The sequence below is a fragment of the Aulostomus chinensis genome, chromosome 2 (genome assembly GCF_037954235.1).
Source record: "Aulostomus chinensis isolate RoL2024-O1b breed Wild chromosome 2, RoL_Achi_v1.0, whole genome shotgun sequence".
Classification (NCBI taxonomy): domain Eukaryota; kingdom Metazoa; phylum Chordata; class Actinopteri; order Syngnathiformes; family Aulostomidae; genus Aulostomus; species Aulostomus chinensis.
The window spans coordinates 24442337-24514425 of NC_141321.1; the positions used below are offsets into that span (position 1 = coordinate 24442337).

Here is a 72089-nt window from a genome sequence, read left to right on the forward strand (position 1 = left end):
AGCTGCACTTTTAACATTTGACACATTTGATAGAAGATGTAGCACTACATTGTAAAGAGACGCATTTGATAGAAGATGTAGTACTACATTGTAAAGAGACGCATTTGATAGAAGATGTAGTACTACATTGTAAAGAGACGCATTTGATAGAAGATGTAGTACTACATTGTAAAGAGACACATTTCATAGAAGATGTAGTACTACATTGTAAAGAGACGCATTTCATAGAAGATGTAGTACTACATTGTGAAAAGACACATTTGATAGAAGACGTCTTACAACATTGTGAAAAGACGCATTTATTAGAGGATGTAGTACTACATTGTGAAAAGACGCATTTATTAGAGGATGTAGTACTACATTGTAAAGAGACGCATTTAATAGAAGATGTAGTACTACATTGTGAAGATTCATTTGATAGAAGTGTAGCACTGCATTGTGAACAGACACATTTAATAGAAGATTTAGTACTACATTGTGTACAGATGTATTTGATTGAAGATGGAGTACTACATCCCAAAAAAGATGCATTTGATTGAAGATGTTTCAAAAGCAAATGCATTTCATAGAAGATGTAGTACTACATTGTTAAAAGATACATTTGATAGAAGATGTAGTACTACATTGTTGACAAACACATTTGATAGAAGATGTAGTACTAATATGTGAAGAGACGCATTTGATAGAAGATGTAGAACTACATTTTTAACAGATACATTTGATAGAAGATGTAGTACTAAATTGTGAACAAACACATTTGACAGAAGATGTAGTACTCATTGTGAAATAAAATATTGGATAGAAGATGTGGTACTGCATTGTGAAAAGACACATTTGATAGAAGACGTAGTACAACATTGTGAAAAGACGCATTTATTAGAAGATGTAGTACTACATTGTAAAGAGACGCATTTAATAGAAGATGTAGTACTACATTGTAAAGAGACGCATTTCATAGAAGATGTAGTACTACATTGTAAAGAGACGCATTTGATAGAAGATGTAGCACTACATTGTAAAGAGACGCATTTCATAGAAGATGTAGTACTACATTGTAAAGAGACGCATTTCATAGAAGATGTAGTACTACATTGTGAAAAGACACATTTGATAGAAGACGTAGTACAACATTGTGAAAAGACGCATTTATTAGAAGATGTAGTACTACATTGTAAAGAGACGCATTTAATAGAAGATGTAGTACTACATTGTGAAGATTCATTTGATAGAAGTGTAGCACTGCATTGTGAACAGACACATTTAATAGAAGATTTAGTACTACATTGTGTACAGATGTATTTGATTGAAGATGGAGTACTACATCCCAAAAAAGATGCATTTGATTGAAGATGTTTCAAAAGCAAATACATTTCATAGAAGATGTAGTACTACATTGTTAAAAGATACATTTGATAGAAGATGTAGTACTACATTGTTGACAAACACATTTGATAGAAGATGTAGTACTAATATGTGAAGAGACGCATTTGATAGAAGATGTAGAACTACATTTTTAACAGATACATTTGATAGAAGATGTAGTACTAAATTGTGAACAAACACATTTGACAGAAGATGTAGTACTCATTGTGAAATGAAATATTGGATAGAAGATGTGGTACTGCATTGTGAAAAGACACATTTGATAGAAGACGTAGTACAACATTGTGAAAAGACGCATTTATTAGAAGATGTAGTACTACATTGTAAAGAGACGCATTTAATAGAAGATGTAGTACTACATTGTAAAGAGACGCATTTCATAGAAGATGTAGTACTACATTGTAAAGAGACGCATTTGATAGAAGATGTAGCACTACATTGTAAAGAGACGCATTTCATAGAAGATGTAGTACTACATTGTAAAGAGACGCATTTCATAGAAGATGTAGTACTACATTGTGAAAAGACACATTTGATAGAAGACGTAGTACAACATTGTGAAAAGACGCATTTATTAGAAGATGTAGTACTACATTGTAAAGAGACGCATTTAATAGAAGATGTAGTACTACATTGTAAAGAGACGCATTTAATAGAAGATGTAGTACTACATTGTGAAGATTCATTTGATAGAAGTGTAGCACTGCATTGTGAACAGACACATTTAATAGAAGATTTAGTACTCCATTGTGTACAGATGTATTTGATTGAAGATGGAGTACTACATCCCAAAAAAGATGCATTTGATTGAAGATGTTTCAAAAGCAAATACATTTCATAGAAGATGTAGTACTACATTGTTAAAAGATACATTTGATAGAAGATGTAGTACTACATTGTTGACAAACACATTTGATAGAAGATGTAGTACTAATATGTGAAGAGACGCATTTGATAGAAGATGTAGAACTACATTTTTAACAGATACATTTGATAGAAGATGTAGTACTAAATTGTGAACAAACACATTTGACAGAAGATGTAGTACTCATTGTGAAATGAAATATTGGATAGAAGATGTAGTACTACATTGTGAAGAGACGCATTTGATAGAAGATTTTGTACTACATTTTGAACAGATGTATTTGATAGAAGATGTAGTACTAATTCCCAAAACAGATGCATTTGATAGAAAATGTAGTAATACATTGTGAACAGACCCATTTGATAGAAGATGTAGTACTACATCCCAAAACAGATGCATTTGATAGAAGATGTAGTACTGCATTGTGAAAAGACACATTGGATAGAAGATGTAGTTCTACATTCCAAACAGAAGCATTTGATAGAAGATGTAGTACTACATTCCAAAAACGTTGCATTTGATCGAAGATGTAGCACTACATTTTGAAATGACACATTTTATAGAAGATTTAGTACTACATTCCAAAGTAGATCTATTTGATAGGTGATGTACTACTACATTCCAAATCCGATTCATTTGATAGAAAATGTAGAACTACAATATGAACGGACACATTTTATAGAGGATGTAGTACTTCATTCCAAAACATATTCATTTGACAGAAGATGTAGTACTGCATTGTGAACAGACACATTTGATAGAAGATGTCGTACTACATTGTAAAGAGACACATTTGATAGAAGATGTAGTACTACATTGTGTGAAGATGTATTTGATAGAAGATGTAGTACTACATCCCAAAAGAGATGCATTTGATAGAAGATGTAGTACAACTTTCAAAAGTAAATGAATTTAATAGAAGATGTAGTACTAATCTATGATCAGATGCATTTGATAGAAGCTGTTGTACTGCATTGTGAACAGACACATTTGATAGAAGATGTAGTACTACATTGTGAACAGACCCATATAATAGAAGATGTAGTACTACAATGTGTAAAGATGTATTTGATAGAAGATGTAGTACTACATCCCAAAAGAGATGCATTTGGTAGAAGATGTAGTACAACTTTCAAAAGTAAATGAATATAATAGAAGATGTAGTACTAATCTATGATCAGATGCATTTGATAGAAGATGTAGTACTACATTTTGAAAAGACACATTTCATTGAAGATATAGTACTTCATTGTGAACAGACACATTTGATAGAAGATATAGTACTTCATTGTGAACGACACATTTGATATAAGATGTAGTACTACATTGTGAACAGACACATTTGATAGAAGATGTAGTACTTCATTGTGAACGACACATTTGATATAAGATGTAGTACTACATTGTGAACAGACACATTTGATAGAAGATGTAACCTCAAACTGCATTTTAAACAGATGTATTATAAAGATGATGACCAGCAGCAACGCTAACTCAAGTCAACTCCTCCTTCTATTTTTTTCTCTTCTGTTGCATTGCTTTGATATTAATTTTTATTTTTTTAACAGCTATAATGAATATAGCAATAGAGAAGTTATGAATCCATACATCTCCTATATATCGAATGGGTATATTTGTAAGTGTGTAAATCTATATTCATGTATGTATATATATATATATATATATATATATATATATATATATATGTATATGTATATGTATTTGTGTATATGACAAATAATTTTTAAAAAGTTTTTTAAAAAATCCATAAATGTTCAATGAATATTCTAGTTGGTTTTTTTTAATCGCTTGCGACTTGGTGACTCTAAATGAATATCAGCCCTGGAAAAGTAACTCCTTTTTCATGCAAATTCACTGTTCATAAAATTCATATAACAATGCAAAATTAATATTAGAGGGACAGCATGGCCCAAGTGTTGCTGGTTCAATCCTCACTTCCTCTGGTGTCCATGTTGAAGTGTCCTCAAGCAAGATACTGAACCCCTAATTGCTCCTGATGGCCCTGCGATGAACTGGAGTCCCGTCCAGAGTGAACCCCGCCTCTCACCCAGTGTCAGCTGGGATAGGCTCCACCCCCCTTTACAGGTGAGCGCTATAGAAAATTTGGATGGATGAATGGAAAATTCCTCTTCGTTAGTAAAGGATATCTAACTATGCTTCAGCATGAAGTCATCATTTTGACCCCAAACATCAAATTCAGAATTGCAATCCTGTTTTCAAACAGCTTGATTGATTCCACTGTTGTGTGATGCAACCATCATAGCAACACATGATGAACTCTCCAGCAGCAACAAGTTGATCAGACGCAGAAGGACACGTGGCTCAGCTCTGCTGAACCAGACAGTCATCAGCAATGATCAGCAGCAGCATTTCAGTATGCTAGAATCATTGACCAAACCTTTCATGACTGTCACAAGAGGCTTGAAGCTCAATAAAAATGGGGTTCCCAGTTGAGTTCAGACAGGAAGTTTTAGATGTGGTCCTCAGGAGCTTTTCTCACAGCCCCAACTGATGGAGGCCAATTGGTTTTATCACAACAGAGGAAGGGCGGTACTGTCAACTGTACTTCCTCTGCTTAGTACTTGGGAACGTACATGGAAAAAAAAGCTGAAAAATGCTGCAAATGATCTTTGCACCATCATGGAGTCGCTTCATTGTGACGCTAAGCTTTGATTCAATGTTGAAATACATTGTTTTGTTTTGTTTTTTGGTTGATTTAAAAACAGAACCCAGTCACTTGTAGGCATCACTGCACTTGAAGAATTTTTCTTCCCTCTGCTGGCAAAATCTAAAAATCAATTATTAAAATTACTTTGACAGACATTAGACAAAATTTGGAGGCCAACCCCTGCCCAAAACACCAACTATGTTTCTACTGAAAATGATCCTTTTGACAAATTTGGTGCAAACTAAAATGCCAGGTAAGACACGACATGGAGACCAAAACCTGCCCCTGAAATCATCCATTATAGTAAAGATGGTCACTTCCTGTCCCAAAAAGATCCTGATGCGTTTCCATCAAAGATTTTGCCGTGGAGACAGTCAGGAAGAAGGGTGACAGAGCCTACTTGGTGGGGAGTTGGACGTTTGTGAATGGCAAAGAAATCCAATGATGAAAACAGTGAAGTTTGACTGGAACAGAGAGTGTAGTGAACTGCTTTGACAGTTTTTACAGTTTGGTACAAAGTACTTTCTATAATTTTATGAAGTACACAATGTACTAATATGGCAGCATGTAAGTTCACTGGTTCGTATTTTCTGTATTTTTGTGTGTGTGTTCTTGATGTCAATGTCAGAAACTTGTTCAAGAGGAAATATTTATTTTTGTAAAGTCAAAACAAAGGTGCTGATTTTTATTGGATACAGGAAACCATTGCCTCCGTTGTAGATGCCTCATTTTGGAGGTATCAGTGGGGAAAAAATGTGTGGTTCTCATCTGGAAGTAACAGGTCAGCAGGGGTTGCTATGTTCCAAGGAACATTTTAAGATCGTCAAGCATCTCTCAGACAAAAATGGCAGATGGATAATTCTTCTGGTGGGGATTGATCCTCTCAGTTTGTCATCACTAATTATGGCTTCAACAATAAACAAAGCAAGAAAGAGCATTTTTCTACAAGAGAAAGCAAAATGAATCAACTTTTATCAACATTTCCTCCTGCCAAAGTCCTGTGGGGAGGGGACTTCAATCCAGTTTTGGATGATTCTCAGGACAGATTTTTTGAGTGTTGTCCAAGTCTCAGACACACACACACACACATACAAGTGAAGGACAGGAACTGGTAAGAGAAGGTTTACTACGGTTCTTTAGCAACAAGGCTGAACCATGTGTAGTAGCACGGAGGAGCAATTCTGGTAAAATAAATCCAACGTGACACAAAACCTGCCCAGTCTGAGAGGTTCATCTCTGACCTGACACAGTTGGTCGGAGGGCTTCCTTTCCTTCAAGAGGGATAAAAGACCTTTTTTCCATGGACGCCGATGCTCTCCTGGGGGAACTGCTCCAATTGGACTGTGTCCATGATGTCATCTCCCTCCTTCTGAATCTGGAGCAAACACAAGTCTCCATGCTTTCTCTTGCAGGTTCTCTGGACGAAAAGCAGATATGTAGTTCACAACTGAAAGATAAAACTAGAATAAATAGAAGGAGAAATTTAATGAATAATTAAGAGGGATACAAAAAAAGGCAAGACTACACAGTTAAATGAAGTTTCAGTTTTCATCCTGACATCATTCACTCAGTGCTGGCCGCGGTGTCCCTGGAGTACCGTTAGCAGCCCTGTCCATTCCCTGTACATGCGGGCCTCTGGGAGCCTTCCCAGCTCCCCCAACTGTGGCAAGGGGCCCTCCACTGTTAACTATGACACCTCCAGCCTCAGGACTACCGTTGACATGCAGCATCTCGGCTCTCGTCTCCTGCCAGGCCACGTCATTCATACCCAGGATCCTGCATGGGATGCTCATTCCACGGGAAAGCATGTTGTCCTGTCATGAGAGGGTCTGTTCTAGTTGCACGCTGTCAGTGAGTTCCCACCACTTCCATAGATTTAAAAAGGCCCAGAAATGTCATCTTGAAAAAAATGAATGACTTTGGCAGGAACTTTGACAGGAAGTCCTAAACATGTGGGGTGAAAGGAGAGTTCCCAGCTAAAAAACCAGCGTGGTGTCTGCATGTCATGAAGATTCTGGGATCCTAGTCCAGGCAATGACAAGCAGCCTGAGAAAAGAAGGTGGAAAACCTGGCAGGTGGATAAGCAGAGGGGATCTGGAGCAAACACAAGTCTCTGGTGCTTCCTCTTGCAGGCTCTCCGCACAAAAAGCAGATATGAATTTTACAACTGAAAGAGAAAAGTAGAATAAAAAGTAGGAGAAATTGAATGAATAATTAAGAGTGATTAAAAAAGGTGAGAATACGTAGTTAAATGAAGGAAGAACATTTATTTAAATAAATATTTTATATAAAAACCAACATTGATATTGAAAACATGTATTAACAGTTACATTACAAACTTAACATTATATTACAAATTAGCAATGAAAATGTTTTATTTTTTAAAACAAACAACAAAAGGCACTTTTGAATGAAAGGATAAAAAGTCCACAAATAAAACAAAAAAACTAAAGGAACTTTCAAAACAAAAGATAAAAAGAAAACCAAACAAAATCTCAGTGAGATTAAATAAAACAAAACCCACCAACAAAAGAAAGTGTGTCAACTAAACTTAGAAAGCTAAGCCTTAACAGTCAGCGTGTGGTGGTCTTTAACCTCCTGGTTCAAAATGGAGGTGCTGCCTCTTTTTGTCCTTATAAGGAAATCACTGGAGTCTCCCAGGTTTCACTGCCTCCCCTGTAGGAGCAACCTGGGCTGCAGGTCCACTGGTGGCACAGCTGGACCCAGTCAGGGAGCCTTGTGTCCCTCCAGCACCTAAACTGGCACTGGTTATTTGTTCCAGAAGATGCTTGGAGCAGTAGTTGGAAACCCTGGATCCTGCGTGACAACCGTACACAGCAAAGAAGGACCAGTCGGTCCCACCAGGACCAGGTGGTCCCAGCACAGCTGTGTGTGCATCTTCATCTCTACCCACCATCCCTGCACAGAGCTCAGGTCACATGTCAGGGTGAGGGTCCTACCTGGGGTCCTGGTCTGGCCTGGAAATAAATGGACACAATCAGGGTGGGGAAGACAATCAGACTGGTGGGAAACCCACCTGGGGGAAGGGGAAGCCACCAGACACAAGAGGAGAGTTACATTGAAATATAAAAGAGGAAGCCAGGAGACAACTGCCTGTTGTTGTTGTTGTTGAATCAACCTGTCACGCCCTGTCAATTGCATTGGATTTGTTTAGAAGTCACAAAATGAAGTCAAATTGACTGATTGATAGTTGAGGTGCTAATTTAGCCGTGCTAAACCACATTCACGTATGCTAACAACAGTGGAGCAGTCCAAATGAACATGGAATAGTGAAGTTTTCACTGCCTACCCTGCAAACAGGCCCCAGTGGGGCCCATGCAGGCTTTTTGCGGCCACTGTGGGCGAGGGTCAGCCCAGACCAAACCCTAACAGGTCCAGTGCAGGTTTGCCCACATGGAACTCAAAGGTCTTGGCTCTCTGTGGGCTTCCTGAAACCAGCCCACCATACTGCTTTGCCCACAGAAAGCCCATGCTGGCCCAGTGCGGGCTTGCCCACATGGGGCCCAAAGGATTTTTGCACCTGTGGGCCCATGCTTATTTTTTGTTGGCAGCCCATGTCTTTTCCCTCACTTTTTTTGTGAAATGAATTTTGAATTTCAGAAAAGGCGCAGAGAAAAGACATCGGCTGGGCTTCTGATTTTCTGGTAATATTCATAGATTTATTGTCATTAATTTTATTAGTTCAATAGGGTGAGTGGGTCACTGGAAATTTCCAAGACATTTCTCAGTTATATTCTCTCAAAACCATTAATTTTAACTTTTTAATTTGAACTGTTTTTCGCAGGATGTTAGCTAAGTTGGTACTGCAAGCTAGCTTTCCTTTCTCAAAACTGCTCGGTGATATGGCTCTCTATCAGTCTCTGTCTGTGGGATATTACTCATTCAGTGGCAATCACGGTTTTTATCTGTTCTGTTGTCCCAACATTAGTTGTTCATGGCCGCGCCCTTGGGGAGGGTCCTGTATTCGGTCAATGAACGGTTTGTTCCATCATTGCTTGTTCATGGCCGCGCCCTCGGGGAGGGTCCCGTATTCGGTCAATGAACGGTTTGTTCCATCATTGCTTGTTCATGGCCATGCCCTCGGGGAGGGTCCCGTATTCGGTCAATGAACGGTTTGTTCCATCATTGCTTGTTCATGGCCGCGCCCTTGGGGAGGGTCCCGTATTCGGTCAATGAACGGTTTGTTCCATCATTGCTTGTTCATGGCCGCGCTCTCGGGGTGGGTCCCGTGTGGTTCGGTCAATGAACGGTTCCGTGAGGGATTTTTTGGTGCCTGCGCTAAAGCGGCAGCCCACAGGGATAAAGGCGCGCGCCTGTCTGTCTTTGTGTGTGTGTGTGTCTGCCTCTGTATCCGCGCACGCACACATCACAGTAGGAATGTGTGTGGATGCAGCTACTATGAATGTTTCGTTGTGAGAGTTATGAAGCTGCGGCAGGCACGGAGTGGCTATCGGGACGGCCCGGAAAATTTCCTGGTCGGCCGTCTGATTCGCTCAAGAGGCAGCCGTATGAGCGGCCCATTGAGTTACAAATTATTATTAAACAGACATAATACCGTGCAATCGCCTGATTTATTTGACCACTACACAATATAAGCATAAGATATTCTATTTATCGTACCGTCTTTGATATAAGATTCACCTTCATAACCGATCAAATATGGACTCCAACACTATAATCCGCTTGCTTTACGAAGGGTCGTTTGTGGCTCAAGATGGCAGCGCAACATCATGGTAAACACAAGCGTACGCTCGTGCGCACTGCAAACTGGCACATGTACGCTTGGACACACAGTGCGGCGCCCCCAGCTATTCCATTCAAAAAACATTGTATTACCTGCGCAAAGACAGCATCTTTGACAACAAACGCGGAGTCAAGTTCGAGTCAAGTATGCTAAGTGTTAAGAACAGCGTAGCTCCAGACGTGATGGAGCGAGAGAGAGAGAGAGACGGGCTCCAGGGGAGAACGAGCGAGTGGCCGGTAAAGGCACCGTCTCGTCATTCTTATCAAAGTGCCTTGAATAAGAATCAAATAAATACAAAGAAAAAGTACTTTATCAACTTTTGCATGTGCAATTTAATTAACAATATAGCATATGAATCCTTTTTCATTTTTTGATTTCCAATCGAAAATAGAAAGAACGAATGATACACGTGATTTTGTGTTATTGTGTATTTCCGTTTTCCCGTTCTGGTTTTAAACAGAAAAACCAAAAAACAAAGTTGTTTTTTGTTTTTTTAATTTGGTGTTGAAACAGAAAAAAGAAAGAACGAAGGGTACACAGATTAGGCCCCATTACATTACATGCGATATTGCTGCCCGTCATACTCAAGTTGCGGTGCTGCACGTATGATTGTTGCTTACATCATCTTGTTTCAGAATGAATGGCTTTTCTAATCTGGACACCTTGTGTTGAAATCTGGGACATTAGCTTTTATTTAAAATAATGTTTTACAAATTGCACATTTCAGACAGAAATAATTCTAAGAAACATGTAATTAATTCATAAATGTAACACTGGATTTAAAAAGATATTAAAAGAATTAATTGAACAAGCAGCATTATAGGCTGAGAAAAATGTAATCAATTAAGCTCATAGATGGGCAAAAAAATATGTTCAATGCACTGAATTCACTGGTCAGTAAATAAATATGCCACTGTAATGTAACATTTGATGTCAGACAAAAGGCTGTTTCTTTGACTGAGCTATTTAGGTAGCTAGTCAGCTCATCAGCACACCAACAGCGAGCTAAGGGGCAAATCACAACAGTGTTTTAAGTCCTGATCTTAAAACAAAAGGCAATTGCTACATTTGAAGCCCAAATGTTGAATAAAAATACCAGGAGACATTTCCCTTTCCTAAAAATAGATTTTCTCAATCAAATGACAAAGTATAAGACTGTCCCATGTTAGCCAAATCATGCTGTCCCACTTTTGAAACAACTGCTTCGTAGGTGTCCCTCATAAGTCACCGTCCCACATTGCACTAATCCACCCAAGTTGTTTTTATTGACTTATTTTCCATTTCTCTTGTCAGACAATAAAACAAGTGTGAGATACTGATTGGAAGGTGGCCCATTCAGATGTTAACCTGTTCACCATAATTGCCTTGAAGCTCTCGCTCTCAACATGTTCTCAGTCACTGAGCTCTGAGTCACGGCAAAAATGCACACCTAAATGATCATATTTTTGGTGTAATTGTAGGTATACACCAGGGGTGTCCAAACTTTTTTCACTGTGGGCCACATACAAGAAAATATACAAACGGACGGGCCACACACTAGAGGTGATAGTGTATTAAAGTTAGCAAAATCAATCAATTGTAGGTTAATTATGGTTGATAATTGAATATGCTTGAAGAAGAGAAAAAACACAGCTTTCCACAAGGTTTTTTTTTCATTTATTTTCTTTCAAAAAGGGTTGGCAGCTTTTTCTCAAAACAACAGGCTCAGATTGCTCCTTAGTCAGTATGGTGATCCTCTTCCCAGCACTGTAGAAAAGGGGGGTAAGGGGGAAAGGGGCTGAGTATATTTCAGGCTTGTCATGCAAATAGGTTATTGGGCTTATTAGCACACCAACTAACATTTGTTAGAAAATGTTATTGACTTTAATTAATGAGTACGAATTTATTTGATGATAAGGCTTATTAACATATGTTATTAATTAATTGACTGCGCCCCTCCCCCCTCTGACGCAGCTACTTCACACATTCCTCATGCAAATCAGGCTGCTGACTGGCAGGCAGAAGTAAAGACAAGTAAACAACAGCATTTAAAACATAGCACAGCCTACTATTTATTGTTGGAACATGAACACGCATCTGGAACAACTGGATCGGTCACTCATAGCTCCATGTCTGGGTCCATTCCTGTAAACACTGCCCGATGTCTGCCCGGTCAAACGCAGGTGTCCGAATGTCCGAAGCGGACAGCTGAAGCACCATTTCAGCCTCTTCCTCTGCTGAAAGATCACTTCCTGGCCATCTTGACTCTCACTCTGTCGCGTTCACGGGCATCAACGACTACAGCTCTGCTTCACGCAGCCAGGCTCACTTTAGGCACTGCCGGTACGCAAGCCTCCTGCTGTTGCCCACGAAACCTGATCCCCTCATTCTCGGTACATTTTTTTTAGTCTGTTCCTTGGCTAAAAGAATATCTACTTTATATCCGCTTTGTAAACTGGGGTCTGTTTGGGGTTTCAGCCCTGCGGCTCAACAACCCAGGCACTGATTGGCTCAGCCTGCCACTGATGTGTTCAGCAGACCGTCACCGTGACTGAGAAGGAGAGTCGTAGACAAACTAATACTGGCTGTTACCTCTACAGAGAGAGGAAGGGGGAAACTGACTATGTGACTGTGACCGTGGAGTAGGACTAGTATCAGAGTAAACCATGTAAAATATTGAGAAACAATGGATGCAGGAGGGAGCCTGTTTGTAATCAGCATCTGTGGAGTCATACGGATTAATTATAATGCTCAAAATTTAAAAATGAAAAATAATGTCATTGGGAGCATGAAGATAGTATGTGGGTATTGCTCGCCGGTTGCCTAGAAACATTTTAACTCAACTCCTGCTACAAATAGCTTTATTCCTCATGATTTGGTGTTTCTTAATTGTTAGACCACCAGGTGTCGAATGAGGTATAACATGATCAGATACATTGTTGCCGCTAGTCCGTCGTATTCCAACGTTTTCCGCAGGTTTTCCTTCAAACCCAACACTTCAACGGGTGATTTCCCAGTTTAACTAACCTCTGTGGCTATTAATTTGTTTCTTTGTTCGCTTCACGGTGATCTTTTGTTGTTTCCTCCCTCAATAAACATTGTTATACTTTTGAACTCTGCATCTTAGTCTCAACCAGACCATGCTCAAAATGTCGTCACCCCGGAGTACCTCCTGGCCAAGGCCCTAGTAAAAAAACAAAACAAAGCCAAAACAGTTGTCCTCACTTTTCCCCTTGTATTTAATGGTAGAAACCCCCCCATGTGTTTTATTTTTAGTGTGGGTAACTGTTTTGTGTGTCAATTTTGTGTTTTTAGTGTTTGAGTGTGTCCAGCAAACTTAAGTACCTTTGGTCTTTGGCCCTAATAACCATGAAACAGGACTGGAGGCCATTTTTTTTAATTATCAAAAGATAAATACATACAATATATACATAGAGAGAGAGAGAGGTCAGTGCTTGGTAAACCTTGTGGTAGACCGTGACACGGTACCCCTCATCAGCTGGTTACCATCAGCTGCCCCTGGTGAAGGCTGCTGGTTTCAGTTGTCACCCTCACTCCTCTTGAGCCTGGATAGACAGAGTGGTGTTGACAGTCAATTGATGAATTAGTGGAGTGCACAATCTAGAGCTCAAAGTCAGAACCCCCAAATCACTGCTGGGTATCAGAGATTAAAATCAGATCAAGTGAGAACTCTGAGGTCCAGTCAGAGATCCAAACTAAGCCCAAACTCCAAATTCTGACTTGTTCCTCAGAACTCAAAGTAGACACCAAAGGGACTCTGAATCTAACCTGTGACATGCTGTCCTCTGCATCATGAACCGTATCACGGTATCCTGCTGATGAGGGGCTGCTGGGGAACATGAGCTGCCCCTGGTACTGCTGCTGCCCTCCCTTCTGTACTCGTCTATGGAAAGAACGGAAGAAATGGGCTGAGAAGATTGCATTTCTCATTGTGGACATGCTGGTTCTAGTTTTGCATTACATGATACCAATTCTGACCAACATGGTTCCCATCAACCATCCATACCTGTCAAGTTTTGGATTTGAAAATAAGGGAAATTTTCTGGTGATCGCTGCAAGCCATCCCACCACCCCAATTAAGCTCCAGTATCCCTTACATCTTAAGACAGGAGTACAAGATATCTAAAAACAACTTGTCAACCGCTTACTAACTAAAATTAGGTGATCAGAATCTGATAGGCCTACCTTTGTTGACATTGAAATGCTGTGAAAATTCCTACATTATAATATCCGGGAACATCTCAGCTACACACTTGTTGAAGTCATCGCAGAAAGTAAAAGCAACGTTGTTTTTGGCACACAGCATTGCCATTTTAACCTCCGCATTTGTGACCTGGTCTGCCTCCGTGGTATTTCTAGTCAGAAATACTGACATCGCCTGGGCATGATTCCGTGCCTCGAGCCCGCGCTTGTGCTTGGCGGATTTCTCATGCTGGCTGACATCATTCCTTCCTCCGTGGGAGACACTAAAGTCACTATTACAAATCCTACAGAAAGCGTGGCTATCCCCCTTTCTGCTCCTCGTTAGAAAGGTAAATTCAGAGTTCCATTTATCGAAATATTTAAAGGAGGACTAAGTTTTTTTGGCAGGAATGCCTTCGGTGTCACGTCCGTGATCCATCTCTCTTTTGTTTGTTTCCCGCCGTCGGCACTAACCTCGCGACAACTGCCGCCCAGACTACTGCAGGTGGCAATTCTCGCGAGGCTAGTGACAGAGTTCAGCAGAGGATTTTTTTTTTTTCATTGTAATACGGGAGATTTACGGGAGAATACTAAAACGGGAGGAGGGCGGGAAAGAGGGGTAAAATACGGGAGTTTCCTGGCCGAAACGGGAGACTTGACAGCGAAGCAACCATCTCTCTTTTAAAGAGAAAGGACTCTGATAATGAGACATTGGTGACAACTGACAAGATATAGAACAGCTGAGTCACTCATGAGATTATGTTTGATAATCTAACCTGTAACATGCTGTCCTCTGCATCCTGGCAGATCGGCAGTGCCATCATGTGGTGCTGCTGAATCTTCTTCAGCAGCATTTCCTCCTTCCTGGATTCACTGAGCTGATTCTGAAGATCATTCTGCAGATCACGTTTCTGTAATTGTACAACTTTGTACCTCTTCTGTGGATCATCTGTCGAATTCTGCAGATTTTGGTTCTGATTCTGCAGTTTTTGGTTCTGATTTTGAAGATCATGGTTCTGATTCTGCAGATCACGCTTCTGTAATTGTACAACTTTGTACCTCTTCTGTAGATCATGGTTCTGATTCTGCAGATTTTGGTACTGATTCTGCAGATCATGGTTCTGTAATTGTACAACTTTGTACCTCTTCTGTAGATCATGGTTCTGATTCTGCAGATCACGCTTCTGTAATTGTACAACTTTGTACCTCTTCTGTAGATCATGGTTCTTATTCTGCAGATCATGGTTCTGATTCTGCACATTATGGTTCTGATTCTGCAGATCATGGTTCTGTAATTGTACGACTTTGTACCTCTTTTGTAGATCATGGTTCTGATTCTGCAGATCATGGTTCTTTAATTGTACAACTTTGTACCTCTTCTGTAGATCATGGTTCTGATCCTGCAGATCATGGTTCTGTAATTGTACAACTTTGTACCTCTTCTGTAGATCATGGTTCTTATTCTGCAGTTTTTGGTTATGATTCTGCACATTATGGTTCTGATTCTGCAGATCATGGTTCTGTAATTGTACAACTTTGTACCTCTTTTGTAGATCATGGTTTTGATTCTGCAGATCATGGTTCTGTAATTGCACAACTTTGTACCTCTTCTGTAGATCATGGTTCTGATTCTGCAGATCACGCTTCTGTAATTGTACAACTTTGTACCTCTTCTGTAGATCATGGTTCTTATTCTGCAGATTTTGGTTATGATTCTGCACATTATGGTTCTGATTCTGCAGATCATGGTTCTGTAATTGTACAACTTTGTACCTCTTCTGTAGATCATGGTTCTTATTCTGCAGATTTTGGATATGATTCTGCACATTATGGTTCTGATTCTGCAGATCATGGTTCTGTAATTGTACAACTTTGTACCTCTTCTGTAGATCATGGTTCTTATTCTGCAGTTTTTGGTTCTGATTCTGCACATTATGGTTCTGATTCTGCAGATCATGGTTCTGTAATTGTACAACTTTGTACCTCTTCTGTAGATCATGGTTCTGATTCTGCAGATCATGGTTCTGTAATTGTACAACTTTGTACCTCTTCTGTAGATCATGGTTCTTATTCTGCAGTTTTTGGTTATGATTCTGCACATTATGGTTCTGATTCTGCAGATCATGGTTCTGTAATTGTACAACTTTGTACCTCTTTTGTAGATCATGGTTCTGATTCTGCAGATCATGGTTCTGTAATTGTACAACTTTGTACCTCTTCTGTAGATCATGGTTCTGATTCTGCAGATCACGTTTCTGTAATTGTACAACTTTGTACCTCTTCTGTAGATCATGGTTCTTATTCTGCAGATCATGGTTCTGATTCTGCACATTATGGTTCTGATTCTGCAGATCATGGTTCTGTAATTGTACGACTTTGTACCTCTTTTGTAGATCATGGTTCTGATTCTGCAGATCATGGTTCTGTAATTGTACAACTTTGTACCTCTTGTGTAGATCATGGTTCTTATTCTGCAGATCATGGTTCTGATTCTGCACATTATGGTTCTGATTCTGCAGATCATGGTTCTGTAATTGTACGACTTTGTACCTCTTTTGTAGATCATGGTTCTGATCCTGCAGATCATGGTTCTGTAATTGTACAACTTTGTACCTCTTCTGTAGATCATGGTTCTTATTCTGCAGATCATGGTTCTGATTCTGCACATTATGGTTCTGATTCTGCAGATCATGGTTCTGTAATTGTACAACTTTGTACCTCTTTTGTAGATCATGGTTCTGATTCTGCAGATCATGGTTCTGTAATTGTACAACTTTGTACCTCTTCTGTAGATCATGGTTCTGATCCTGCAGATCATGGTTCTTTAATTGTACAACTTTGTACCTCTTCTGTAGATCATGGTTCTGATTCTGCAGATCATGGTTCTGTAATTGTACAACTTTGTACCTCTTCTGTAGATCATGGTTCTGATTCTGCAGATCACGCTTCTGTAATTGTACAACTTTGTACCTTTTCTGTAGATCATGGTTCTTATTCTGCAGTTTTTGGTTCTGATTCTGCACATTATGGTTCTGATTCTGCAGATCATGGTTCTGTAATTGTACGACTTTGTACCTCTTTTGTAGATCATGGTTCTGATTCTGCAGATCATGGTTCTGTAATTGTACAACTTTGTACCTCTTCTGTAGATCATGGTTCTGATCCTGCAGATCATGGTTCTGTAATTGTAAAACTTTGTACCTCTTCTGTAGATCATGGTTCTTATTCTGCAGTTTTTGTTTATGATTCTGCACATTATGGTTCTGATTCTGCAGATCATGGTTCTGTAATTGTACAACTTTGTACCTCTTTTGTAGATCATGGTTTTGATTCTGCAGATCATGGTTCTGTAATTGTACAACTTTGTACCTCTTCTGTAGATCATGGTTCTGATTCTGCAGATCACGCTTCTGTAATTGTACAACTTTGTACCTCTTCTGTAGATCATGGTTCTTATTCTGCAGATTTCAGTTATGATTCTGCACATTATGGTTCTGATACTGCAGATCATGGTTCTGTAATTGTACAACTTTGTACCTCTTCTGTAGATCATGGTTTTGATTCTGCAGATCATGGTTCTGTAATTGTACAACTTTGTACCTCTTCTGTAGATCATGGTTCTTATTCTGCAGTCTTTGGTTCTGATTCTGCACATTATGGTTCTGATTCTGCAGATCATGGTTCTGTAAATATACAACTTTGTACCTCTTTTGTAGATCATGGTTCTGATTCTGCAGATCATGGTTCTGTAATTGTACAACTTTGTACCTCTTCTGTAGATCATGGTTCTGATTCTGCAGATCATGGTTCTGTTATTGTACAACTTTGTACCTCTTTTGTAGATCATGGTTCTGATCCTGCAGATCATGGTTCTGTAATTGTACAACTTTGTACCTCTTCTGTAGATCATGGTTCTTATTCTGCAGTTTTTGGTTATGATTCTGCACATTATGGTTCTGATTCTGCAGATCATGGTTCTGTAATTGTACAACTTTGTACCTCTTTTGTAGATCATGGTTCTGATTCTGCAGATCATGGTTCTGTAATTGTACAACTTTGTACCTCTTCTGTAGATCATGGTTCTTATTCTGCAGTTTTTGGTTATGATTCTGCACATTATGGTTCTGATTCTGCAGATCATGGTTTTGTAATTGTACAACTTTGTACCTCTTTTGTAGATCATGGTTTTGATTCTGCAGATCATGGTTCTGTAATTGTACAACTTTGTACCTCTTCTGTAGATCATGGTTCTGATTCTGCAGATCACGCTTCTGTAATTGTACAACTTTGTACCTCTTCTGTAGATCATGGTTCTGATTCTGCAGATTTTGGTTATGATTCTGCACATTATGGTTCTGATTCTGCAGATCATGGTTCTGTAATTGTACAACTTTGTACCTCTTCTGTAGATCATGGTTCTGATTCTGCAGATCACGCTTCTGTAATTGTACAACTTTGTACCTCTTCTGCAGATCATGGTTCTTATTCTGCAGATTTTGGTTATGATTCTGCAAATTATGGTTCTGATTCTGCAGATCATGGTTCTGTAATTGTACAACTTTGTACCTCTTCTGTAGATCATGGTTCTTATTCTGCAGTCTTTGGTTCTGATTCTGCACATTATGGTTCTGATTCTGCAGATCATGGTTCTGTAATTGTACAACTTTGTACCTCTTTTGTAGATCATGGTTCTGATTCTGCAGATCACGCTTCTGTAATTGTACAACTTTGTACCTCTTCTGTAGATCATGGTTCTTATTCTGCAGTTTTTGTTATGATTCTGCACATTATGGTTCTGATTCTGCAGATCATGGTTCTGTAATTGTACAACTTTGTACCTCTTTTGTAGATCATGGTTCTGATTCTGCAGATCATGGTTCTGTAATTGTACAACTTTGTACCTCTTCTTTAGATCATGGTTCTCATTCTGCAGATCACGCTTCTGTAATTGTACAACTTTGTACCTCTTCTGTAGATCATGGTTCTTATTCTGCAGATCATGGTTCTGATTCTGCACATTATGGTTCTGATTCTGCAGATCATGGTTCTGTAATTGTACGACTTTGTACCTCTTTTGTAGATCATGGTTCTGATTCTGCACATCATGGTTCTGTAATTGTACAACTTTGTACCTCTTCTGTAGATCATGGTTCTGATCCTGCAGATCATGGTTCTGTAATTGTACAACTTTGTACCTCTTCTGTAGATCATCTGTCTTGTTCTGCAGATTTTGGTACTGATTCTGCAGATCATGGTTCTGATTCTGCAGATCATGGTTCTGATTCTGCAGATCATGGTTCTGATTCTGCACATTATGGTTCTGATTCTGCAGATCATGGTTCTGTAATTGTACAACTTTGTACCTCTTCTGTAGATCATGGTTCTGATTCTGCAGATCACGCTTCTGTAATTGTACAACTTTGTACCTCTTCTGTAGATCATGGTTCTGATTCTGCAGATCATGGTTCTGATTCTGCACATTATGGTTCTGATTCTGCAGATCATGGTTCTGTAATTGTACAACTTTGTACCTCTTTTGTAGATCATGGTTCTGATCCTGCAGATCATGGTTCTGTTATTGTACAACTTTGTACCTCTTCTGTAGATCATCTGTCTTGTTCTGCAGATTTTGGTACTGATTCTACAGATCATGGTTCTGATTCTGCAGATCATGGTTCTGATTCTGCACATTATGGTTCTGATTCTGCAGATCATGGTTCTGTAATTGTACAACTTTGTACCTCTTCTGTAGATCATCTGTCTTATTCTGCAGATTTTGGTTCTGATTCTGTAGATCATGGTTCTGATTCTGCAGATCACGCTTCTGTAATTGTACAACTTTTTACCTCTTCTGTAGATCATGGTTCTGATTCTGTAGATCATGGTTCTGTAATTGTACAACTTTGTACCTCTTTTGTAGATCATGGTTTTGATTCTGCAGATCATGGTTCTGTAATTGTACAACTTTGTACCTCTTCTGTAGATCATGGTTCTGATTCTGCAGATCACGCTTCTGTAATTGTACAACTTTGTACCTCTTCTGTAGATCATGGTTCTGATTCTGCAGATTTTGGTTATGATTCTGCACATTATGGTTCTGATTCTGCAGATCATGGTTCTGTAATTGTACAACTTTGTACCTCTTCTGTAGATCATGGTTCTGATTCTGCAGATCACGCTTCTGTAATTGTACAACTTTGTACCTCTTCTGCAGATCATGGTTCTTATTCTGCAGATTTTGGTTATGATTCTGCAAATTATGGTTCTGATTCTGCAGATCATGGTTCTGTAATTGTACAACTTTGTACCTCTTCTGTAGATCATGGTTCTTATTCTGCAGTCTTTGGTTCTGATTCTGCACATTATGGTTCTGATTCTGCAGATCATGGTTCTGTAATTGTACAACTTTGTACCTCTTTTGTAGATCATGGTTCTGATTCTGCAGATCACGCTTCTGTAATTGTACAACTTTGTACCTCTTCTGTAGATCATGGTTCTTATTCTGCAGTTTTTGTTATGATTCTGCACATTATGGTTCTGATTCTGCAGATCATGGTTCTGTAATTGTACAACTTTGTACCTCTTTTGTAGATCATGGTTCTGATTCTGCAGATCATGGTTCTGTAATTGTACAACTTTGTACCTCTTCTTTAGATCATGGTTCTCATTCTGCAGATCACGCTTCTGTAATTGTACAACTTTGTACCTCTTCTGTAGATCATGGTTCTGATTCTGCAGATCACGCTTCTGTAATTGTACAACTTTGTACCTCTTCTGTAGATCATGGTTCTTATTCTGCAGATTTCAGTTATGATTCTGCACATTATGGTTCTGATACTGCAGATCATGGTTCTGTAATTGTACAACTTTGTACCTCTTCTGTAGATCATGGTTTTGATTCTGCAGATCATGGTTCTGTAATTGTACAACTTTGTACCTCTTCTGTAGATCATGGTTCTTATTCTGCAGTCTTTGGTTCTGATTCTGCACATTATGGTTCTGATTCTGCAGATCATGGTTCTGTAAATATACAACTTTGTACCTCTTTTGTAGATCATGGTTCTGATTCTGCAGATCATGGTTCTGTAATTGTACAACTTTGTACCTCTTCTGTAGATCATGGTTCTGATTCTGCAGATCATGGTTCTGTTATTGTACAACTTTGTACCTCTTTTGTAGATCATGGTTCTGATCCTGCAGATCATGGTTCTGTAATTGTACAACTTTGTACCTCTTCTGTAGATCATGGTTCTTATTCTGCAGTTTTTGGTTATGATTCTGCACATTATGGTTCTGATTCTGCAGATCATGGTTCTGTAATTGTACAACTTTGTACCTCTTTTGTAGATCATGGTTCTGATTCTGCAGATCATGGTTCTGTAATTGTACAACTTTGTACCTCTTCTGTAGATCATGGTTCTTATTCTGCAGTTTTTGGTTATGATTCTGCACATTATGGTTCTGATTCTGCAGATCATGGTTTTGTAATTGTACAACTTTGTACCTCTTTTGTAGATCATGGTTTTGATTCTGCAGATCATGGTTCTGTAATTGTACAACTTTGTACCTCTTCTGTAGATCATGGTTCTGATTCTGCAGATCACGCTTCTGTAATTGTACAACTTTGTACCTCTTCTGTAGATCATGGTTCTGATTCTGCAGATTTTGGTTATGATTCTGCACATTATGGTTCTGATTCTGCAGATCATGGTTCTGTAATTGTACAACTTTGTACCTCTTCTGTAGATCATGGTTCTGATTCTGCAGATCACGCTTCTGTAATTGTACAACTTTGTACCTCTTCTGCAGATCATGGTTCTTATTCTGCAGATTTTGGTTATGATTCTGCAAATTATGGTTCTGATTCTGCAGATCATGGTTCTGTAATTGTACAACTTTGTACCTCTTCTGTAGATCATGGTTCTTATTCTGCAGTCTTTGGTTCTGATTCTGCACATTATGGTTCTGATTCTGCAGATCATGGTTCTGTAATTGTACAACTTTGTACCTCTTTTGTAGATCATGGTTCTGATTCTGCAGATCACGCTTCTGTAATTGTACAACTTTGTACCTCTTCTGTAGATCATGGTTCTTATTCTGCAGTTTTTGTTATGATTCTGCACATTATGGTTCTGATTCTGCAGATCATGGTTCTGTAATTGTACAACTTTGTACCTCTTTTGTAGATCATGGTTCTGATTCTGCAGATCATGGTTCTGTAATTGTACAACTTTGTACCTCTTCTTTAGATCATGGTTCTCATTCTGCAGATCACGCTTCTGTAATTGTACAACTTTGTACCTCTTCTGTAGATCATGGTTCTTATTCTGCAGATCATGGTTCTGATTCTGCACATTATGGTTCTGATTCTGCAGATCATGGTTCTGTAATTGTACGACTTTGTACCTCTTTTGTAGATCATGGTTCTGATTCTGCACATCATGGTTCTGTAATTGTACAACTTTGTACCTCTTCTGTAGATCATGGTTCTGATCCTGCAGATCATGGTTCTGTAATTGTACAACTTTGTACCTCTTCTGTAGATCATCTGTCTTGTTCTGCAGATTTTGGTACTGATTCTGCAGATCATGGTTCTGATTCTGCAGATCATGGTTCTGATTCTGCAGATCATGGTTCTGATTCTGCACATTATGGTTCTGATTCTGCAGATCATGGTTCTGTAATTGTACAACTTTGTACCTCTTCTGTAGATCATGGTTCTGATTCTGCAGATCACGCTTCTGTAATTGTACAACTTTGTACCTCTTCTGTAGATCATGGTTCTGATTCTGCAGATCATGGTTCTGATTCTGCACATTATGGTTCTGATTCTGCAGATCATGGTTCTGTAATTGTACAACTTTGTACCTCTTTTGTAGATCATGGTTCTGATCCTGCAGATCATGGTTCTGTTATTGTACAACTTTGTACCTCTTCTGTAGATCATCTGTCTTGTTCTGCAGATTTTGGTACTGATTCTACAGATCATGGTTCTGATTCTGCAGATCATGGTTCTGATTCTGCACATTATGGTTCTGATTCTGCAGATCATGGTTCTGTAATTGTACAACTTTGTACCTCTTCTGTAGATCATCTGTCTTATTCTGCAGATTTTGGTTCTGATTCTGTAGATCATGGTTCTGATTCTGCAGATCACGCTTCTGTAATTGTACAACTTTTTACCTCTTCTGTAGATCATGGTTCTGATTCTGTAGATCATGGTTCTGTAATTGTACAACTTTGTACCTCTTTTGTAGATCATGGTTTTGATTCTGCAGATCATGGTTCTGTAATTGTACAACTTTGTACCTCTTCTGTAGATCATGGTTCTGATTCTGCAGATCACGCTTCTGTAATTGTACAACTTTGTACCTCTTCTGTAGATCATGGTTCTGATTCTGCAGATTTTGGTTATGATTCTGCACATTATGGTTCTGATTCTGCAGATCATGGTTCTGTAATTGTACAACTTTGTACCTCTTCTGTAGATCATGGTTCTGATTCTGCAGATCACGCTTCTGTAATTGTACAACTTTGTACCTCTTCTGCAGATCATGGTTCTTATTCTGCAGATTTTGGTTATGATTCTGCAAATTATGGTTCTGATTCTGCAGATCATGGTTCTGTAATTGTACAACTTTGTACCTCTTCTGTAGATCATGGTTCTTATTCTGCAGTCTTTGGTTCTGATTCTGCACATTATGGTTCTGATTCTGCAGATCATGGTTCTGTAATTGTACAACTTTGTACCTCTTTTGTAGATCATGGTTCTGATTCTGCAGATCACGCTTCTGTAATTGTACAACTTTGTACCTCTTCTGTAGATCATGGTTCTTATTCTGCAGTTTTTGTTATGATTCTGCACATTATGGTTCTGATTCTGCAGATCATGGTTCTGTAATTGTACAACTTTGTACCTCTTTTGTAGATCATGGTTCTGATTCTGCAGATCATGGTTCTGTAATTGTACAACTTTGTACCTCTTCTTTAGATCATGGTTCTCATTCTGCAGATCACGCTTCTGTAATTGTACAACTTTGTACCTCTTCTGTAGATCATGGTTCTTATTCTGCAGATCATGGTTCTGATTCTGCACATTATGGTTCTGATTCTGCAGATCATGGTTCTGTAATTGTACGACTTTGTACCTCTTTTGTAGATCATGGTTCTGATTCTGCACATCATGGTTCTGTAATTGTACAACTTTGTACCTCTTCTGTCGATCATGGTTCTGATCCTGCAGATCATGGTTCTGTAATTGTACAACTTTGTACCTCTTCTGTAGATCATCTGTCTTGTTCTGCAGATTTTGGTACTGATTCTGCAGATCATGGTTCTGATTCTGCAGATCATGGTTCTGATTCTGCAGATCATGGTTCTGATTCTGCACATTATGGTTCTGATTCTGCAGATCATGGTTCTGTAATTGTACAACTTTGTACCTCTTCTGTAGATCATGGTTCTGATTCTGCAGATCACGCTTCTGTAATTGTACAACTTTGTACCTCTTCTGTAGATCATGGTTCTGATTCTGCAGATCATGGTTCTGATTCTGCACATTATGGTTCTGATTCTGCAGATCATGGTTCTGTAATTGTACAACTTTGTACCTCTTTTGTAGATCATGGTTCTGATCCTGCAGATCATGGTTCTGTTATTGTACAACTTTGTACCTCTTCTGTAGATCATCTGTCTTGTTCTGCAGATTTTGGTACTGATTCTACAGATCATGGTTCTGATTCTGCAGATCATGGTTCTGATTCTGCACATTATGGTTCTGATTCTGCAGATCATGGTTCTGTAATTGTACAACTTTGTACCTCTTCTGTAGATCATCTGTCTTATTCTGCAGATTTTGGTTCTGATTCTGTAGATCATGGTTCTGATTCTGCAGATCACGCTTCTGTAATTGTACAACTTTTTACCTCTTCTGTAGATCATGGTTCTGATTCTGTAGATCATGGTTCTGATTCTGCACATTATGGTTCTGATTCTGCATATCATGGTTCTGTAATTGTACAACTTTGTACCTCTTTTGTAGATCATGGTTCTGATCCTGCAGATCATGGTTCTGTAATTGTACAACTTTGTACCTCTTCTGTAGATCATCTGTCTTGTTCTGCAGATTTTGTTTCTGATTCTGCAGGTTTTGGTTTTGATTCTGCAGATTATGGTTCTGATTCTGCAGATCACGCTTCTGGAATTGTACAACTTTGTCCCTCTTCTGTAGCTCATCTGTGTTATTCTGCAGATTTTGGTTCTTATTCTGTAGATCATGGTTCTGATTCTGCAGATCACGGTTCTGGAAGTGTAAAATTTTTTCCTCTTCTGTAGATCATGGTTCTTATTCTGCAGATTATGGTTCTGATTCTGTAGATCATGGTTCTGATTCTGCAGATCACGCTTCTGTAATTGTACAACTTTGTACCTCTTATGTAGATCATCTGTCTTGTTCTGCAGATTTTGGTTCTGATTCTGTAGATCATGGTTCTGATTCTGCAGATCACGCGTCTGTAATTGTACAACTTTGTACCTCTTCTGTAGATCATGGTTCTGATCCTGCAGTTTTTGGTTCTGATTCTGCACATTATGGTTCTGATTCTGCAGATCATGGTTGTGATTTTGCAGATCACGGTTCTGGAAGTGTAAAATTTATACCTCTTCTGTAGATCATCTGTTTTATTCTGCAGATTTTGGTACTGATTCTGCAGATCATGGTTCTGATTCTGCAGATCATGGTTCTGTAATTGTACAACTTTGTACCTCTTATGTAGATCATCTGTCTTGTTCTGCAGATTTTGGTTCTGATTCTGCAGATTATGGTTCTGATTCTACAGATCATGGTTCTTATTCTGTAGATCATGGTTCTGATTCTGCAGATCATGGTTCTGATTCTGCAGATCACGCTTCTGTAATTGTAAAACTTTGTACCTCTTCTGTAGATTATGGTTCTTATTTTGCAGTTTTTGGTTCTGATTCTGCAGATCATGGTTCTGATTCTGCAGATCATTGTTCTGATTCTGTAGATCCCGCTTCTGCAATTGAACAACTTTTTTCCTCTTTGGAGATCATGTCTTATTCTGCAGATTTTGGTTCTGATTCTGCACATCAAGGTTCTGATTCTGCCGATCACGCTTCCGTAATTGTACAACTTTGTACTTCTTCTTTAGATCATCTGTCTTATTCTGCAGATTTTGGTTCTGATTCTGCAGATCACGATTCTGACTCTCTAGTGCATGAGAACCAGACTCCACAGCTTCTAGCAGTCCCCATTTTCGTGACCTTTTGGAGACCCAAAACCAGTGTTGGGTCTGTGGGGAGGGGACTGTCTGGACTCATCTGACTTCTGCATTTGTTGTCTAATGGTGTGTAACTGACCTGTGACATGCTGTCCTCTGCATCCTGGAAGTTCCGCAGTGCCATCATGTGGTTTTGCTGAATCCTCTTCAGCAGCATCTCCTCCTTCCTGGATTCACTGAGTTGATTCTGCAGAACTCTGATTCTGCAGATTTCGGTTCTGATTCTGCAGATCCCCTTTCAGGTTCTGCAAATCTGTAAAGCACAACTCTGTACCTATTCTGTAGATCATCAGTCTTATTCTCTAGATCATCAGTCTTATTATGCAGATTTTGGTTCTGACTCCGTATTGCACGAACCTGACGCCACAAAACCAGTGCAGGGTGGGGGGAGGGGACTGGCTGGACTCATCTGAGTTCCACATTTAAGAGGTGTTATTCAAATTAGGGTGCGGTCCTAACTGCGTGTTCACACCGGACGCAAATGCGAATTTCCCGTTCGCTGTGAACACACAGTTCAAGTGTCTTGGGTGCAACTTTTTCCCTATTGGTTGATCGACATGTGAGCGGGAAATTGACTACGTCTGCCTGGCAACAGCCACAGCAGGAGGAAGTCGCCACATGACTCTCAATGGCGGTATATATGGCTACAAGCTCGAGGGAGCTCCGTTTATTCTCAGATATTGCTGATAATGCTTCCCCAGATTACCTGCTGTTCCGGGTGGAAGCATTGTTGGAACAGTTAATTTACATAAATGAAACAATAGACTCGGAGGTCGACCCTGTAGTTTACAGGAACTTGTGTCATGTTGTGGAGTACCTAAGCACTCGAGTCGCAAGTTGTGGTGACAGTGGACAAGTTGGTCGTCCATCGCTGGAGCTGTCCAGGCAAGCCGTGGAGACTTGTTGGCGGGTCTTAGTGTCAACAAAATAGCCCACCTGCTCGGTGTGAGCGAGAGAACACTCCACCGTAGAATGGCAGAGCACGGTAGCAGATGAGTTTGCATGACAAGGTCGTATTGTATAACTTTTGTAGGAATTTTTCAACAAGTCATCATTAATCAATCAGAAGGACCCACAGAGTCTATATTGCGCTGTTCAAAATCTGGAGAGGACACCTTCCAGTTGGTTCAAAAGAATTTATTCAGATTAACAGGAAAGAATACAGAGCTCTGGAGATGGTCTTCCCCTATCCTGGAGTCAGCATACGCAGATGCGGCATCCCTGGCGTTGGGGCAAGAAGTCCAACGATCTAACTATCTTCTCCAGTTTTATGTGTGACAGGGAGGTGCTTATGTGATTGCTTATGCGTGCAAGTGTGTATTTTTGATCTTCGTGTTCTTTTGCAGATTCTTCTGTCTGACCGCGTGCCAGCACCATCTGTTCCCATTGTATACTTCGTGTTTCATCTGTGAAGACAAAAACCCCTCTTTCCTTGATTCACGACCTTGCTCTAATCTACTTCTGACTCCCATAGAGATTCTGTGGACTCTGTTCCGACCTGATTAGCTTGAGGGAGTGATGCTAGCCATGAGCTACACTCCTGCTATTCCCTGTTGTGACCTTTTCACCTGTGTCCACTCTTATACAGTCTGGTCTGTGCTTCACTGCCTTGTGTTTCCTGCGTTCTATTTTAAGTAAATATATGTATAAATTTAACTACAGTTTAAGCAAATATATATGTATGGATTAATTTACAGTTAAAGCAAATATATGAATAAATTTATCTACACTTTACAATGAATCATGTGGTTTTGTGGCACCCAGGATATTTTATTCGTTCAAATTATGTCCATACTTATTTCTTTATTGGTTATTGTGATTAACTTGGTCCCCCACCATTACTTTTTGTCATTAATGTAGGTTAAAATGCGCTGTGTCACCGGTAAAGACTGGCCTGCTTTAGCTGAAGTCATTGTGGAACAATACCCATTTGCGTCAGGAGGTGTCAGCGTCGGCTCTGGTAACGAGGCTGACTAGTGTTGTAATCCTGGCCTCGTCATATTAAGTGTACTCTTGAGTTGTGCTGTCATATGTATATGTTTACAATGGAGTTACCGTCCATAAATAAGGCCGTAACTACCGCTAGCCTCAGCTGCTAATGCAGCATGTCGTGTCCGCCGTAGCAGTTGACCGAGCGCCGCGGTGCAATGATAGCGGCCGTACCGTTGACTTTTGTCGTGTCAAGTGAATGAATAATAAGTTCAGAGGTTTGTAGACATGAAGCAGCCACTAAAAACTTGTTCAACATGTTGTATCTAAGTACAAGTGTTCAACTAAGGTGACTAATATGTGGGACAACGACCATGAGCAGTTTAAGTACTCAAACCTTATGTAAATGGGTGAATGCAACAAGTGGTTAGTGTGTTTAGTTTAGTTAGTATGTTTGAGTTATTACCCAGATAAATAGAGCACTCAGTCAGTTAGGAGTAGACAAATTGTAGGAGCAGCTGCAAGTATGGAGTTTGTTACTGTTGTGAACTGCAAATGTTCTCTCGTGTGTTATGTCTTGATGTAACTGTTTAACAGTAATAGTTGTATTATTTGTTAACTGTAGGACAGTGGTAGTTGTATTGTTGTTTACTGAATTATTCAGCGCCGTAATCTTGGCATAACAGAAGCGAGCTCAGTCACAAAGCGCAAGACGGACCCAATAGCAACACAGAAACCGATACTCACAAAAGACAGTTGATATTTTCTATTTGACGGTGTTTGCTGTTCAATAAAAATCCCTGGCACCTGGATGGAAGTTGTCAACGTTGTACAAGAGTAGCAGTAAGTTCTATGGCGCGTTGCCCCACAACACTTCTGAATGACACGGCAATCAAAGTTGTGTAGGACTGCCCCAGTTTGGCTTAGCAGAGGTTACAACTCACATATGACAGCAAATTTTCTGCCTGTTCACCATGAAACTTTGTGTGCAGGGTTTCTGACTTGAATAATTCCACTGACAATGCAACGTTGGATGCAGCTGTCACAGAACTCCCTGGATATCACCCAAATACAGGCTACAAGATGATGCTTGGACATCTCTGGGCTGGAGGTGTGAAGGTTCAAAGTTAGTGAATGTCATGAAGTGGTCTATAGCCTACTTGGACTAAAGTTTTCATCCAGTCAGAATAAAAAGAATCCAGCAAGCTTTTCTATGACTTAGATGAAGGGCTCAGGCAAATGTTTGATCACAATGAAAGACAGTGCTGCAAAAAAAACCAACCTGTCTAAGTTGTACCAGGAATATCAGGCTAACTAATTTGACACTGAGCAGCCAAACATGACATTTTGTCATTACTGATACACTCACTTAACTTTTAATGATTTTTTTTTTTACCAACTGCTGATCTGTGTAACAATACAGAGAAATCATGACTTAGACATGAATGTTAATCCACTTTATTCAGTTGAGGCTTCTTTAACCGTTAGAAATGATTTTTTCAGCATTTATGTGATGCAGCTTTTAAATTGCAACTTGTTTTCCTGTTTTGATTGGAGGACCATGTGTGCAAGAATCCATGCGATGTGTGGATCCACAGGGAATTCTAGTCCGCGCACTACGACTACACACCGTCAGGTGCAGGAGATATTCTGTGCCAGCTGCCAACAGTCTGTGGCTTATAGATGGCAACCATAAACTCATAAGGGAAGCCTCTATGTTGGGAAACCAGGAAGTAGATTCAAGTACATTTCCAAAAACTTGAATATCATGAAGAAGTTCAACATGTTTTGTCACTCGTTTCAGAAAGTGAACCCAAACGTTAAACCCCTTTCCCACTGCACCAAAAACGTGGATCAACACGGGTTTTTGGGCGCTCCGAAAGGGTCGACTCAGCATTTTGAGTCGTTTACATGAAACAATGACGCTGTCAGCACGATGACGTACAAGAGAGAAAATCACAGGCACGCAGCCTCACAGTGGGAGCTCAGACGCGCGTCTGCTGGAAGCTTGAATGAGCCCTAAAGCCGAGCAAACGCGGGTCCAAAAACCTGCGTTGACATGCATTTTTCAGTGTGAAAAGGGCATAATATACACAAATTAAACATAGAGTGAAATATTTCAAGCTTTTATTTCTTGAGATGTTGATGTGTTCTGCTGAGTCCCTTTCTACTTTTAAGAGACAATTGAAGACTCAATTGTTCAGAGAGCACCTCGGCACTTAACCTGACTCTTCTCCTCTTTGTTCTGTGGGGTAGAATAAGTCAGAGGGCCCAAGTCCCAGCACTTAGTGATTATGTGGCACTAACTGTGTTGTGTGATGTTGTATATTTGTCCCCAAAAAAAAAGGGGAGGGGGGGGGCAACACTTCTTCTGCCACTAGATGGCAGTACATGTGACCAAATCACAACTGAAGCACTTTTGTGCTTCCTATGGGTTTTTCCTTAATTAAGTCTGAATTCTTGCTTGTGTTGTACGTCGCTTTGGACAAAAGCGTCTGCAAAATGAAATTGTAGAATTGTAGAATTGATGATTATGGCTTGCAGATAAGAAAACCCAAAATTCAGTGTCTCAGAAAAAATGCAAAACAGAAATTTTCCTCGTGCCTGCAACACATCGGCTGCTGTTAAGAAATTTGTGTTGCTGCCTGAGTGGTGAGAAAATTTGTTGCTGAAGTTTTTCAAGTTCATCTTAGCTACACAGGTTCTTGTCTAAATCCATGGTTTCATTGCAACACTATGGGCAGTTGTTAAAAATAGCTTCAATTGGATGCTGTCAACAGAAATATAACAGCAGGTGTGGATTTCTGTTAACCTCCAGATAAAAAACAATAAAAGTCTCATGTTAAAGTGAAGTTAAAAAGGTTAAAGCAGTCATAGACACAAGCAAAATGTGCAGTTGATTTATCCAGTTATGTACCATGAATGCAGATTGACAGATACACATTTTCATACTGTGTGTTTATGCAGCAGCCATTCACCAAATAGTGTTAAATTTCCCCTTTACTGCACACTGTGCCTCATGTTGTCCCAAGTGATCCCTGCTTCTGTCACTGTTTTTACAGATGGAGAGTTGTGGTCCATGGGGGAGTTGATGGCTTCAGCCGTCTAAGGGTCTGTCTTCGTGCTGCCACCAACAACCGAGCCTCAACAGTGCTGAACAGCTTCATGCAGGCTGTCCAGACCTATGGAGCACCATCTCTGTTAGCGCTGATGAAGGGGCGACCACCTGGAAGTAGCAGGGTACATGGGGTCACACAAAGGAGTGAACCGCAACTCCCACATTACCAGGAGAAGTACACACAACCAAAGGTATTCAGATGTTCTATAAATAATCTTGAAGTGGTACTTAATGTTATCATGGTTTGCCCAGTCAGCATTGATATTGAATGCATCCATGTGACTTCAGTACCTTTTTGGTTTGTAATTTGTGTTTGTGTGTATTTGTTGGGGGGGGGGGGGTGGAACCATCTAATTGCATGTGTTCTAAATCCATGTAAAAGTTCCTGATCAGAACACCTTGGAGCTCTTCACAAGCCTGTGTTTTCAGCACCAGCCTTGACAGCATTTCATCATCTTTGGTGATTTCTAAAGCTGACTTTGTTTTGTTTGTGTGTGTTTTGTTGTTTAGATTCAAGGACTGAGAGGTGATGGCGTGATGTCTCTGGGGAGTGTCACACCTCTTCTACTCCTGCTTCTGCAGTATGGAAAGTAATGGCCTACTGGACCCAGATGATGAACTCCACATCTGTGCACTGCACTGGAGCTTTCTGCCACACACCCAGAGTCACCTTGAGTTCTTCAAGGATGGGTGGAATCACCACACACTGCGTACTGGAAGAAATCAGTCACCTCTTCAGCTATGGACTCTAAACCAGCGTGAGGGACAAGACACCCCCCCCCCCCCCAAGGTTTGTTCTTCAGACAGAAAGAGAACTTTAAGATTGCATGTTTAAGTGTAATATTACAATAAAAAGGAACACTTGAGTGTATTCAGAAAAGTAGTCACACCTTCCATGTTGTAGCCTTGTGCTCAAACATTCCTCCTGATAACAACACTTTCACAGTCCAGGCTCACACAGGTTAGGAAAGTCCACAACTCTAAATCAGCCATGTGGGTGTGCTGGTTTAGTTAGACTGAGGACCAGCTGGTTCAAACCTTGTTTACATAATTCTCTAGTGTTTTATGTGACAACGACTTCAAAACACAATATATTTTTATATTTTTACACTTCAGGCAGACACAGAATTTGGAATTGACTGTGACACCCACATGGTGATGACCATGTGGGTGTCACAGTCCCTGAGGTGCAGCTGCCAGATCCCTGTGGGCCCTTTTCTAATGTGCTGAATGTGCACAGCGAGACAGTGGCCATCATACGTCAAATACCTGGACTTGTTTGAAGTCAAAGTGATGTGTATCGTCTCTGCATTGAGCTTGGACTCAATTGTGTGTTCAAGTTTGGCGGTTACTCCGGCTTCCTGCCACAGACCAAAAACACACTCATGAGGTTAATTGGTGACTCTAAATTGCCCTGAGGTATGAGTGTGCGCGAATGGTTGTCTGTCTCTCTATGTTGCAATTGGCTGGCGAATGGTTCAGCGTGTACCCCGCCTCTTGCCCGATGATAGCTGGGATAGGCTGCAGCCCTCGTGACCCCAAAAGGGATAAGCTGTATGGAAAATGAATGAATGAAATATAGGGATTCAGAAACTGTTTATTCACGTATCAGTTACCTGGAATGGTTCGAGGAGGGTGGGCCACCTTTCTTTGAACTCTGCCACCCATGGGGACTGGGCAACCACTTCCATTCTTCTCCAGCTGTAGGTCCTGGCCATCATGTAGTTAATGTCTTTGACATTGTCCTTTCTCTTGCTAGCCCCAATTAGTTCAAGTCTAAGACTCTCAAGAGTGTCATCGCTTTCACCAGGTGGGTGTGGAGGAAGATCATTTATCTCTGCTCTCTTTGGTTTTTTCATGTTTTTGGCAGCTTTTCTATCTTCCTCAGTCTTGTATTTCATTGAGTTTATTAGAAGTTCAGGGCTTCCCAGTGGTCTACGTTTTGTGTGATAGTTTCCACATTTGTACTTGAGACTCTGCTGCCATCCCTAAGTTCCATTAAAAGATCCAGGCTCCTTTAAGCATGGATGCTTCTCTGTGAGGGCCTGTGCAACTGCACATCTTTGAGCATCACTGGGATAAGATGTGTAGGAGAACATGGCCTCTGCCAGACGCTCCAGTATGTCAGATTTGACACTTGGTGATGTCAGTGAGGTGCCATCTCTCAAATAGCTTTCATTGCCTTGTCTCAATGCGAGCTCTGTGTTATGGGAGAAAGTTGGAATGGGAAAAACGGAGGGCCATGGCTCCTGCCTTTCAGAGGGAGAAGGACTCCGAATCCCAGTATCGTCTGACTCTGTAGACTGACTCGCACATTCACACAGTGAGCTCACATCAGAGGTATCAGGGGTGCTTTTCATGGGAACAAGTGTCAGTGTCACAGGATGAGGCATGAACGCTTCTTTCAGTGTGTCTTTATCTTTCAGCTCACTAGTTGAGGTAAGGGTGAAGAAGTCATTGAAGTCTTCATCTTTGTATTGCAGACTTACTTCTGCAGTAATGGAAAACTCTTCCTTGATAGCTCCAAGTCGCTCTTCCACAGATGAAGGCATACCACTGTTAAGAGTGAGTTTCTTGATTTCATTATCAATGAGGACCCGCAATCTCACAGCTTGGTCCACACCTAGAAGGATAACGGAGAGCAAAATGTGACACCGAGATACTCAACACTGTTATTATGTAAATTAATCCATACGGCCATCATCTCCTTAAAAATCACATGTTCATGCAAAAAAATTCGGTCTTTAAAATTTGTAACATGATTCTAAATGACAGAAATTTATAGAAGTCTATAATGTGAGGACAGGTCATTTATGTCAAATGGAAGTGATTAATAATTAATCAATGCTAATTAAGGTTGGATATAACTGAGCACTTCAGTGTAAAGACATTACTATGGAAGTGGATAACAGGTCAAAAGGAAACAAAAGTTAAAAATGATACTTCTCTATTTCTACATGAATGCCTGACTTTTCATTATTTGATGACTGAGCTGGCAATAAAGCACAGAGTACAGTTATTTATATTGTAGGTTTAAGTCAGAAGGTAATGTTGGTTGTTTTACATTTTGTTTGGCAACAAGGATATTATAGGGATAATTCATAAATTATGAGATGGTTATAATACAGAAAAGATTCCTTTTTGGTTTGGTCAGGGTCCTGTCCACCCTGAGGACAAACAATTCGGTGAGACCTTATAAATTCAGCATTGTTAACCATAATTGTGCCCTCACATATTTTAAAGTTTGAACAGGGCTATCATCGTTCTGGGAGCACACATGAACCACAACAGGACTCATTCAGAGCTGAAGGCCAAGGATGAGCCACCACGCTGCAGCCTGCATACTGGGAAACTCCACAACTGTTGTCAGCGGTCAAATGTCATTTTTCACACATTATAAGGCGCACCTTCAATGAATGGCCTATTTTAGAACTGTTTTCATATACAGGGCGCACCGCATTATAAGGTGCATAGAATAGAAACTACTGTCGTAGCTGGGGATGCATTATGCATCCACTAGATGGACACGTGGGTCACGTTACCAGCATTGTTAGTTTTGATTGGTTAAAACCACACCTGTTCTGCTTTCACGGAACGAAAAAAAGAGAAAGAAAACAAAACAGAGGGCAAAATCAAAGAACTCGGCTGCTGGCTTCCTGCAGCCTCCTCGAGTTTCTAAAAGTTGCCAGAGCCTTCAGCTATCAGGCTCCCCTCCTGTGGAACCCTCTCCCAGTTTCGGTCCGGGATGCAGGCACCCTCTCGACCTTTAAGAGCAGACTTAAGACCTTCCTTTTTGATCAGGCTTATAGTTGGGCTGCTTAGGCTGGCCCTTAGATATGCTGCTGTAGGCTTAGGCTGCTGGGGGATCTCCCATGGTGCACTGGGCTTCTCTCTCCTCCTCTCTGTCCTCCTATATTTGTCATACATAAATCTGACTCATACATATTACTCACTCATCTTCTTCTCCGGAGCCTTCGGACTCCCCTCATCCCAGATCCCGGGTTCTGCTGGAGGAGGCTGCAGACCTGAAGAGGCTCAAGCTGCCACCCGTAGCTCCACCTGCTCATGTCCCCGTCTGTCCATCAATCTCTTCCCTCTCTCTCTTCTTTATCTCTGTCCCACTCTTTCCTTCTGCATATCTGTCTTCCTCCATTATCTGTCTTTGTCTCTGCTCTGCTCTCCTGGTCTCTGTCCCCCCAACTGGTCAAAGCAGAAGGCCGTCCCCATTGAGCCTGGGTCTGCTCGACGTTGCTGCCTGTTAAAAGGAAGGTTTTCGTCGCCGCTGTTGCAGGATGTGCTTGCTGATGGAGAATTGTTGGGTGTAAATTCATTGAAGGAGTGTGGCACTGGACCTGCCCTACCTGTAAAGTGTCATGAGATAACTTTTGTTGTGATTTGGCGCGATACAAATAAAACTGACTTGACTTACCGGAATGAAGTTGGTTCCTGATTTCCGTTTTGTTTTTGTCCATCGTGATGTGGATGGATAGTTCAGACCTTCTACGCCTGTTCAACAGTTATGAGTGAACAATCTTCCGTTGTAGATAGATGACATAATCCCGTTCCTATGGCAACGGTGACACATTCAAAGAATTTACAAGTTGCATGAAGATCAAACAAAATTATGTAATTGGATTCTGAGATTTCTGATACTTCTGATTTCTGATTGAGGGGTAACACCCCCTCAAATCAAAATTTTAGAAGCTGAGAAAAACACACTGATATTCTCACAAAATTAATATATTAGGAGTTGACATCAGCCCAAAAAGGTACGTGATACAGTCTGAGCTATCAGCCTTAAGGTGGGAAGAGTTGGAGACCACTGTCGTGACTGAATCCATGCTAGGTCCAGCAAACGGTTGGATTTGCAAATAAAACTTTAAGATAATTAGAAATTCATTTGACCTGCAATGTTTTAAAAAGCGAACGGATAAAATACCTCAGTGTCTGTTGAAGCAAACCCTTTCAAATAGCAAACTGTCACAGATTTATGTGGAAACGGGACCCAAATGCAGCCAAAGGAAGGACAACAAAAGCCTTAAATTCAAAATGGTGAAGTACAACACAACACTGGGAGTTCAAAGGAAGGAAAAAACAAAGGCCTGAAGTCCCTTCTGGCTCAGGCCCTAACAAAAAGGGCCAACAGGCTGAAGTCCTGGACGAGTTCAAAGGACAAACCAAACAAAGTTCTACACAGGACTGAAAACTAAGGCCTTAGGGGAGACGTGGAGAACGACCATGACGCCGACTAAGACAATGAAGCGAGCAGAGACAACAGGAAACACAGAGGTGAAATACATGAAGAAACAACACAGGTGGTGCAATCATACAGGTGAGACACATGAGGCGGTCACAGCAGGGAGCACACAGGAAGACAAGACCTGAACTTCAGATGAAAACAGGAACTAAAGGCAGACCAAGACAAAAGGGAACGCACAGGAAGAAAGGACACAAACCACAAAATAAAGCAAGAAATCAAGACACGGACCGAGACACAAACAAAACATGGTGGACTCCTGCAAAGGTTTTGAATTTGCAAACTATGTGCAAACAAACCTTTGAGATCATCACATTCCAATTTTACATGCAATAAAAACATGATTGCAGTGAGGAAAGTCTTGCCCTTCAAAGAGATTTTTTTCTTGGTTTCATAACAAAGACACAAAGAACCTCATAGTTATGTGATACAGTTGCAGAAACATGGCGCAACACAGGTGAGCCTCAACCACAGGCCAGGACTCAGCAGTCCACCTCCACCTCAAGGAGAAGGGGCACTCCTTTGAAGACCACAAGGTGTTTGTTCTAGCCAGAGAGGACAGATGGTTTGAAAGAGGGGTGAAAGAAGCCGTTCATGTCAAACTAGAACGTCCATCTTTGAACAGAGGAGGGGGCCTCAGACACCACCCGTCACCCACCTACAATGCCGTCCTTAGATCCCTCCCCAGGAGGTGCAGCCGGAATTCACGACAGCGAGAACTTAAGAAGCTTCTTGGATGAGAGGCGAAGAGGTGAACTACCCAGCATATGTTCGTGCACAACAAGACCATTCAAATAACTTTAAATGAATGAATCCTTAAAACAGACATTCTTGTGAGAGCTTTTATTTTGAAAAACTCCAGAAATGTTGCTGACAGGATGTCAGTACAACTGAAAACAGGTCATTCCAGTCCGTTCAGCAGTGAAGAGTCAAGATGAGTGACAGGTCAGGATGAGTGATGATGACTGACTGATGAAGGTGGCTCCCAGTCATCTGCTGCCCTGACTGAGATCAGTGATGAACTCACTCATATGAGGGGCGGTTGAAGAGACTCCATTCACACCACATTTGTTAGAACACAACTTGACACCTGGAGCGTTAATCACACCTCTGAAATGCAGAACTCAGAGTCCAGCCAGTCCCCTTCCCCTAGACCCTGCACTGGTTTTGGGTCTCATAAAGGTCACCAAAACGTGGACTGGAAGGAGGTGTGGAGTCTGGTTCGAGCACTTCAGAGTAAGAACCGTGATCTGCAGAATGAAAACTATGATCTGCAGAATCAAAACCAAAATCTGCAGAATAAGACAGATGATGTACAGAATAGGTACAAAGTTGTAACATTACAGAAACGTGATCTGCAGAGGCAGAACCGTGATCTGCAGGATAAGATGAGTGATCTGCAGAATCATAACCAAAATCTGCAGAAGGAGGCAGATGATGTACAGAATAGGTACAAAGTTGTAACATTACAGAAACGTGATCTGCAGAGGCAGAAGCGTGATCTGCAGGATCAAAACCATGATCTGCAGAATCAGCTCAGGGAATCCAGGAAGGAAGAGATGCTGCTGAAGAGGATTCAGCACCGCCATGTGATGGCGCTGCGGAACTTCCAGGATGCAGAGGACAGCATGTCACAGGTCAGTTACTGAGTCCCTTTGGTGTATTTAATCTCATGATTGCAGTGCCTACTTTGACTTCTGAGGAACAAGTCAGAATTTGGAGTTTAGGCTCAGTTTGGATCTCTGACTGGACCTCAGAGTTCTCACTTGATCTGATTTTAATCTCTGATACCCAGCAGTAATCTTGGGGTTCTGATTTGATCTCTAGATTCTGACTTTAATCTCTGACAGCTTTTTTTATAGAAAGAGATCTTGAGCCCAGTTCTCCAATCATGGCTCAATTCCAGTGACAGTTTTGTAACAATGTTCTTGTTGTTCCCAGGTCCAAGCCAGGCATGACAATGAGGTCAGATCTTTAAAGAAGGAGCTGTATCAGACTCGTTCCTGCCGTAACTGTCTGGGACAGGAGCTGCAGGTCAAAGACAAGAGGTTGCTACATGCTGTTGATCGCATACAGCACCTGGAGCAGCTCAACCAGGATGAGAGCCTGTTGGAGAGAGAGGAGCTCAGCCTCCAACTGGCCAAGGTGACACAGGAACGGGCCGAGATCACCAGGAAGTATGAGGTATGTTTGTGTTGACTGATGTGGTTCAACGTCAGATGTGAAAAGAGTGTCTAGCCTTGTTTACACCTGCACCAAAAGCCAAAGTGGGAACTCACTTGAGGAGTCCACTAGTGATCAGATCCATGAGGAGGATCTCTGTACCGGGTGTACACAGGTCTTCTGAGATGAAGGTCACCACCAACAGACCATGACTGGAGCCTGGAAATGTGGATCAGATTATAAACCCAAGGTGGGAGCATTAAGATTATAATTCTCTTTTTGTTGGCTTTCTGTCTTTTCTACTAGGACTTACAGAGAAAACGGGATTTGAGAGAGTCTGCATTCAATCGCCAAATAGCCATGGAACAAAGAAAGGCTGCCACAGCCCAAAACACATGTTGTTCTCTACAAGAGCAGATAGAGAAGTTAAACAAGGACCTACAAGTGAGTTGGAGGAGCAGTCAATCTGACCTCACGTCGTCCCAACCTGCGTCCAGTTTCTGGGCGTTTGAGGACATAAATGATCACGTTGAATAATTAGACGTTAGCACAGGTGACCCTTGCTGGAAGGCTGAGTGAATGTTGAGTGAACCGAATATTGGAGATTAATTTTCCTCATCAGCTTTGGGTCAACAGTTGTAATGTGTGTGATGCTGGATTACAGAGGAATCCTGCAGTAACTTCATGTGTTGTTCATCAAACAGGATCGAGACAGAGAGCTGGAACGGAGGAATATTTACTTCCAGAAATTCACCAAACCTTCCACCAACAGAGGTATCAAACATAATCTGCTGAGTGACTCAGCTGTTCTGGATCTTCTCAGTTGACACTGATGGCTGATTATCTGAATCCTTTCTCTTTGACAGGGAGAAAAAACAAGGGGCTTCAAACAGAGGAATCACTCTTGATCCCTCTTTCACACTCTCGACAACAGGAGCCTTTGGCAAGTGGATATCCTTCTGCAGGTAAGCACACAGTTCACGTTCCCTCATTCATTCATTCATTCATTCATTCATTCATGCACTCAAAGGTGAATCTACAGAAGGATTTGACAGTGACAGTGATGTCATCGCTGTAGTCCACCTCACCCATTCCTTCAGTGTTAATGGAAGAGGATGTATCTGCCCCATGGTGCAGACTGGTTCTATACTGGGTTCTACCTCGGACCGTGCTCCTCCCCTGCGACAGCTTCCACTGTAACACTCACTCATGGTCGTGTCTGACTTACAGGAACAGAGACCAAGATGGTTCAGACAGAAGAGGAATTCCCTTCAGCCACAGAGGCTGGTAGTCTGGTGCCACTGCTGGAGGAGCAGAGGAGCTCTGGCAAATCAGTAAGTGATTCAAATCATTGGAACACGTGCATTTTTTTAGAGAGATGCACTTTTATTTTCGAAAGCTTGAACGTTGAATCATGCTGAGTGTTTTTACAAATCTCTGTATTTTTAAATACACACATTTTGACACGTAAAGCTTGGAACATTGAATAAAGCTGAATAGAACTCAGACATTTCTGATCTCTGATGAACCTTTTCTACTTTTGTCTTGTGCTTCAGGATTCAACCGAATATTCAGAGGTCCCAGTCGAGGGAAACAACTGTCCAGACCCTGATAAAAGAAAACCAAATGAGGAAGGGAGGACAGGAGACGCCTCATCAGAGAGAGGTCATGAGAGCCAGACGTCCCTCTCATCATCTGGGTCTAGGAAACCCCCCAGACCTGCTGAGGAACACCGGTGGCCCAGATTTAGCCACAAGTGTCCCAGATTCATCCGCAAGTACATCTTCAGAGATGTTGATGTAAACCTGCACTGTGGGAGACCCGCCTACTGGAACCTGGACAAGGAGACAGCACAAGTAAAAAAGTCTTCATTCACATTGTAAGTTCAGCCAGAAAGAGAGTGTGTGTGTTTGTGTGTGTTTGTGTGTGTGTGTGTGTGTGTGTGTGCTCATATACATTCATGAAATGTTACTGTCTGGATGTGACAGTGAGGGGTGTCACTCAGTCTACTTCCAGCAGGGAAGTGGTGCAGCTGACAATATGGGAGTCTCAGTTTCCAGAGTCAAATTGTATGAAAAGAGACAAATTAGTGATTGTCGATAGGATCAAAATGTCTGCTATCGACCTCTCCAGTCTTTTCTGCTAAATGCTGAATCCTGCAATGGGAATGAAAGAGAACGTATTTGCCCTGTGACTCTGATGTGCTCCAAATGTGAAGGGCTGTTCTTCAGTGTGCACTCCACTAATTCATCCATTGACCATCAATAACACTTTGTCTGTACAGGCTCAAGAGGAGTGAGGGTGACAGCTGAAACCCCTGTGTACTGGAGCCAGAGCTCCCTGCCACGGAACAGCCATGATGAAACCAGTCAGTTCAAAAGTCAATGTGGATGTTTGACTGTCCGACTCACATCGAGAAGATCAAGGACCAGCTAGCAGAACAAGTATACACCATGAGAACGACCCCATCCATGGAGGTCAGGGGCTCCGAGAAGATGGGTCACCTGAGTGCAGGTCTCCTCAGACCTGCTGGCATCCAGGGGTCAGTGGAAACAGACTGAAACACCTTTCCAAAGAGAATCTTCCATTGCTCTGCATTCTTGCTGCTCTGCTGCTGCTGGCTGCTGTCTTATGGATTGTTGCACTTGGTTGGGCTGCTCGGTCCTCGTCCTCATCGTGTCCTTCCATGTTTCGGAGTTGAAAAGTGACAGTGGTTTGGTGGACAGAATTCTGGAAGTCCCAGATATGGAGACTGTTAGGTCTTCTAATGCTGAGGAGCATGAAGCTCTAGTCAGGATTCAGACAAGAACGAGACAGAGAGCTGGAACGGAGGAATATTTACTTGCAGAAATTCACCAAACCTTCCACCAACAGAGGTATCAACTCCTGACTCAACCGTGCCTGAAACAAGTGAGTGACAGGCCTGTGGTTTGGATCCTCACGGTTCTGACACCAACATCTCTGCCCCACCAAGCCACAGTCATGGGACGCAGCCTGAAGGCTCCACCAGTAAAACCAGTAAACCAGTAAAAGAAGAATCCCAGCCAAAGTCATCTGCTCGTCCCTCATTGGCTCTTCAGCCAACTGCTGAACTTTTCTCTGCACTTTCTAAGATCATATCTTCAGTAGCCTGAATAATCAGTAGGGATGAGCGAATCCAACACTGTCTGTATCTGTACAACCACCAGAATGATCTGTATCCATACCTGCACCTGGAGGGGGCGGGGCTTCACCTGGAAATGGGTGGGAGTTAAACCAGATGTGGGTGCATCTTAACATGGAGGAATGTGTTATTTGTTGAATTGCTTTCAAGAAATGAAGTCACTGACCAGAAGTTGCTGCATTTATTGTTTCTTTGAAAATTGTTTAAAAACCCTCAGGTTCAGCTTCAGATGTTTTTGATCAGTAGACTAAATTAACTTTTTCCATAACAGTGTCAGATTGAGCTTCTAGTGCCACTGACTTGATGCTGGCTGACTGGAACGTAGAGCAGCTGACTGCTGGTTGGAGTCACTACAAGTTACACTCTGAATCACTTGTTGTCCTGAGTAGAGAAGAGTTCCAGATCAAATGAAAAGACAAGAAGAGAGAGAGAGAGAGAGTGTGTGTGTGTGTGTGTGTGTGTGTGTGTGTGTGTGTGTAGGTGACGTCATCAGACAGACGTCTGCGTAGGACAGACATTAAGGGGGAGTGTTTGTCACAAGAATTTCTTCTTAAAGACCTTTTCATGATAGAGACTGGATCTGAAGAACTGAAGTTGAATGTATTTTCTTGTAAAGAGGGAGTGTTTTACAATGCAACACACACGTGAAGTTCTCAAAGAAAAGGCTGACTTTGGAGCGCTAACAGTTGAGTTTATGTCCCTCACACCTGGGCGTTTCTGCTTCCTCCTGTTTACTCACACATTCCACAGAAATCGTCACACATTTTTCCAGTCGTCCCGGTAACGGCCAGCTTAAGGTCTTTGAATCAAGGTGACATCTTCCAGACCGTCTCTAGACCCTTTATTCCCTGATGACCCCCACTAACTGATGCAATACGGCCCTCCCACCATGAATCTTATCTGTTCTTACTGTCTATGCAAACTGCAGGACGAACCAGAACCTTCATCATGGCTGTGAAGAAGCACACACTCAGTATGATTCCGAGACATCTCATCACAATAGAATCCTAATTCTTAGAAGAGTGGTATTTCTTTGCAGGCCCGATGACGGTTGGGTTTAGTTGATTCCTGTTTAAATGACCTGACAGTGGGACTGGTGATCTGGGGACGCTGCAGTTCTTGCTGTGACTTTGAAGGAAGCACCTGGTCTATGTTTCTATCAATCTGCAGCCTGACGGTGATCCGATGGAGAAGAAAATAAAGCCCAGCTTCATTCAGCCGTGTCCAAGCACCGGATCAGCTGACCTGCAGCTCTCTGCTGATTTGTTACTTTCCCAACAGAAGCAGGTTGATGGAGGAAGAAATCCTAAACAGTGAACAAACAGCAATGACAGAAGTGAATCCTGGACACAGAGAAGTTGCGTCTGCGCTTGGCAACGAGTAAACGCGTCTTTCCTCTGTGTGATGACAGTCTGATTGAAATCTGCAGTCACCTGTCAAGTGGAGAAGTTATTTCTGCGTTTGTGTCTCCTCATCACTACTTGAATGAGTTTAGAATCTAATCTTGGCGTTTGTCTTTGTATATTTGGTTTCTTCTGATGTTTATGGGCTCTTATGATCTGTTTGGTCATCTCCACTTTGTCTTTGCAGGTTTTCAACTATCCCATCATCTGCCATGGTCACTGCCGACCTTCAACCTTTACAAGCATTAGCGTCATGTCATCTGGATCGATGGCTTCCTCCAGTGACAGAGTGAGGGTTAGTGTACAATCGTCTCCCTCTGTCAGAACCTTTGACTGCAGTTACTGCTGACATCCACAAGGTGGAGGCAGGGGACCATTTTATGACTGTCCAGACTACACGCCAACCCTGTGCAGCTCTCCTTCACTGCCACACTGTTGTACTGTATATTGTATTTGTTCAGATCAGATCCAAAAGATAAAATATGTCCAGTTTTGAGGACGGCACCAGAATATAAAGGGGTTTACACAGATTTACAGGATTTTGATCAGAAACAACCACAAGTTTACACTTTTGTTTTCCCCGTTGTTTTCCTCTGTTCTCTCCCTCCCCTCATGTGTGTTCAACATTTAGACAGACACCATCAGCGCGTTAGAAGTGGAGGGCACTTGACCTGATACTCTTCAGCCCTGTACCACATTATGTAACTGGTGCAGCTTTCTGATGATCATTTTGAGCCTCCTTGTTGAGTAATCCTGCATTTATTCTCAGGATAACAACAAACAGGAAGAGCTCCTGTCAGGCTTTGCCACATTTTAATGAAGTGTTTACTGTTCGCTGCAGCTTGCACATCAGATTAGAATGCACCACACTCACTAACTCAGGGCCGGGGCCATGTGGAGTCACACAGAGGAGCAGTTCTGGTAACATAAATCCAACGTGACACAAAACCTGACCAGTCTGGGGGGTTCATCTCTGACCTGACACAGTTGGTCGGAGGGCTTTGTTTTCTTCAAGAGAGAGAAAAGGCCTTTTGTTCCATTGACCCTGACGCTCTCCTGGGGGAACTGCTCCAATTGGACTGTGTCCATGATGTCATGTCCACCAGGATGGGTGCAGTCCAGCATCAACTTCAGGACCAGCTTCTTCTTTTTACCACCTTTGCTGATGTTCTGCTTCTTCTGAGTCGCTGCCATGGGTTTGCCAAAAAGGAGGCCATTCGCTGTCTCTAAACGTCAATGTATGGCTTGATATTAAAAGCTAGCATGATCCCATGTCAATGAGCTCTGACTCAATGTAAAGATGAAGTCTGACCTTTCCAGAGACACCAAGCTTGTTAATTTTGGACTTTCTGGGCCCAAACAGCCCCTGGGAGAGTTGCTTCACCTTTCAGTTGAATTCAGGGGAGCAAAAAGCAGCAAAAACCTTTCTAATGCTGCCTGGTGATTTTCCCTGTCCTTCCTTCAAATTAAACTCATCCCACATCAAATGAAAGCTTACCCACCCTTTTTTCCATGCATGTTTCCTGGTTGCTGGATGTCTTGGTCACAACCTTCCCAAGCTCCAGACCCAGGTGGTCAGCTATCTTCTGAGTCAGGTCCGGTAGTTCCAGTTCCAGGTCTTCACGCCCATATCAGAACGCACGGGTGAGTGTGACAAAGTCTTACTGTACCTGTCCTTCAGATATTCAGGGTCAACAAGGTTCACTCCATCTCCTGGGTCAACGTGGTCCACGAAGTCTGGCTTTCCCAGGTAAACGGTCTCCTTACAGTTAGGACTCGACTTCTTGGAAACTCTGGTGCCCGCCAGGTCCATGAAGACCAGTCCTGGCCTTGCATTTGGGGTCAGAGGTCAAATGTTTGCTGACAGGAGCAACACCTCCACCCGGAGCTTCTTTCCAACTAAAACAGGCATTTCTATTGCCTCCTCCCAGGCAAGGTGGAAGATGAAGGGAGTTGAAGAACAAAGTACAAATCAAAACCACTCTGATGAAGGAAAAAGCCTAAAGTACAAAAACTCAAAATCACTCTGCAGAGGAAAACCTGATGAGACAAAGTAACAAAGACACTCAAAGTTAAATTAGTTAAGGAACATGGCATGGACTAAAAACCTGACTAGACAAAGAATCGACAAAAATTCAAACTTGGATGAGGCGTGGAATGAGGCATGGAATGAGGCTTGGAATGAGGCTTGGAATGAGGCCTGGAATGAGGCCTGGAATGAGGTGTGGAATGAGGCTTGGAATGAGGCCTGGAATGAGGTGTGGAATGGCATAAGCTTTTTCACATGAGGGACGAGACGAACTGGCACCAGACAAAGGGAAACACAGACTACATATACAAATGGGGTGATGGGAAACAAGTGGACACAATCAGGGCAAGGAAGACAATCAGACTCACAAAGACAGGAGGAAGCCGATGCACCGTCTATCCTGGGGACCTGGACCACCACCCAGAGGTGGTGGGGGTTCTGTTGTAAAAAGAAAGTTAAAGTTGATCTGTTACTTTTTTGGATCCTGTCTCTTGGAGTGTTGCTCTTGACAACTGAGGCTGGTTCTTTGGTGACATTGGTGAAGCAGCACCTGGGATGGACAGTAGAGTCGGTGGATGAGTGCAACGGCGCTGACGGTAGCACGCCACCGTCCACCCATCATTAGCAAAGAAAGCCTGTGCTGTAAAATACAAAGCTCCATCTTTTACGTCTTCTCATTTGTGGAGCGCTTAAAATGTAAAATCTTTGCATTTTCTTACAAAATGTTTAAAAAAATAAATACACATGGCAGGCTGAGTCGTCCTAAATACAGAAAGAATGAGAGGGGCAGTGTGGAATAAAGAAAGCAAAGAGGTTTAAAAAAAGAAGAAGAAGCAGACCTGGGTTAGGGTTGGGGTTCAGGGTTCTACTTTACAACTGAGTCTTTGTTCCATGTCAGCAGTAAATCTGTGCATTCTATCTGCCATACCTGCAGCAGCACAGCAGTGGTGCTTGATCTGGTTGTGGTAGCATACTGCCCTCCAGTGTTCAAATGCTGTGTTACACCCCAGCTCAATGTCCTCATCCTCTCATGTTGTCTGACTTTTTATTTTTTGTCATACCTCATTTGATTCTGGTCATTTCAGTGGTAGAGAGTTGCCTGAGCTTTCAGCTGAATTCAGGGATGCAAAAAGCAGCCACACTTTCTTGATGCTTCCTGGGTGATTTTCCCTGTCCTTCCTTCAAATTGAACCTGTCATCCATCAAAAGCTTACAGTCTCACCTTTACAGCAATAACAAGCTTTTGGTTCTGTCATGAACTGAGAGCTCACTGTCCAGCAGCTGGTGTGGTCAACATTTGCCACACTGGAGGCCATTCAGAATGTCAGTAATGCAGTGTCCCTGGAGTACCGTTAGCAGCCCTGTCCATTCCCTGTACATGCGGGCCTCTGGGAGCCTTCCCAGCTCCCCCAACTGTGGCAAGGGGCCCTCCACTGTTAACTATGACACCTCCAGCCTCAGGACTACAGTTGACATGCAGCATCCCGGCTCTCGTCTCCTGCCAGGCCACGTCATTCATACCCAGGATCCTGAATGGGATGCTCATTCCACGGGAAAGCATGTTGTCCTGTCATGAGAGGGTCTGTTCTAGTTGCACGCTGTCAGTGAGTTCCCAACACTTCCATAGATTTAAAAAGGCCCAGAAATGTCATCTTGAAAAAAATGAATGACTTTGATAGGAACTTTGACAGGAAGTCCTAAACATGTGGGGTGAAAAGAGAGTTCCCAGCTAAAAAACCAGCGTGGTGTCTGCATGTCATGAAGATTCTGGGATCCTAGTCCAGGCAATGACAAGCAGCCTGAGAAAAGAAGGTGGAAAACCTGGCAGGTGGATAAGCAGAGGGGATCTGGAGCAAACACAAGTCTCTGGTGCTTCCTTTTGCAGGCTCTCCGCACAAAAAGCAGATATGAATTTTACAACTGAAAGAGAAAAGTAGAATAAAAAGTACACTCACAGAAATGATTCATGGCAGAGTTAAATTTTATGCATTTACATCTATTTGTTTTCTTTAAAAACTCATATTTTTTAAATGTATGCATACAAATTAATTATAATCTGCACAATTTAATCAATTCTAAAATGTATTAATAGAAGTAGTTAATACATACTAACATAGTTTAAATAATACAAATTGTACAACAAACAAGATTCTGTCATTTAAATTCATGTGATCGGTTTTCATAGAAGTTATGAGAGGTGAATTCGGTCCTTCAACCTTGACTATGCGCCCGTGTCAACATCCCTTTCGGGTCCAAACATTCTCACTGGGAATCTGCCTCAGTGTTGTGTCCCTCGCTGAGACCTCGGGTTGGAGATAAATCAACCATCCTTCCAACGAAAAAGACAAGATGAAATGGCTTGAGCTGACAAGGTCAGTTAAAAGGCAAAATACATTATTTAAAACTTTGAAACATGCAGCGGTTCATTGCTAAATAAAAAAAAAATGTTGTGAGTGTAAAAAGATTGAGGAGCTCTGAAATTGTTTTTAAAATACGAGCGGACCGCGCCGAGTGGCTGTTTGACCCTCGAACATTCACTTCCGTTGGACGTCAGCAGTCAAGCCCTTGTGGGTATCAGCAGTTGTCCATGTGACGGTAAGCACTCCCATCCATCCTGTGTGCTGTCACTCCCGTATGTATCGTTCCTAATTGTATCGTTCATATCACATCATATCAAAATCATTTCATGGATGATAAAATCTATGTAGTTCCTGATTATTTTAAGCAGTTTTAACTTGGTCACATTGCGTGTATCATGCTATTAGCCATGACGCCTGCTAGCATCATAGCTAACGGGCTAGCTATTTCACCGCATCTTAGCTAGCTTGGTCGTACGGCTTATTGACTTTTGTCAAAATTATGCGTTTTTAATGCAAAAGATGGTATTTCTGTGATTCATGTAAATTTGCAATTAAACTGGCGAGTCATCGCGTCGGGAGGGGGATGTATGTTAGCTAGGATGGCTGCTAGCATCAGCCTAGCATTGTGTGGAGCGGTCAAATCGCAACCTCCATGAAGCTGGCACCCCACAACACTCAGAATTAAGTGAAAATATAGACAATGGTTTGTGCTGCATTTTTTTTCTATATATATGTATGTATATGTATATACACACATATATATACATATACATATATATACATACGTATATATATATATACATATATATATGTGTGTGTGTGTATATATATATATATATATATATATATATATATATATATATATGTATTTAAGTTTACGCAGCCTTCTGACTTCGTCCAAACTGAACCAAAATGGTGTCGTTAGTTTGTGCAGAAAAATAATTGTTGGTGCTGCTTCACTGTCTTGTAGTGTTTTCCAAACTAGTTTAGTCGACTCGTCTTTTTCCGCCTTTTTTGTGATTGGCACTTTCCTGCTTGTTAAACGTTGCCAGTGGTGCTGCCTTTTCTAGTGCCCTTAATTTCTCCTCATTCATCGGCTGACTGTCCGTAATAAGGAGTGTGCTGCTCATCTGTTTGTGTGTGTTACCATGGAAGCATGGATTCACTCCAGTCCATTGAATTGCATCAATGAGCGAGATATTTTCTCTGTTTGTTTTTGGCAGGAAAAATAAATGTGGGTCAATGATGAAATGATTTTCACTCAGTAAATTGGGCTTTTCAACTGTAATTAAAAAAAAACTTGAACTGAACAAGAATAAAATTGTCTGATCTCCGACAAATTGGCATGTAAGGGTTATTCAGGTATTGCTATATACTGTAGTATGTATGCACTGTGAAGAGGAGCTGGCTTTTTGAGTGCTTTTTTATAACATCATGAAAGCTGTTAAACCCTAACAAGAAACTCAAGCTGGAGAGCAGCTGATTTTACAAATAACCTCATTGATTTGTTCTGTGTCTTCATTCACAGGTGCTGTCTAAATGTGGCCCTGCTAATTGTGTGACAGTTCGTTATCGACCAGGTAGGAGTTATTAAAACATATTAGGCTGAGACATTTCCTCCATAGCCACACAGGCCAGTATCCATGTGTGTATCTAGACTGTCCTTGCACATTCACAAGCTGGAAAAACCTTTTGAGTCACACTTATGGAACACACAGCAAGTTAGAAATAACAGGTGCTCAGTCCACTACGTTCTCATGTCAGACTTGTGGGTGTGAAGAACTGTCAACAGAACAGGAAAACTTCAGTCATAGTAATCAACACCTCAGGCAGTATGAAAATGTAACTTGTAAGTTTGAGGGATGTCCATATCAGTCAAACATATATGGTACTTTGAACTCACATAAAAATCGTAAACATAATCCACTCAGTCTAGAGGAGTTTAAAGCAGGTGTAGTTAAAGTCAGTGTTCACTCTAGTCCAGCAGATGAGGGGCCCACATTTACTGCAGACATAGATGCTAGTCTGTCAGACGCAGATGCAGATAGGGATCTTGATCATTCAGAAGACCTTCCTGAAGTTGGAGAAGGGAAAATTGGCTCGGTTCTTTTGAAGTTGGAAAACATTTTTCATGCAGTGTTGTTTTTGGCAGGCATTTTAGATTTAGTTTTCGTCTTAGTCTTTTGGACTAAATGTTTCTCAGTTTTAGTCACATTTTCGTCATTTCTATCCCTGATCGTTTTAGTCTAGTTTTAGTTGACGAAAACTCAAAGGTTTCAGTCAAATATCAAAGATACTTATGAATTAAATATATGTGTATGTACTTAACAGGCCAATACAGTGTTAGAATGAAGCACACTGAAACTGATCGAACCTTCAAAGGTGAGTTTTTTCCCCTCTTTTTCTTTCTCTACCTTTTACTTTTATTATTTTGTTGCAGATGCAGACAACACACTGGCACACAATATGAGTGTTGTGTCACAATAAAATAGGATTAAACAAAAACTAAAAGCACACTTGACTTTCATGTGAATGACCTCATGTCCTACATATTGGCTTTAGCTGCTGTTATTGGTTAAAGCATCCAGGTGTGTTGCTTAGATAGGGAACAGCAGCAGGTCTGAAGACGACCGTGTTTCCCAGTCCCACAAACGTGGGTCAAAGCATTTCACTTGCCACCCGTCCACAAATGGACAGGGGTTTTATTCATAACATGCTAAATTAATAGAGGGGCTGGTTTAAACGAGCCAACATTAGCGAGGCCCCTGGCAGCCCCGTTCATTCTAGCTTTAGCATGTAGCACGAGGAAGCGCTCTCTGCACCACGGGGGAGGTGTAACCACCACCACCACAAAACTTTAGGCTGAATACAAAACAGAAAAGCATCACAAGGCTGGCCTAACATAGACTAAAGCTAAACTTTAATCATCCCGCTTTTCACAACCACCCGACACCGCTGCTGCTGCCGTGGTGTGAGACTCGTCCGCTGCAGACAGGCCCAGACTGTCTCTGTGTGTGCATGTGGTTGCGTGCGTGAGAGAGGCTTTTAGTGCGTATGTTCTGATGATGGGGGCGTGACCATGAGGACCAACAGCTCCAGCTGGCTCCGTTCTGATGTTTGAGCTCTTGATTGACATTGCACGCATGTTATAATTGGCGGAAAAAACCTGCATGTTTTGAAACTTTGATCGTCCACCCACTAACAATTTAGTCTTGTCTCGTAAGATGAAAATGTGTACAATTTCGTCACAGTTTAGTTTTTACAGGGCGATGGTGACGTTCGACTTAGTCTCATTTTCGTCATGGAAAAAAGGGGTCTGACGTCGCCATTTTCGTTTTCGTCCAGCGTGATGAAAACAACACTGTTTTCATGTTCCATCTCCAGCAACAGAGGAATTGGTTGATGAACTCCACTACTGCAGAGTAATGTGTCTGTGCCAAGAACTTGGAGCAGTATTTCAAATTTGTTCAAACACAAACTTCGAGGTCGATGGCGTGGCTATCAAGGAATTAGCTGATTCACTGTGTAAATCTCATCCTTTGGCAGAAGCACTGGGTAAAGGTGGCCCCCTTGCAACCGCTTCTAAGAGAAAGGAGTACAATAAAGAAGTGTTTAAGGTTGTCGAGCCAGTAGAGTTTGTTCTTGATCAAAAAACAAGCAGGTCCTTTCAATACATCCTATGACTGGGATCTTTGCAGCAGATACTTGATTCTCCTGAAGTGTTGAATAGAGTGATTGATAGCCACAGAACAGAGGGCAGCAACACAGACCAGCTTGAAAACCAGCAGGATCACTCCATAAGAGACGGTGTCTACTTTAAAGAAAACCCTTTCCTGTCAGATGATGAGTTAAAAATTTGTTTCACCTCATACGAGGGGATCAACTCCAGAAATGGAATGGTGGTGGTGTGTGATTCAACTGCTGGAATGCCTGAATTTGCAGAGATTCTCCAAATGTGTATCATTGGAGATGAGTTGAGCTTCATAGTTGGTTTCTATTTTGCTTGGTATCAGGAGCATTTCAGGGCCTTTCAGTTGACTTTGTCAGCAGATAGAAAGGTTGCCCTTGTTCAGTTTGAGGAGCTAAGAGATTGCTACCCACTTGTGGCCTACACAGTTGGATCCAGACGTATGGTGACCCTGAAGAGACACATCATCATCAAAGGTAGGATTTTCAGATGCTATCGTGCTGTGGAAATTCTTCTGGAACAGAGTTTGTGGGAAGGGTAGAAAAGTGGAGAGGACACTCACCTCGTCACCTTTCCTGGCTTTCACTCTTTGCTTAACTCCTCACCCATCTTCCCCCCTTACCAAATCTCCTCTAGCCTTCTCACTGCAACCCTCCTTTCTTCTCCACCTCCTTGTTCTCACCCTCTTCCTTGCTCTCTGAGCCTCTGCTCTGTTAACCTCTCTTACCCTCCTCCTTGCTTCTTCTCTACTGACCACGTACAACCTCCATGGGCTATTTTTGACTTAACACACATATTTTTCCTTCTCCTTTCTCAGGAGACATGGCAGCTCCTCTGGGATATATTATATTCCTGGATGAACGGATTCAAGCAGGAACTCAGCAGTCCTCTGAAATGCGCAGACCCAGAACCTTGAAGCTCCTGACGCGCTCCACTTGGTTCACGTTGATGTTCAGGCCTGAGTGCAGTGAGGTCCTTGTCCTCCAGAAGTCTATGATCATTTCTGAGTAAGCTAAGGTAACCATCATACATCATTTATACATCATTCCATGTAAATACAATGTCAGTCCCTGTCAAAACATGTCAAGGTCATGTATTTTTTTCTTTTTTAAATTACAATCTAGGATTTTACCAAATAAATGGTCAGCCATCAGACTCCCGGTGCCTCCTCTCACCTGGAAAACACTCTCATGTCACATTTTACTGTCATTTCTCATCATTTGTGTGCAATGTGCTGTATTTTTTCTTCCAGGTAGGCATGGCTGTGAGTGTGAATGGAATGGCTCAGTAGAACGGGAGCCCAGTGGAAACGTACACAGACACCAGTCCCTCACCAGTGAGGCAGAAATATAACCCACACTGTAAAAAGTCCTTCATGAGCCTTGGTGTTAGAGCCTAATTTTTTAAACTGGATTCCTTCTTGTAAATTAAGTTTCCTTTATTTCTGTTTCTATTTAAGTTTTAATTAAATAAAAAAACACTTTATTCTTCTGACTTAATTGTTTAGTTGTTGAAGCTTTCATTTAATATTACAAAATTGATTCAGCAGAACTTCACCATGAATTACTTTCACAAAAATCAGTTTTATGGCTTATCTGCGAAGTAATCGTCAGAGCCCGCCTTCTGATGCAGCAACGGACTCGTCTGGGCATGTTGATCGGTTTCTCCGTCTGAGTCCATCTCTATGAGATGCAGCAGACAACTTTGAAAGTTCACGTCCTTGTACGACGCATGTAAGTAAAAATTCACATTATTTTAATGTACCCTGTTGTCCAAATGTGAAAAATCTTCTTGTGCCATTTGGTTAAAAACTTGGCCAAACATGAGGTCTTATCAAGCTAGCTTGATTCTCCAGCAGCTCCTGAGTAAAGTAACTTTTCTAAAGATAAATGCTTGTCGTGTGTTTTATTTTTTGGTTACAAATGCAGTTTAACCAGCTGCTTACTTTCCTGTTCCAAGATTATCGATAAATAGAGCATAATGAGGTCGGTGTCATGCCTTGTGAGAATTGAAAAGTTAAATATAGGCCTACTGAAGGTGTTTGAGATAATGGTGGAACTGGAACTATGCCTTTTGCAGTTTTTTCTGCTATAGCGATATGTTTCTTGCTCTCAGCACTTGATTGAAACTATTGTCTATGCTGGGGCAATTTGACATTTGACCGCTGACAACAGTTGTGGAGTTTCCCAGTATGCAGGCTGCAGCGTGGTGGCTCATCCTTGGCCTTCAGCTCTGAATGAGTCCTGTTGTGGTTCATGTGTGCTCCCAGAACGATGATAGCCCTGTTCAAACTTTAAAATATGTGAGGGCACAATTATGGTTAACAATGCTGAATTTATAAGGTCTCACCGAATTGTTTATCCTCAGGGTGGACAGGACCCTGACCAAACCAAAAAGGAATCTTTTCTGTATTATAACCATCTCATAATTTATGAATTATCCCTATAATATCCTTGTTGCCAAACAAAATGTAAAACAACCAACATTACCTTCTGACTTAAACCTACAATATAAATAACTGTACTCTGTGCTTTATTGCCAGCTCAGTCATCAAATAATGAAAAGTCAGGCATTCATGTAGAAATAGAGAAGTATCATTTTTAACTTTTGTTTCCTTTTGACCTGTTATCCACTTCCATAGTAATGTCTTTACACTGAAGTGCTCAGTTATATCCAACCTTAATTAGCATTGATTAATTATTAATCACTTCCATTTGACATAAATGACCTGTCCTCACATTATAGACTTCTATAAATTTCTGTCATTTAGAATCATGTTACAAATTTTAAAGACCGAATTTTTTTGCATGAACATGTGATTTTTAAGGAGATGATGGCCGTATGGATTAATTTACATAATAACAGTGTTGAGTATCTCGGTGTCACATTTTGCTCTCCGTTATCCTTCTAGGTGTGGACCAAGCTGTGAGATTGCGGGTCCTCATTGATAATGAAATCAAGAAACTCACTCTTAACAGTGGTATGCCTTCATCTGTGGAAGAGCTACTTGGAGCTATCAAGGAAGAGTTTTCCATTACTGCAGAAGTAAGTCTGCAATACAAAGATGAAGACTTCAATGACTTCTTCACCCTTACCTCAACTAGTGAGCTGAAAGATAAAGACACACTGAAAGAAGCGTTCATGCCTCATCCTGTGACACTGACACTTGTTCCCATGAAAAGCACCCCTGATACCTCTGATGTGAGCTCACTGTGTGAATGTGCGAGTCAGTCTACAGAGTCAGACGATACTGGGATTCGGAGTCCTTCTCCCTCTGAAAGGCAGGAGCCATGGCCCTCCGTTTTTCCCATTCCAACTTTCTCCCATAACACAGAGCTCGCATTGAGACAAGGCAATGAAAGCTATTTGAGAGATGGCACCTCACTGACATCACCAAGTGTCAAATCTGACATACTGGAGCGTCTGGCAGAGGCCATGTTCTCCTACACATCTTATCCCAGTGATGCTCAAAGATGTGCAGTTGCACAGGCCCTCACAGAGAAGCATCCATGCTTAAAGGAGCCTGGATCTTTTAATGGAACTTAGGGATGGCAGCAGAGTCTCAAGTACAAATGTGGAAACTATCACACAAAACGTAGACCACTGGGAAGCCCTGAACTTCTAATAAACTCAATGAAATACAAGACTAAGATAGAAAAGCTGCCAAAAACGTGAAAAAAACAAAGAGAGCAGAGATAAATGAGAAAGGAGTGTCTCATGACACATGAGAAACTAGCTGCACGGTGGTGCAGTGGTCAGCACTGTGGCCTCACAGCGAGAAGGTTCCGGGCTTGAGCGCAATATCTTTCTGTGTGAGTCTGCATGTTCTCCCTGTTCCTGTGTGGGTTCTCTCTGGTTCTCCAGCTTCCTCCCACAGTCCAAAGACATCAAGAGGGGACGAGGCTGATTGATACTCTAAATTGACTGTAGGTGTGACTGTGAGTGTGAATGGTTGTCTGTCTCTATGTGTTGGTCCTGAGATGGACTGCTGACCTGTCCAGGGTGAACCCCGCCCAAAAATGGCACCTTTCAAGAGACACGCTCACGACGCAGAGTTCAAACTCAAGGCTATCAGTCAGCAGCTACCGGTATCTACGGTACCGTATTGTAAATGCACCAACTTGTTTTGGGAGTGAACTGAGTTGTCAGAACGTTGGTTTGTATTCTATGAATAAAGTTTGACTGACTGACTTAGCTGACTGTTTTCCCTTTAGCGCAGCTCCATCTAGTAATAATGATAATAATACATTTTATTTATAAGGCGCCTTTCAAGGCACTCAAGTTCGCCGTACAACAGTTTTAAAAACAATAAAACATGCACAATTTAAAAGAATAACAACAACACAAGTCTCTAGCAGAGCACAGAAGAGGGCATTCAGCCATACGCCTGTCTAAAAAGGTGAGTTTTGAGATGTTTTTTGAAGGTATCAACGGAATCAGTGTTTCTGATGTCAGGAGGGAGGGAGTTCCAGAGGTGAGGGGCAGAGCAACTGAAGGCTCTAGCCCCCATGGAGGTCAGACGAAAGGAGGGAACGTTGAGGCTGATGGAGGAGGAAGACCTGAGAGACCGGGTGGGAATGTTGGTGTGGAGAAGGTCTGACAGGTATGAAGGGGCGAGGTTATGGATGGTTTTGAATGTATGGAGGAGGATCTTGTAGTCAATGCGGTGTTTAATAGGAAGCCAGTGGAGTTGATGTAGAACGGGGGTGATGTGACTGATGACAGGGGTTCTGGTGATGATTCGGGCAGCTGCGTTCTGGACCAATTGAAGCTTATGGAGGAGTTTGTGTGGGAGACCAAAAAGAAGCGAGTTACAATAATCCAGACGGGAAGTGACGAGAGAGTGGACCAGGATTGCAGCGCTGTTGGGAGTGAGAGATGAGCGGAGACGGTTGATATTCCGGAGGTGGAAGTAGGCGAACCTGATGGTGTTGTTGACGTGGGTATGGAATGATAAGGTGGGGAAGGGGAAACGGAGGTGTTGTCAATGGTGAGGGTGAAACTGGGAGTGGATGCATAATGCATCCCCAGCTACGACAGTAGTTTCTATTCTATGCACCTTATAATGCGGTGCGCCCTGTATATGAAAACAGTTTTAAAATAGGCCATTCATTGAAGGTGCGCCTTATAATCTGCTAATAATCTTAAAGTTCTCTTTCTGTCTGAAGAACAAACCTTGGGCGGGGGGGGGGGGGGGGGTGTCTTGTCCCTCACGCTGGTTTAGAGTCCATAGCTGAAGAGGTGACTGATTTCTTCCAGTACGCAGTGTGTGGTGATTCCACCCATCCTTGAAGTACTCAAGGTGACTCTGGGTGTGTGGCAGAAAGCTCCAGTGCAGTGCACAGATGTGGAGTTCATCATCTGGGTCCAGTAGGCCATTACTTTCCATACTGCAGAAGCAGGAGTAGAAAAGGTGTGACACTCCCCAGAGACATCACGCCATCACCTCTCAGTCCTTGAATCTAAACAACAAAACACACACAAACAAAACAAAGTCAGCTTTAGAAATCACCAAAGATGATGAAATGCTGTCAAGGCTGGTGCTGAAAACACAGGCTTGTGAAGAGCTCCAAGGTGTTCTGATCAGGAACTTTTACATGGATTTAGAACACATGCAATTAGATGGTTCCAACCCCCCCCCCCCCCCCCCAAAATATACAATATAGCCTTGTAGTGCGGAAAATAGGGTAATCATTTGCACAGTCTAGTGTGCCTTGACTTAATGGAAAAATTAATGGACAATCGTACTTTCCAAAAGTGCCAATGGAATTAAAAAGTGCATTGTGTTAAATGTTAATGATAAAATGTAACCTTACATAACTACAAGGTTACAGTAGAGGCACATAGCTGGTTTGCAGCATCTTACCCCCTTGACACCTCCTGAATTGCCAGTTTTTGTGAAAAAAAAACTTAACTTTTATAAAATACAAAAAAAAAACACAAAAAGTGAATGCATTTCAATCCTTTGCATGAAAAACATCTTGTGTTTTCAGTGATTATCAGAGCTTGGGAGTGTAAAAGATTGGTGGACAAAATGACTTTCATGCATGTTGACTTTCAGAGCATAGTAAGATTTGTATAAAACTCACCAAATAGGCCCTTAAGGGTGAAATTTATTTGACAAGCAATACTCTCAAAAAACATTACTTTGCTTTACAACATTCCATTATTTTACATTACTACTCTCAGTAACTTCAGCTCTCACCATACATGCCAAATTTTTATTTTGTTTCAAAATTTTAACCCCTTAAATGCAGGTTTGTGTTAAAACAGTGGACTTGGAAAAAATACAAGCAATTGCAAACCCATCCGGGAGATGGAATAGTGTGTGATGTCATGACTTTAGAGAGATTTAATATTAACTTTCGAGAGATCAACAAAATTAAATGCATGGTAGTTCCTGCACACACATGCCAGTATCCCAGCTTTTTTGAAGAAGAAGAAGAAGAATCTTGTTTTATGAATAAGAAAATTTTTGAAAATCCCTACAATAATAAACTGTTTTACTTTATTTCACCCGAGGACCCAGATGCCTCAGTTGTAAAGAAGAGAGATGCACGCATTAGATGCCTCATGGAGTCATGGGGGAGTGTGGACGAGAGCTCCTCTCTGACTTCAGTGTAAGAAGGTTTTGAAAGAGGTTTTTCCACATCTGCTTGTCTCAAGTAAAGAGTTCTTCATTAGCAATTCTCATGACTCCCCAAGAAATGTGAAACTGTGTCTGTCTGCAGAGAAATTAGCATTCTTACCAGTGTTGTTATTGATCTGAAAATTTCTGCTATTTAGTAAACATACCTTGTTGGTTCATATTGCCATAATACATGAAAATCATATTCCTTTAGGGTGAATTGAATTCAAAGCTAAAAAAATACCCTTTATTTTTCCAAGCTAAATGTCTTTATATCTGAAATCAAACTTTGTCAATTTCCATGTAAATTTCACAGTTTACATGGAATATTAATTTTACGAAATTACTTTAAGTTTTTCAGACTGATTTTATTCACAAGAGTTTTCCTTTTATTCTCGTACAGAAGCGTGTTTCTTATTATGAAAGTACAAAAAGATTGGTCTTTATGTCACAACCACTAAACTGAGCTGATGGCACATCAGATTTCTTTTACATAACAAAACAAACAAAAAACCCAACACATCACATTTGTGTTTTGTCTTCCAGGGGGCAACAGAGGCAAAAGTCCATGAGGACATGAAAATGGAGAGCATGAAGATTTACAGATGCCAGTACCCTGATGCAGCTGGCGTCATTATTGAGGGAGTTCCAGTCCTGACTGACCTCGACAATCTGCCCAGAGCGTGCTGCCTACTCTTGGGAATGACGTATGCATTGAACCTTCAATACCCTCCGAAAGTCAGCAGAACCTTTGAGGTATTCCAAAGACCTTTGATGGGACTTGATGTGATGCGCCCAAAGCCACCCTCCAAGCACATGAGCCTGAAAAGCAAAATGCTATCCTAGACTGTTGAGCTGGGTTGTCAGCACAGTCAACTTAAACCATTTCATGTTTCTACAGTAAAAGTTGAATGGGTTTTATTGATTTATTTAAACGTTTCTTATTCAAGAGAATTCAGAAAAAAATATGTTGGGTTTTAAAAGAGGGTGGTTCATCGGAAATTGTTGCATTTGTTAGAAGTTGAAATTTCACTCCTCCAGTTCCCTCCAATGGCACTTTTAGATGATACTCCTATATTAGCACTCTTACACACGCACACGATCACTCACACACATACACGTATTCTGGTTTAACTAAAAATGTTGGCACTCGTGATGCACCGTCAGTGACACATCTTTAGATTTAGTGTTCACAGCTTTTCGTTCGAGATAAACTCTGTAAATCATATGTTGGATATTTAAGCAGAGGCCAGCTGCAAGCCCTGGGAGCATGTTAAAAAGTCCTTGAAGTGAAAGCCTACAATGCATTGGAAAATAGTTGTGCCGTTGTTTGTATGAGGCACAATAAATAAATGAATGAAAATGAGACCTCCTCTGTTTTATTAATGTGTGTTGAGGAGAACTAATTTTTTTAAGCATGTTCATTTTAAAATAATACAAAAAGTAATTGCCAAAGACGAATACAATTTAGTACGTTTAACATAATTTTTTGGAGTTATCTATGAAATGCTACTTATCTTTATTAAGTCTAATGTAACTTAATTTCTTGCCTCTTTTTACATTGATAAAAACTAATTTCTTATCTGATTTTTATAGAATTGACTTAATATTGTTACATGATGTGAAGTGAATAATATTAGGTTGTACTTACTCAAAAAAACAGTAAGTTCATAAAACAACAGAAAATTGATTGGAAAATGTTGCATCAATTTTTTTAAGTTGAGTTCAAGTAACAGTTTTTACAGTGCAGTGACTGTGACCACATCAACTTGAATGCACACATAGTTGTGATAAACTCCAGCCTGTTACTGTGCTATGATCCATCCATTGTGAGTGTGTGTGTGTGTGGGGGGGGTGCCCATGTCCAACGTCCAACACACATAGACAGACAACCATTCACTCTTACAGCCACGCCTACAGTCAATTTAGAGTATCAATCAGCCTGGTCCCCTCTTGATGTCTTTGGACTGTGGCAAGGCAAGGCAGTTTGATTTGTAGAGCCGTTTTCACAAACAGTTTGTCTCAAAGGGCTTCACATGGCATCATAACAACATCCTCTGCCCTTAGACCCTCACATCGACTGAGGAAAAACTCCATAGAAATCCCTTTTAACAGGGAAAAATCTGAGAAACCTCAGGGTGAGCAACAGAGGAGGATCCCTCACCCTGGACGGACAGACGAGCAGTGGATGTTGTTACAGACAAGAAAACAGTTTACAATACAAAATGTGGGAAACATGGAAATGTTAATAACAGTTAAAGAAGGAAGCTTCTGGAAGGGGAGGCAGGGAGAGCAAGCCAGCTTGATGGGGGACTGGTTCATGGGAGGGGAGCCCAGGTCAGTGTAACAGCAGGGGATAAAGTAGTGGGGTAGGGGAGCGATGCAGGCGGCGGTTGGAGCAGAGAGATGGAGCTCCTGTGGATCTGTGGAAACACAGAGAGACTGAGAAACACCAAGGCCAAACTACAAAGTGAAACAGGGAATGGTAATGACAGTTCCAAAATGTGAGGGGGAGCCTGAGCCAGTCCTAACTGAAAGCTCTGTCATAGAGGAAAGACTTAAGGCTGGACTCAAAGGTAGTTAGAGTGTCTGCCTCTCTGAGCTGGTTCCACTGTAGAGGAGCCCAGTAACTGAAGGCTCTACCTCAGAGGCTGTTTTTAGAGGTACTGGGAATCACTAACAGACCTGCATTCTGGGAGCGGAGTGCTCTGGTAGGACAGTAGGGACTAATGAGTTCTTTCAAACAGGATGGAGCTTTATCATTGAGAGACTAATAAGTCAGCAGAAGGATCTTGAAATTGATTCTAGATCCTGCAGGAAGCCTGTGGAGAGAAGCTAAAGGGGAGGTCCAGCTGATGAGGGGCTGCTGGGGACCATGAGCTGCCCCTGGTGCTGCTGCTGCCCTCCCTTCTGTACTCGTCTCTGAAAAGAAGGAAAGAACAGGGCTGAGATGGTTACAGCTCTCATTCTGGACATCACAGTTCAGGTTTTGCAGAACATGATACCAGTTCTGACCAACATGGCTGATAGTTGGACTCAACCATCTCCCTTTTAAAGAGAAAGGACTCAGATAATGAGCCATCAGTGTCAACTGAGAAGATCCAGAACAGCTGAGTCACTCAGGAGATTATGTTTGATACCTCTGTTGGTGGAAGGTTTGGTGAATTTCTGCAAGTAAATATTCCTCCGTTCCAGCTCTCTGTCTCGTTCTTGTCTGAATCCTGACTAGAGCTTCATGCTCCTCAGCATTAGAAGAGCTAACGGTCTCCATACCCGGGACTTCCAGAATTCCGTCCACCAAACCACTGTCACTTTTCAACTCCGAGACGTGGACGGACACGATGAGGATGAGGACCGAGCAGCCCAACCAAGTGCAACAATCCATAAGACAGCAGCCAGCAGCAGCAGAGCAGCAAGAATGCAGAGCAATGGAAGATTCTCTTTGGAAAGGTGTTTCAGTCTGTTTCCACTGACCCCTGGATGCCAGCAGGTCTGAGGAGACCTGCACTCAGGTGACCCATCTTCTCGGAGCCCCTGACCTCCATGGATGGGGTCGTTCTCATGGTGTATACTTGTTCTGCTAGCTGGTCCTTGATCTTCTCGATGTGAGTCGGACAGTCAAACATCCACATTGACTTTTGAACTTACTGCATGTATCAGGCTGTGCTTCCGCTCCTGAGACGAGAGTTTGGGAAAGGCCTTGGACGGTGAGGAGTCAGCGTCCCTACGCTCCCCCCCACCTGTCCTTGATGGAAGAAGAAAGATCAAAGGCATGGTGGAAAGCCACTGAGAGGAGGAACTTTGCACGTACATGTTTGGAAGACACTGAGACTGCTCAGTGCAGATGTACACCTTTGCCTGTACTCCTTGCTGCAAGGAAAACTTTAATTGAGATCTCTGTCTCTGAGAATTTGATCTTTTGTGTTGGGAAATGTTGTGGTACGAACTAACAGCAAAAATACAGTCTTTCTCTAACAGAAATAATTTCCTGACATAATTGGTCCTTCCAGCCGGATGTGCAATATCTGGATGTCTGTGGAAGCCCTGGACGGCTGAGAGGACAAAATCCGTGCTCAGGCAGACTACAGTCTGCATTGGTCATCCTTTTCTGGGATCACGATGGCTGACAGGGCTCTCTGAGGGTGCCCGGTGACGCACATCCGCTTGGTTGGTGAGTATAGAGACGCATAAAGACACAGCACATGGAAGAATGGATACTGCAGTGACAGCACACAGAAAAGGTTGAAAGTCCAAGAAGGGTTTGATTCCCTTCAAATAGTTTGTAAGTCTGGCAGACGCAGTGACATCGGAATGTGCTGATTCGGAGAATTTACCGGGTCACTTCCTAAGAGGTACTCCAACCTCTCCCCCACACAATACCAGTCTCTGATAGAGACGGTTTGGGCACAAGTTGGACAGGGGAATAGACCTCCTAATATGAGATTTGTGTTCTATGAACACAGCCGAGGCCTCTCTCTCTCTCTCACACACACACACACACACACACACATTCCTAGGAGTGAATGTGAGAGTGAATGTGGTTCCTTGAGGTTTGAAGCCACACTAGGTGGTACACTCTCAGCAGAGTCCACCAGGAAGTGATGAGGCAACAGGTGAGTTTTGCTCTGTAGAATTTGCTATAAGCAGTTACAGTCCAATACTCTCTTAAAAAAGACAAGTTGATTGTTTTAAATTTAGTTTGTTCTTTTGATCAAATGATTCTAATCCTCTTTTAATTGCAACTCAAAGAATACATTTCGAAGTATTTGCATTTAATTCTCAATTGACTCTTCGCCTATAGCTTATGACAGAGAGACGGCCTCCCTGCTGTTGCTGTTGTATCTCCTTGCGCCACCACCAGGGGGACCGAAGAATCCAAAGCTCAGCGCATCTGATACAGTTGAGAAACTCGTTGTCTTTCACAAGGTAATTAGGGCCTGAGCCCGGCGTCCGTCCCGAAGACCCTATGATGTTTGCTCGTTTAACATTCATTTGTTTTATCATGTGTGAAAGTGGCAAAGAGGTGGATGACACAAACTGCCAGTGAGTTTACTGAAACCTGCTCCATTAAGAAGGTTACATGACTCTCTGCACACGGAGCACAGTAACAGACAGACGAAAGGTCACAAGGTCACTGTAACGTCTGTGTGGAGTCAGGAATGAGGAGACTTTACATTTGAGGAGGTTCCTCCTCTTCATGGGTTCAGTTGAATAAACAGGTTGTGAATCCTGTTGTGAAAGCTGGATGATTTGTGTTTTCTGTGCTGCAGACAAGAAAGTGACTGTGCTTCAACTTGAACCTGTGTGAGGAGTAAAGCTGTGAATTACATGGAGAACATGGCAGCAGGACAGGAACTGATGTCTGACAATTGTACTGAGCTGCTGTGTCTCACTGAAAGCTGGCTGGTGATGATGAGTGTGGGAGTCGAAATGAATTCACTCCTCCCACAAACATTAACGCTCATATCCCTCAAGGCTCTGGCCCAGTGTTGCCTACTCCTCAGTAAGAAAAGTAGCTACTGGCTGTACTAAAAGCCATCTCCTTCATCCGGGCTTGGGACCGGCAAAAATGACCCAATTGAGACAATTTGGCAGAGTTACTGAGGTTTTTGTTGTTTTTTTGTTGTTGTTGTTGATTTTTTGAGTTTTAAAAGTTTTGTTGGGTTTTAAACAACAACAAATAACGGTAAAACATTAACATTTTAACTATAACATTTTAAACAGTTTGTGCAATCTAAATCAAAATCAAAATGAAAATAAATCAGCAGCGGCGCACATGCGCGAATCATTTGCAGTCTGGATGATTTTTATTCGGGCCTGGGCCTGGAGGTACTCCGGGGCGAAGACCCTATTATTAGGGCCTGGGCCGGGGGGGTCTTCCCCCCGGAGTACATCCAGGCCCAGGCCCGAATAAAAAAAAATGAAGCAAAAACAGTCGTCCTAACTTTTTCCATCGTATTAAATGACAGTGACACCACGTGACCCAGGAAGCGTAGACTGGACTGATTAAAGCAGCACTCATTCAGGTGTAGACCTGCCTCTTGCAGGCGGTGAAGAAGTTGCTTCAGACGAGCATCGTGTACTGTGCTGTTGGCTCCATAGACAATAATATCGTCTAGATAATTCTGCACCCCTGGCAGGCCTTTGAGGATGATAGCCATCATCTTTTGGAATGCAGAAGGTGCAGAGGAGAGGCCATAAGGCACACGGCAGTAGCGGAAGAGTCCATCATGGGTAATGAAAGCAGTTAGGTCCCGACTATCCTCATGGAAAGGCACCTGGTGGTAGGCACTTGTCAGATCAACAGTTGAAAACACTGCAGATCCACGCAGAGTGGACAGCAGCTCCTCTATGTGTGGGATTGGATAGCAGTCTGTAATGACAGCCTTGTTTGGCTCTCGGAGATCCACACACATCCGAATGCCTTCTGTTTTTTTTCCGTGTCACGACAATAGGAGACACCCAGGGGGAAGCATGGATTCTCTCGATCACACCAGCAGCCAGGAGTCTGTTTACCTCTTCTGTGACTGCATCTCTCACAGACACGGGCAACCGACGCAGTTTTTGTCGAACGGGGGTAGCAGAGGCGGAGACTTTGACCTGGTGCACAAACTTCTTAGCACAGCCAATTAGTAGGGGAGAGGTGGATAGGTGCATCACAGGAGCAGGTTGACCAGGGGCAAGAGGAGGAGGAACTACAGCACCCCCTACAATGTGGATGTTGCACATGTGCAATCATCAAGTCCAGGCCCAGTAATGGGGTCCCCTTCTCCACAACAAAGAACGTTGCTGCCGTAGTGACATCGTCTCTGGTCACCAGTGCCGAAAGGCATCCCAGCACCGGTATGGGTGACTTAGTGTAAGAAGATAACCGAATAGCAGATGGCGTAAGTTGCGACTCACCAAAATGCTCCTCAAACACCCTACGAGGCAGTATGGACACTGGGGATGCAGAGTCGACAACCAGGTCCATGATGTGGGCTGGTGAATCTGAAGGCTGGATCTTGACATTGCATTTTATCTTATCAGATTTGCAGGCAGTGTCTTGCAAGCACAGGACAGTCATTTCACCCTTAAAATGAGAAAAGTAGGCAGTGAAAACTTCACTATTCCATGTTCATTTGGACTGCTTCACTGTTGTTAGCATACATGAATGTGGTTTAGCACGGCTAAATTAGCACCTCAACTGTCAATCAGTCAATTTGACTTCATTGTGACTTCGAAACAAATCCAATGCAAATGACAGGGCGTGACAGGTTGATTCAACAACAACAACAGGCAGGAATGGACAGTTTCAAATGTGTGTTGTCCTCTTATTGCAGGAGTGAGTGACAACGTCAGGAAGACCATCCAAGTTCAAGCGTGAGTGGATGAAGACCCCCAGTTGAGGGCCTGGCTAGGAGAGGTGTCAGGAGATGAACTCAATTTCAACTTTAATTTATTTAGGATAGCCCCTTGAGATGCAGCAACTCGTTTTCAAGGGGGTCCAAACACAGACACACTAAACATAAATACATTGCATACATACATACAAATCATTCCAATAACAAACAACAGACACAACATGCTGCTCTCCCATTACCACAACCCCCCCCCCTTCACAAGCTGACAAATAATAGGTTACAATCAAAGTGAAGAAACCAAGAACAATGAAGAATACATACATACATGTATAGAATACATCCTAATGACAAGGCAATACATTATAAAAAGAGAGCATCAAAATACCATTGGGCTTATCAAAACAATAAAAATATAAAAAAAGAAGTATCAAAAACAAGAACAGCTTGTTCTTACGTGGGAAAATAAATTTGATCTGAAGATACCAAAAGAATTGATGGACTTTAAAAAGGAGGGGAGATTCTTCCAAACAGATGGTGCTTTGTATTTGATTGACCTGCCACCTATCTGTTCATGAATCTTAGGGACTGTAAAAAATGGTGTTGTCAGATGTCTGAGAGGACATGAAGTTGTATACTGGACCAGGAACTGTTTTAAATATGGTGGGACGTTTGAATAGATACATTTAAAAAGAAACAAGAACCAATGAAAATGACGTCTGGATTTAGGATGAAGCCAGTTGAGGGCCTCGTACATGAAGCAATAATGTGTACGAAGTGGACATCTCAAAACAAATCTGCATAAGGAGTTCTATAAAATATTGAGATATTTGATATTGGTGTTTTGGTAAACAACATGATGACACATGAGGTAGAACCCAGTATAGAACCAGTCTGCACCATGGGGCAGATACATCCTCTTCCATTAACACTGAAGGAATGGGTGAGGTGGACTACAGCGATGACATCACTGTCACTGTCAAATCCTTCTGTAGATTCACCTTTGAGTGCATGAATGAATGAATGAATGAATGAATGAGGGAACGTGAACTGTGTGCTTACTTGCAGAAGGATATCCACTTGCCAAAGGCTCCTGTTGTTGAGAGTGTGAAAGAGGGATCAAGAGTGATTCCTCTGTTTGAAGCCCCTTGTTTTTTCTCCCTGTCAAAGAGAAAGGATTCAGATAATGAGCCATCAGTGTCAACTGAGAAGATCCAGAACAGCTGAGTCACTCAGGAGATTATGTTTGATACCTCTGTTGGTGGAAGGTTTGGTGAATTTCTGGAAGTAAATATTCCTCCGTTCCAGCTCTCTGTCTCGATCCTGTTTGATGAACAACACATGAAGTTACTGCAGGATTCCTCCGTATTCCAGCATCACACACATTACAACTGTTGACCCAAAGCTGATGAGGAAAATCAATCTCCAATATTTGGTTCACTCAACATTCACTCAGCCTTCCAGCAAGGGTCACCTGTGCTAACGTCTAATTATTCAACGTGATCATTTATGTCCTCAAACGCCCAGAAACTGGACGCAGGATGGGACGAGGTGAGGTCAGATTGACTGCTCCTCCAACTCACTTGTAGGTCCTTGTTTAACTGCTCTATCTGCTCTTGTAGAGAACAACATGTGTTTTGGGCTGTGGCAGCCTTTCTTTGTTCCATGGCTGTTTGGCGATTGAATGCAGACTCTCTCAAATCCCGTTTTCTCTGTAAGTCCTAGTAGAAAAGACAGAAAGCCAACAAAAAGAGAATTATAATCTTAATGCTCCCACCTTGGGTTTATAATCTGATCCACATTTCCAGGCTCCAGTCATGGTCTGTTGGTGGTGACCTTCAGCTCAGAAGACCTGTGTACACCCGGTACAGAGATCCTCCTCATGGATCTGATCACTAGTGGACTCCTCAAGTGAGTTCCCACTTTGGCTTTTGGTGCAGGTGTAAACAAGGCTAGACACTCTTTTCACATCTGACGTTGAACCACATCAGTCAACACAAACATACCTCCTACTTCCTGGTGATCTCGGCCCGTTCCTGTGTCACCTTGGCCCGTTGGAGGCTGAGCTCCTCCCTCTCCAACAGGCTCTCATCCTGGTTGAGCTGCTCCAGGTGCTGTATGAGATCAACAGCATGTAGCAACCTCTTGTCTTTGACCTGCAGCTCCTGTCCCAGACAGTTACGGCAGGAACGAGTCTGATACAGCTCCTTCTTTAAAGCTCTGACCTCATTGTCATGCCTGGCTTGGACCTGGGAACAACAAGAACATTGTTAGAAAACTGTCACTGGAATTGAGCCATGATTGGAGAACTGGGCTTAAGATCTCTTTCTATAAAAGCAAAGGATTTCTTCATGTGTTTTCTCAATGGTCTCAACCATTCATGCCATCTGTGTCAAACAGAACCCGTGGCCACACCCCCTCGAAAAAAGTATCAGCACACAAACTTATCACTGCACTGTTCAATAGCCAACACTTATGCTGCTAGTATTTATTTCAGTTGATTGTAGTTTATTATAGTGTATTGTAGTTTTATTGTGGTTAATTATAGTTTCTGCTGTTTATTGGCCCTGTACTTTTTCTGCTGCTACTTCTCTGTTGCTGCTGTAACAGTGCCAGTTTCCCCACTGAGGGATGGGTTTTTCTTATCTCATCTCTAATGTAGCAAGAAATCTGTATGTGGTGATCAAAGCAGTCAGAGATTAAAGTCAGAATCTAGAGCTCAAATCAGAACTCCAAGATTACTGCTGGGTATCAGAGATTAAAATCAGATCAAGTGAGAACTCTGAGGTCCAGTCAGAGATCCAAACAGCCTAAACTCCAAATTCTGACTTGTTCCTCAGAACTCAAAGTAGGCACTGCAATCATGAGATACAAGACACCAAAGGGACTCTGAATCTAACCTGTGACATGCTGTCCTCTGCATTCTGTGGCGGTGCTGAATCCTCTTCAGCAGCTTTTCCTCCTTCATGGATTCACTGATCTGATTCTGCAGATCCCGATTCTGTAACTGCACAACTCCGGACTAATCTAGTACATAATCTGATTTGTTCTGCAAATCACGGTTCTGATTCTGCAGATCACACCTGTGGCAGCACAGGTCTAGACTTATTACTCGGTTTTATTTTGATATTCACTTTTAAAATGTAGCAGAACACTTTCGATATTCTGCTTGTTATGATTTTCAGACCGTCTCTGTAGATCATCTGCCTTATTCTGCAGAGTAAGATTTTGGCTCTACACGGAGTTGTACCTCTTTTGTAGATCATGTTTCTTATTCTGCGGATAGCAAATGCTACGCAACAGACAACTGGTCTGATCATCGTGTGAATATAGTAAGACTGCACAACCAACTTCCTCAGGTAGAAATATAACACTGCAGCAACAACTGAGGACGGTCGTGCGAATCTTACCATTGTGTTGGAACAGTAGCCAGTATTGCCTTAATCTCCGCAACACTCCTTCTGAGTCACGGTGACGGTCTGCTGAACACATCAATAGCAGGCTGAGCCAATCAGTACCTGGGTTGTTGAGCCGCAGGGCTGAAACCCCAACAAGACCCCAGTTTAAAAAGCTGACCCTGCATCAATTGATTGACAGTTGACGCCAGCCTATGAGATTATTTCCGAATATAAAGTAAATATTCTTTTAGCCAATAAACAGACGAAAAAACGGTACCGAGAATGAGGGGATCAGGTTTCGTGGGCAACAACAGGAGGCTTGCGTACCGGCAGTGCCTAAAGTGAGCTTGGCTGTGTGAAGCAGAGCTGTAGTCGTTGATGCCCGTGAACGCGACAGAGTGAGAGACAAGATGGCCAGGAAGAGATCTTTCGGCAGAGGAAGAGGCTGAAATGGTGCTTCAGCTGTCCGCTTCGGACATTCGGACACCTGCAGTTGACCGGGCAGACATCGAGCAGTGTTTACAGGAGTGGACCCAGACATAGAGCTATGAGTGACCGATCCAGTTGTTCCAGATGCGTGTTCATGTTCCAGCAATAAATAGTAGGCTGTGCTATGTTTTAAAAGCTGTTGTTTACTTGTCTTTACTTGTACCGGCCAATCAACAGCCTGATTTGCATGAGGAATGTGTGAAGTAGCTGCGTCAGAGGGGCGTGGTCACCGACAGTGAGTCCAACTGGATGAGCGGGGGAGAGCGGCTGGACTCATTAGTCAGTGAAATATTAGTTATTATTGTCAGTCTTATTCAATTTCAATTGAGAATTCTATTGTATTCACAACTCTGGACCTATCAAGTAGATAATTTGTCTTATTCTGAAAATCGTGGTTATGATTCTGCAGATCATGCTTGTGACTCCAGATCAGCCTCTCAACAAAGCCCATCAGCCATGACAGACCCAGGAGACAGAGACGCCCACCTGACTATAGAGTTCATGCACCACAACAAAAAACATCCACACAACCCCACGGCTCATGCAGTGGTGCTCACAGCAAGAAGACTGGTCCCAGGTCAGTTTCCAGTTTCTCTACAAACTGCTTGGATTCCCAACCCTCTGGATAACTGTTTTTGTCTTGTAATTGGATTCCACTTGGTCATGTTTGCCCTGACACCTGTCCAACTTGGTCCCACCTGAAGGCTGATAGCTGAGACTGTATCTAGTAGCTTTTTGGGCTGATGTCAGCTCCTAATACATTAATTTTGTGAGAATATCAATGTGTTTTTACCACTTCAAAGATTTTGGTTCAATCAGAAATCAGAAGTATCAGAAATCTCAGAATCTCATTACATAATTTTGTTTGATCTTCATGCAACTTGTAAATTTTATTTTTTAGATTTTTCCAATCAGTGTCTTTGAATGTGTCACCGTTGCCATAGGAACGGGACTCTGTCGTCTATCTACAACTGAAGATTGTTCACCCATCACTGTTGAACAAGTGTAGAAAGTCTGAACTATCCATCCACATCACGATGGACAAAAACCAAAACCAAACGGAAATCAAAATCAAAATAATCCGCGGAACCAACTTCAGTCCGGTAAGATAGTTGAACTTTTTAGAAACGAACAAAATGCTCATTTTATTGACGAAAACAAGGACGAACGTAAATGAGCCTGGATTCTGTACCTTATTTGCCATTTAATAAAAGGCAGACGTATCACATATCAGAAACCGACTACCAGCAGCTTTTGTCGTCATGGCGTTTAGAACTCTGTGTAGCTTTAGCACGCTAGCTGTCCGTTTGCTTTCACCTGTGGCTTTGGAGGCGATTCACATTCATCTGTGTGGTGATGAGCGTCAGTCAATAAATTTGCCCAGACTGTATTCACTTTTTTTAAATTTTAATTAAAAAAAAATGTCTGTTCTAAATTTTGTGAATAATTTGTGGATTTCCAAATTCTCCATGTTATTTTTAAGTGTTTGATAGGAACTGTGATGCTAACTTTGTTTGCAAGTGTTACATAAACAGTGACAAATTAAAGGAAAGGTCTCAATAAATGTGTATAGAAAGATGTCATGTAGATGCTGCTGGGTTCAATGGTTTCATGAGTAGAATAATGATATGAATAATGTGCCATGGTCTTTGAAGGCACCCTGAATAAACAGAGAGGTTTTGGACAGCACTTTTCTCCACCATCATCAACTCCAGTAGAGTTCTAGACACTGACTGCATTGAGTCCAGTACCAAGGCCCCTGGAAGCTGTTCTGGTGGCTCATGGTGGCCTCATGTCTTTCTAAATCTTTTAATGATTTTTTAATGCCAGCCCTGAGTTGGAGGCGATTGGTTTTCAGGTTGTCCGTCAGTCCCTTTCTTGTTAGTGCTGCTCACCTGAGGGGATTCCTTCACATCTACAACAAGCATCACTCAAGAATGAAGTGACAAGATTTTGGTGGAAAAAAGTCAAGGTCACGGTGACAGACACAAAGCCTGGAGGCAAACCGCTGCAGTGCTGTGTTCCTGGTTTCCTCCAATTTGTTAGGTGTCTGTGTGTAGTCAAGTTGTTTCCATAGTGAGGTGTATGAACACCTGATTAGTTCCTCCTCTTCTAGCAGAAGAAAAAGCCAGACAGCCTACAAAGTTTTCTTCAGGTGGAGAGAGATGGAACGGTGCTGGGCCGGTCAGACAAGACGCTGGTGGATCCCCTGGAGCTGTGTGCCAACTACAACTTCACCTGCATCTTGCACTGCCAGAATGACATGCTGGCTCTGACAGAACTCAGCCACAAACCAGTGACAGGTAACACAGTGACCTGAGCTGAGAACGCTGTCCTGTAGTTTGATGTCTGAGGTTTCTCAACATGCGGCTTTACTTGGTCTCCTCCATACAGTCGATTGTCTGTTGTGGCTCAGTAGTCAAACGTAGCCTTTAGTCCTGTTATGCTCACATGATAGCAAGAGAAAATGTTACCTAAGTTAAAGTGATGGAACAGAGCTCACGTCAGTGTTTTAGTTGCCATGAATTCTCTTTTTATTCCTGGCAGGACAGGAACAATTCCAGTGAATCAGGACAGTGAACAGGACAGTTTCAATCAGGATGGCCGTGTCTTTGGTGAGATAAGAACTGATCTCAGTTCGCCGTGTTTAAGATGAATGGTTTTGTTGTGGTCAGTGAAGGTGAAGCAAGTGCTGATGGAGAAGATGAAAGCTGAGCCAAAGACGGTGGTGCTGGGCCAAGCTGTGGTGGACCTGCTGCCCCTGATGCGAGGTGCAGTCAGTGCTCGTCAAAACAGAGACTTACCAGATGATGGTCACCAATATGGCCCCCACCCCCCTCCCTCAACCCCACCCCCACCAGAAAACAAAGATTGACACTTTACTGTGTACTATTTTGAGCATTACAGTACCTTCATGACAACTCCTTTTTTATTTACGTCT

The 72089-nt window shown here is 41.9% G+C and overlaps 2 protein-coding genes and 3 long non-coding RNA genes across 24 annotated transcripts in view; 4 read left to right on the forward strand and 1 right to left on the reverse strand.

Annotated features, from left to right (window-relative positions):
- Nucleotides 1-13083: 13083 nt before the first annotated feature.
- On the reverse strand, nt 13084-14228 carry LOC147269538 (uncharacterized). The gene is made up of 3 exons (XR_015111459.1): nt 13709-14228; nt 13471-13585; nt 13084-13247 (listed from the first exon to the last, which is right to left on the reverse strand). It is a non-coding gene; the product is annotated as an uncharacterized LOC147269538 (long non-coding RNA).
- On the forward strand, nt 14129-32341 carry LOC147269539 (uncharacterized). Its single transcript, XR_015111460.1, has 3 exons — nt 14129-14234; nt 31175-31421; nt 31741-32341. It is a non-coding gene; the product is annotated as an uncharacterized LOC147269539 (long non-coding RNA).
- A 5214-nt stretch (nt 32342-37555) lies between these two features.
- LOC147269540 (uncharacterized) lies at nt 37556-44335 on the forward strand. Its single transcript, XM_086186619.1, has 8 exons — nt 37556-38124; nt 38429-38671; nt 38957-39094; nt 39355-39424; nt 39517-39615; nt 39881-39984; nt 40207-40529; nt 40935-44335. The coding sequence occupies exons 1-8, from the start codon at nt 37603-37605 to the stop codon at nt 40960-40962; spliced, it is 1527 nt and encodes a 508-aa protein (XP_086042745.1). The 5' UTR covers nt 37556-37602; the 3' UTR covers nt 40963-44335.
- A 3511-nt stretch (nt 44336-47846) lies between these two features.
- Nucleotides 47847-52792, forward strand: LOC147269541 (uncharacterized). The gene is made up of 6 exons (XR_015110311.1): nt 47847-47877; nt 49134-49185; nt 49937-49987; nt 51722-51769; nt 52111-52310; nt 52546-52792. It is a non-coding gene; the product is annotated as an uncharacterized LOC147269541 (long non-coding RNA).
- A 15859-nt stretch (nt 52793-68651) lies between these two features.
- The window catches only part of LOC147269542 (cilia- and flagella-associated protein 70-like), an 8414-nt gene continuing 4976 nt past the window's right edge, over nt 68652-72089 (forward strand). For 11 of the 20 annotated variants that reach the window (XM_086186462.1, XM_086186490.1, XM_086186508.1 and 8 more), the window contains exons 1-3: nt 69739-70251; nt 71265-71451; nt 71701-71763. In XM_086186462.1, the coding sequence (XP_086042588.1) occupies nt 70186-70251; nt 71265-71451; nt 71701-71763 (316 nt within the window). In that variant the 5' untranslated portion in view covers nt 69739-70185. The other 9 variants (XM_086186473.1, XM_086186543.1, XM_086186561.1 and 6 more) reach the window with 8 other exon arrangements.

Coding starts and splice junctions, on each gene's coding strand:
- LOC147269540 (XM_086186619.1), top strand. CDS start 37,603: ATGCAGAACTCAGAGTCCAGCCAGTCCCCTTCCCCTAGACCCTGCACT. Junction 39,616..39,880: donor AAGTGGATATCCTTCTGCAG/GTAAGCACACAG, acceptor TCTGACTTACAG/GAACAGAGACCAAGATGGTT. Junction 40,530..40,934: donor AAAAAGTCTTCATTCACATT/GTAAGTTCAGCC, acceptor TTGTCTGTACAG/GCTCAAGAGGAGTGAGGGTG.